The sequence below is a fragment of the Cottoperca gobio genome, chromosome 14, assembly GCF_900634415.1.
Source record: "Cottoperca gobio chromosome 14, fCotGob3.1, whole genome shotgun sequence".
Lineage (NCBI taxonomy): Eukaryota > Metazoa > Chordata > Actinopteri > Perciformes > Bovichtidae > Cottoperca > Cottoperca gobio.
In genome coordinates, this window is record NC_041368.1 from 7,568,215 (window position 1) to 7,640,004 (window position 71,790).

The window sequence follows — 71,790 nt, forward strand, 5'->3', positions numbered from 1 at the left end:
GACTCTTCCCTCCTACTCCTGGTGTGTTCTGCAATTTTCCACTTTCAGTGTCTGTAATTTCATGCCTGTCTACAGAGGTCGTCTCCTCTTTAAACAACCTGGACATGAAGGCTTTAGGCCTGATCATTTTGCATTCATATGTCCATTTCACAAGTAGTTTCAGTGATTAAAAATGTCAAACTCATATACACTTAATGTTGCCATTGAATGTTGGATTCATGTTTGTTTGTATGCAACATTGTTGGATATTTTATCATATTATAGCCAATCTCATTCTATACAGCCATGTGTCCACATAGTGCTACAAGTGTCAGCTTTACCATTTGTATTCATTTGTTTTCCATTCATTTATTTATTATCTACATAGCCCGGGAGGTGTCATGGAGAAAGAAATATATAATTTGTGCTCTCGAATTATTAGTCATTGAAATTTGGCATAAATGGGCATTAGTTTCACCTGCGTGTACCCTTGGATTCGATATGGTTTTATTACTGGGCTATTATGTGGATATACTGTACATTGGGTTTTGGCTGTTAAACACAACATTGTGTTATCTTTGAGATCCCTTAAACACATTTTTTAAAACTAATTTCACTATGTATTTCATCCAGTTCATAAAAACTCGGCTTCAGGGATGTGGAGTAGGGGTCTAAATGAAAAGTTGAATCATGATACAATATTATACAGATTCTTTGACAATAATACAATATTTGCCAAATCACAAAGTCTGACACAAAATGATTTAGATAGGATCCGATTCAGGGGCCTAGGATCAATATGAGGATCTATCATATGTCTATTTGACACAATCAGTTACATTTATATCAACTCACAAAAAGCAACGAAAATATGATTTGACAATTTTATTACTGGACTCTTCCACACATTTGAATGGAAAACAATCCATTATTTTTAATAAAAATAGACCTCCTTTTGTGTGAGAATAGCTGGTCCACCTTAAGGGTAAGCCTACCTAAAGTGAGCCGGGCTAACTTTGGGGCCTCTTTCACTTTAATCAGCAGGTGGCTAGCAAGACACGAGTGCTTAGCCTGATTGTCGCACTAATCACCGACAAATTAACTGCACTGCTACACACAACTAATGTTATTCACTTGCCGTCATACACGCTCACTCTGCAACTTCACGTCGTAAGCAAGCAGTGCTAACTGTAATATATATATATAAATATTATATATAAATATTATATATATATTATATATATAAATATTATATATATATATTATATATATAAATATTATATATATATTATATATATATATATATATATATATATATATTATATATATAAATATTATATATATATTATATATTTCCGTTTCGTAATGTCAATGATATTGATATATGATATAATTGAATCATTATTTTTTATTATTGGATCGCTACACCCCTAATGTGGAGAAATTCATAAATTACTTCTTTATCTTCGTTATCTTCCTCAAATTTCTGACTGCTGAATATGCCATGCCAAAAGCGTTTGCTGTACTGTACAAAATGGTGGAGGCAAAACATAAAATATTAAGTCAAGAGCACAAATCAGTAATTTGAGATCACAAATGATTAAATTGTGTAAGGCAACAAAACACTTTTCGTTATACCACCTCCTACGCTTAGTAATCATCCATTCATTTATTTATTCAATCAAAAGTCAGCCAACACAATAGATCAAGGCTCAGCTTCATTAGTGGCACCAGCACCACAGCACAGTGTGGGGGGCCAACCATCCCTGGGAGCTAATTCCTGAATCTACGTCCCTGTCCGGGCCCCTAATTGCATCTATTGAGTCTGCTCATTTAAAATAGCCTGACTGCGCCTTTATGCAACTGTGCTCACACTGTGCGCCGGCGGTTTGCTCAGCTCAACCCTCTCACAGTGACTGATAGTTGTCGCTCGGGCTGGGGGTAGGCTATCTCAGAAATAATCTGCCCACGCGTTAAGCTTCTTTATCCCCGCCAAGCCTCTGCCGGACAGAGACGGCTGCAGCTCCGCTACTACTCACAGGGAAGTCGGAATTAGTGTGGGAGACAGAAAAAGTGACGGATGCAGAGTAAAGTTTGAGAAATATTTGTTTGTGAATTAGAGGAGTGTGTTTGCTTCGTTTGTCGCATACACGGACGGACAGGACCCTAGAGACCGACCTGAAGCTGAACCTGCTGCCGTGTGTTCAGTCAGGGAGGCAGCAGCCGCAAAACAAGTGCACACTGGGAATTTAACCACAGCGAGAAGCTGGCAACGGTGGTTTGGGCATGGACAGCACTGGATTTAGGATATTCCTGATAACAACTTGTGTTATTCCAGGTAGGCTGCTCTGCTTTTCTCAGCACCTCTTAAAGCATAGTGATGAGACACTAGCGGTGTGAATCCAAGGGAAAGACACGATTGAATTCTCTGTATCAAATCTATAATCAATCACAAAGAAGGGACAGACACAGGGAGGTCGAAGAGTGAAGGAACATGGATACATTAAAAGTAGAAATCATAGCATAGTAGTTGTTGTAGTTTAAATTGGTGGCTGCTTCTGTATCCTGTATTGTTTTGAGTATGTTATCGTTTTTAGAGTTTTTATTTTGATACGTTATTTTATATATGATGTACATGCATATGAATATACAGTGTTATATCGGTATTTTACATTAGTGTTACATATATAGTCTTAATTTAAACACTTATCATCCCTACATCATTATTGCCGTAATTTTCATTTAAGTACATGTAGTAATATAAAATAAAAAGGGTTACCACTTTCTGATTAGTCACTCTTGATAAAGGGTTTATATTTTGCAATTAATTAATAATAAATAATTTACAGTTGTTTTATCTGTTATAAGCCATTAATAAGACCAACGTTTGGGATGCCAAGTTGTGATGTTAGTGAGATCTTTCACAACCTTGTTACCCAAGAGTTCTTTGGATCAGTAAACTACTTATTAACTATCACCAATTTATAAACCCAATATAAGATGTGTCGGATTTTTAAAATGAAGTTGATTCTCAATATACTATAGATTCATTCATTTTCATGTTAGAGTTCTTGCTCAACTTCTTATTCCCCTTTTGCTCCATTCAGTGAAACTCTGACAGTTTCAGGGGCATCAAACTTCATAACATCTTCATATCCAAATGATTTAAACTCTGAAACTATATGACTTTTACTCCTGATCCCATCTCAACAGGCTGTTGCATTTTTCAGTCAGCCCTACACAGTTGTCAAACTAAACTCGCCTTCAGCAGGTGCACTAGTGTAATCACACTAAGACGTGGATGCAGATGGCATCCCCACATCTTACAGAGTTATGTGTGTGTCTGAATGAATGGACTAACTATTGCTTCATTGTAGCAGGTGCAGCTGTGTAATCACAGCACAATCGAAGAGGTGGGGGGTGATGGTATATATATTACGTAATGACAAAAGCGATTGTGGCAGCATACGGATGTATTTAGCCGCTGTGACATCTGCTGTGATTGCTTTTTTCACTCACTCAGTGGTAGTAAACCCCCCTGTGCTAGTTGAGCAGTAATTTGCTGGTGTGCATACAGTATGTGTGTATATGTGTTATTACTGAGTGTGAGGCCACGGCATGTGTGGGATTTTGAACTTAAAGGACAGGGCAGTGGATTAGAGCTGCACTGGGAGCAGTGTTTGAGCAGTAAGGGTATAACAACATGATCGCTGCCAAGACCCAGGCTGCTGACTGTTGCTGCAGCGTGTCTGTCTTCTCCTGGCTCCAGACTCAGAGTCTGTCAGCCAGCAGGTTGATGCAAGTGCTGTCACAAGCAATCACAGATATGTTTTCACACATACATTTGCAGTCCTCCACTATGGAGACACACACACACAGACACACACACAGAAAAGGCTGATTGAGACTGAGAGACAGGCATCCTCCTGAATTGTTGAATAATCCACTGTCCACAGCTGGAACACACAGACGCTACCCCACAGAAATAATCCAGCACAAGCAGACAGCCCTTCTGTCCTCTTCCTTTTTTGTTTGTCTCTTCTTTGTGCAACTCCCTCTCCAGAGTCAGCCCATTTAAAAAAAAAGAAGAAAATTCTTTCCCATTTCATTCTCTCTCAATCAGTTCATCTTTCCTCCACAGACATTTTCTCCATTTCTCTCCATGTCCTCTCTCTCTTGTTTTTTTTTATTTTCCTCTTATGTCCCAAAACACAGACGCAACAGCAACAGTCACCATAATCCTGTGAGCTGCCCGCTGAACATCGGCCAAGTGCACACTCCACGTTCCTGCAGCTTACACACCCACACAAACATGCACACGTATCCATGCACCATCACAGATTCCAATCAAAAACAATGAGAGATTATAATCAATTTAACGGAAAATGAGAGAAGAACATTTTTTATTCTCCATTTCAATCAGGCTAAAATCGAGAGGAGCAACATGGATGTCCAAAAGCGAGTTTCCACTGGTGGTAAAGCCATGTGCTGCCATGTGAAATAACAGGTAGTGGTATACAGTCGTATCACAAACCAGTTGATTCTCTGTCACTTTCACTGCACTTAGTTAACGGCAAGACTTTAGTCCGAGCATTGTGTGTATTTTTGTGTGTGTGGGTCAGTTGGTCTACACTGTGCTTCAGGTTTCCCCACATTGTAAGTCACAAGGCCAAAGACTCAAACACAGTGTGTAATCCCCGATCAATCACAGATTTGATGGCCTAAAGATTAAACAGTTAATCTGTCCTGTCTCTCTGTTTTTTCATTTTCTCATCTTTCGCATGAGGTCAGTTTTTCCGTATCTGTGGCCTTCTGTTTGCAGAAGACCGATGTAGTTTGTTCAGCCTTGAATCATTGCAGTTTAACATTACAATTTTATTAACAGCATTTTGTAGATAATGATGTCAGCCTCATATTTTTAGTCTGAAACACATGCTTGTTAATACCTGAAAAATGGACTTGGTGCCAATGTGACAGAGAACAGTTGGCTTTTTGATTTTCTCTTTGCTTTCGTTTCCAATTTTCTATTCAATTTGGCCAAACACTGTGGAGTGTATAAATAAACTGATTGTGGATTTTGGTTCAAATCCCCTTTTTTTTATTTATCTTATGTGCAACATTTTCAGATTTAGGTTTCCGTGTTTGAATTAATAATACATTTAAAAAAGCCTTAATTCTGTCTAAAATCTGTCTATTTAAATAGATTTACGGCTGCTGATGGGGTAGTTTTGGATGTGTTAGTCTCATTGTTTTGACTGGTCTTAAAATTTTTAGCCACGCTAGCGGCATGGCTTCATGGATTGTAACTATAGTATGTGTGTCTGTGTCTGAACCATTTGAACTGAAATATCTCAACCTTTTGGCTGACTTTAGTGATCCCTGACTTTTCCTCTAGCGCTACCCTGAGGTCGACATTATGGTTTTCACTGAAATATCTTAACTATTATATTATATTATAAATATTGGATGGATTTCCATACAATTTGGTACACACAATTATGTTCCCCTAAAGATGAATTGCAGTAACATTGGTGACCACTTAACTTTTCATGTAGTTGTATCATCAAGTGAAACATTTGAATGTGTCCAATATTTTGGTTTATGACTAAATACCTGCAAAACTAACAACATTCCCATCAGCCTCAGCTGTACTAAGTGTTAGTGCTAATGTGCCAACTTACAATAGTGAACATAATGAGCCTTATACTTGCTTAACATCAGCATGCATGCATTGTTGTGCTAAAGCAACTCTGTGCCTTGGTACAGCCTCACAGAGCCACTAACATGGCTGTAGTCTGTTTTTATACAGCTCTTTAGTTGTTTCAAAGTACCATTTAGGTTGTTTCCAGGGTCAAAACCTTTACATTATTGTGGCCAGAACACTCTTTTCTGAATTGTCTGAATCTCAATGAGGCATTCCTGTTTAAAGAAGAAGGATCATATTATATTTGTATTAGTGTTTCCCCAAGTCTGTAAACTCTTACCAAAAATCCTACAGCAAAGCCTCTCAATGTCTCTCCTTTAAACCTCATGAGTAAAGGTCAAAAGTGGCTCATCACATAATGAGAATGATGACGAAAGAAAGAGGATATCCACTCAGGATATGAACAAAAAGCCCAGCACCACACTGAGATGCTCTTGCTGTTTTTGCACGTTGCCCATTCAAGTGTGAAACAATATTGCTATTGTTTGGTTACGTTCCCATGGCCGTCTCTTGCCAGTGTGCTGCTGTTTATAGATTATTGTCATGGGTGCTGGTGAGGTCATTTCCCATAGTTTAAACAATAGAAGAATGTGAATGGATGCAGCGGAAAATAGGAAGGTGGGAGAGATGTGGGGTCAACGAGATGTGTGTGCGTGTGTGTGTGTGTGTGTGTGTGTGTGTGTGTGTGTGTGTGTGTGTGTCAGAGCTGCTCTGCCTTCCCCTAAAGCTCCTAATCAGTTCAGCGACAGAGCTCTGTAGGGGGGACTATCAGTGGGATACATACAAATAAACTTGACACAAGTAAAACGTATTTTACTTCCCTGATATAAAGCAGGACTGGTAGAGAAGATGGATGACTTGAGCTTTTCCGTATTTACTGAGTTTATATGTTTTCCCATATTAACTATGGATAAAAGGTGAACACACTACAGACCGTCTTCCAGACAACATCATTTAAAGGAGTAGTTTGACATTTTTGGAACTACGACTTATTTGCTTTCTTGTCAAAAGCTAGATGACAGTACTAATATAAATATTTTGTTAACGTTAGACAGAGCCAGGCTACCTGTTTTCAGTCTCTGTGGTTAGCTAACAGATGCTGACTGTAACTTCAGAATCATCGAACAGATGTGAGAGTGGTATCAGTAAAACTATTCCTTTAATACAGGGGTGTCAAACTCATTTTAGTTCAGGGGCCACATACAGCACAATTTGATCTCAAGTGGGCCGGACCAGTAAAATCACAGCATAATAACCTATAAATAACGACAACTCCAAATTTGTCCCTTCGTTTTAGTGCAAGAAAGTACATTCTGAAAATGTTCACATTTAATTAACTATCTTTTTACAAAACATTATAAACTGAAATTTCTTAAGAAAGAAAGGTGCAATTTCAACAATATTATGCCTCAGTTTATCATTTACACATATGTATTACAACTTACAGATCAGTGTATCTACAAAAACACAAACCATTTCGTCATGGGTATCTGGAACAGTATTTTACTTTATGATCAAAACAACAAATTTTTACACTTTGCAAAATCATCCCGCTGGCCGGATTGGACCCACTGGCGAGCCGGTTTTGGCCCGCGGGCCACATGTTTGACACCCCTTCTTTAATATATATCATCATACATTTCATCCATCAGATATTTTGGTAATGAAAGTTTTATATTTGTGTGAAAATTAAGCTTTAAACTTTACACAGTGACCGTCCTATTGTAGAGCTACAGACGTTTCACCCTTTATCCAAACGTCTTCAGTACTGTTGTTGTTACACCATCTTCTACCAATTATGTTCCTACGGATTTACTTTGCATTGGCCAATATGACAGTATGTATGATATGGTGTATGCCACAAAACTAGATTACGATGATTCATGTTGAACTGAGAATTTAACCAAGAGAAAATGTGTACAGCAGCAAATACACGATGATGCAGATGCATTTTAATATCCTAAATGCTGTAATCTACTCTCACTGCTGGCTTTCTTCCCTCATAACAACCCCCACAGACTCACACAATGGTTTATAAAAGTGTGGCGTGGTGAACTCCTGCTCTAATACAAAACTATTAAACTTATTAATATAACAAAACACATGTCTGGCTCAGATTTATGTGACATCATTTGATGATGTTGGTCATTTTTCTGATGACTGATTTCAGCAGTGCAGATGGGTCTATCTGTATTCCTAAGCTTTTGCTTGCGTGTTTGCATGCATAGAACAAGCACAAATGTACCATATACCAAATACGATTTTGCATATTAAATGCTTTTTGTGCAGATTTATATTATAAGACGAGCCCAAACAAATCTATTTAAGTAGTGAATTAATACACTCTAATCATCAGAATCTAATTGAGGCTTTATTTTCGTGTTTTCATCTTTCAGGTTATGGGAAACTAGCTAAGCACTAACGTGCTGTGCATTTTCTCTGCGAAATTGTGCATTTTGTGTCATAAATCCATTTAATAATTCAGCCTGCCATCAGTTGAATTTGAGTTCTTGTATTTTTGAAATGATTTAAAAGTTCAAAGTTACCAGCAAAATCATCAACATTTCTTTCAAATGTTGTAGGTGGTAGTAAAGCCAAAGTATTGCAGTTTTAAGAGTGCAGATTGGTGTTTGACCTCTCCTGGTTTATGAGAAGTTGAATTATGTAAATCCACCTGCTTGATCAGTGTTTAGAGAGATTTGAGAGTTTGCAAAGAGCTCAATTCATAAATGTATTTCAGAGCTGATTACCTTTTTGTCCCTCGCACAGGCTCAGTCTGTGGTTGACCTTTATTCAGATCATTGTTGATGGATCTTCTTATGTCATTCAGATGTATCATGCCATTTCTAACGACTTCAAAATACTTTTGCACTCACTAGCAGGTCATGGTCTACAGTTCTCTCGAACATAAAGAAGTGTTAAAACCATAGACAATTAAACTTTTTAAACTCATAAATTGGTCTGTTGTTTCACCATTTCTCTCTGTCTCTCTGTAGTGTAATCAGTTCAAATTTAATTTGATGTAGTTAATCCTGTAGGGAAAAAACTATTTAAGACCATTTCCCCCTCTGATTTTCTTACTCGGAGAATCAAGAGGGCTGCTCCAAAGTCTTTTCAGTATAGAGGGACCTGGCATTGTAATGCCTTGTATGGCAAGACTACAATAAAAACAATATATATCCTGATGCTAGTAGAAAGCCAGTTGAAAGAATCGTTGTAATGTGTGATAGAACTCTGCAGTCTTGCTGCAGTGATGTGCACTGACTAGTCGTGATGTGGTAAACACATGCATTGCTTTTTTCAAAGCTCTAAGATAAAGGAGAAACCTTGTACTGTTACTTTACTGAAAAGTAGCTGGACTGAAGCAATGAATTCCCATGATGCTCAAAATTCAGAGGGAGGTCTAACTTAATGGCAAGATTTTTAACAGCAGATTTAATATTTTTGAATGATGGGACAAGTCGAGTTTGAGTAATGCTGTGTACAGTAACAGTATTAGGACCAACTAAGGATTTCTAATATTCATGCAAGAGAAAACGTTTAAAATAGTTTTATAATGCAGTTTTGAATTGTGTCGAGTTCATTGGGATTAAATGAGTGATATAGCTGTGTGTCGACAGTGTAACCATGATAAAATATATTAATAAACAATGTGGTCGAGGAGCAGCAGGTACACAGAGAACAGGATTGAACCCAGAATTGACCCCTGGGGCACACCACACATTAAGCTTGTCTAAGCCTATCAGTAGAGCGACTGATGGTTGTACAGTCAGATCTAATGGATTGTGACTGTGGAAACATGGGTTGATGTTGTTGTTATGACTTTTTTCAAATCATCCAAATTCAGAGTACTCTTCCTTGATGCAGCAGAACCAGAGATATCATTTTTTTTTATTGTACACATTCCTCCTTCGTTTCGTCCTCCCAAAACCTGGCACCTACATTACCCACAAGGCAATCCAGCCACCAACAGTTTGATCATTTAAACGTCAAGATATGTCGTTTTGGGGCATTTTGTTAGTTTTCGTTTTGTTTGTTACTGCAAGAGTAACAATCATTTCACACTTTCAGCCTACTTCAAATATCCCTCCAATAACCAGACGGTAAAGAGAGCATGAAAAACAATGGACAGATTATGTCCATTCATTTCAGATTAATGCTAAACTACAGGAAAGAGTTTGAGACTAAAAATGTCAAAAGAAAGGGGGCACTGACCCCACTTCTGCTTGATTTCAGTCGGTGAAAAATTAAGCTCAACACAATTTACCACAAAACAAACCTTCAGTATGTAAAAACCTATCATTTATTTTCTTCTGGTACACTTTATGATAATTTCCTAGTTCCTACACAGCTCAGACAGAAATATTATGCCAAAATATTCTGTGTTAAAGCTTTCCGTCTAGTTAACAAGAGGTCAGAGAGATGAGCAGCTTTATTTTTGATGTCTGAGCTGTCAGCCTGGGGGGGATTGGTTGCCTCTGTGAAAGAGACTAGAACACTGATGGACCGATCAATGCCCCGCCATTATTAACAGGAAAATATTGAATTGCATGATGAACCATGTACTATGGACCCTCGTTTATATGTTGTTGTTTTATAAATACAATATGTGAAATATGGAAATTGCCCCTGTGTAAATGTTATATTGACACAGTTCAGCATTGTATTCATGTAGCACAATTTCATCTGGTTTGTGGCATTAGATGTTTGAGAAAGTTAAAAGTAAGCAGTTAGTAAACCTAAGGCTTTACAGTAATGTCAGAAATGACAATGAGAACATTGTTGCTTCTCCGTCACACACACATTACTCTGTATTTGCAACCCAGTGTCTTTCATTTCATCTTGTGAGAGATAAGATGCATACTTTTGGGTAGCATTGTATTATTGTTGAAGGGAGCATGAGATTGATTTTGATTGCCAATTACTACTGCCAATTGTAATTGTTATGTATATGACATTAAAGAATAAAGAAATAAAAAGAGGAAGCCAAATATAGCTCACAAGATCATCTTGATTGTGAAGTTAGTGATTTTGTTTTGTTATTGTGAGTTAGTATTTAGCATCTTTCAAGTAAAAGTAGTAATCATAGTTCTAAAATAGTTCATGTTCTTAAAAAGTTATTTTTTTCCTCTATAAAAATAACACTCATAAAGTACAAATACATATAGTGAGAATACTTTATATCTTAGAAATCTTAAAAGCAAAGTTATACTTCTTATGACAATTCAATTGACAGCAACTGCTCTGGTTGCATTTAAACCTTTTCAGCACTAATCTTTTATTATTTATATATATATATATATTCATTATATGTTATGTATACTATTTGGCTGCTGCCACGTGAAGAGGAAAAGGAGACTTTAAATAGATTAACTATAAAAAAATAAAAGCATTTCTTCATTAAAAAAAAGATAGTGATGACAAAGACATATTGATGGTAAGACTTTTGATATTTTAATCATAGATGTCTGGTGACTGAGGTACAGTGATGAATATTTAGCAAGGTTTCTATGTGTGCATGTGTGTGTACACAGTATAACCATGTGTGTATGAGAATGAGAGCAGCCATTGTTCTGAGCTGTTTTGTTCAGTGGTGGTTGTTCTATATCCTGCATCCTGAATAACCATTAATGTATTCTTCATGAACCTACCAGATTAAACATGATGTTAGTTACATTATACCTGACAATCACACATGTGACTAACACAGAAAGTGGGTGTACATGCTGTGGATTTGTTAAAGGGGATCAGTAAGTCAGTAGGAACAGTAACCAAACAAATCGTGCTTATTTATACCTCACTCTAATCCACAACCTTTGACCTCAGCTCACGTCTCACGCTGCTGAAATGTAACGCCTTTGACAGCTCAGCGCACTTTAGCAGCTCAACCCTGCTGTGCTGACTGAACAGCTTAGAGCATGCCAGTCTGATGCTGCCAACATGTGTGCATTTGTGTGTATGCGTATGCCCAGCATAGTTGAAAGTATTTTTTTTAAATGTCTTTACCTCTTGTGTTTCTCCTCCAGGAATAAATGGCCAGTCTGTGGAAATGGATGATGGGAAGTGGGGATATGTTGGCTCAAAGGTGGATCTCCGCTGTCGGTTCATCAACAGCTCCCCGCCGGTCAAAATATCCCAGGTATTCAGTCATCCACCTGTGGATTACACTATTCCAGCAGTTTTGCCTGCTTTAGACAAATACCTATTTTTTTAATACATTGCTTGATTTCTGTATTACCACTTAACAACAATGAAGTCAAGTTTGATATTCATCCCATAATGCCATATAAGAAAAAACACTGTAAGGTAGAAAAACTATCTGAAAACTTGTGGTATGCATTTGAAAGTGGCTATTAAAGATAGGAATGATAACCATGAGAAGATAGCAAGAGGTAGATTTAGAAATTTTCCAACCAAAACAACCCTCTTCAGGCCTCCCTCCAAATAGTTTTTGAGAAGATTACCCACCGTAGCTTCGATAATGAAAATATAAATATGCAATATGCAATGTCGTTAATGGGCTAAAACCACTGCCTACCCAATATAACATAACTAATAAAATATATCAGAGCTTCTTCACTTCCCCTCATCAAGGACTTCCACTTCTTCAATCCTTCTTTCTCAAGGTAACATGGCAGAAGCTGGTGAATGGCACGAAGCAGAACGTGGCGATCGCCAATCCCTCCCTGGGTGTGTCTGTGGCCCCGCCCTACAGGGACCGTGTCACCTTCAAGAATGCAGCAGTGAGGCGGCGGACTCCGACACTGGAAGACACCACCATCTCCTTCTCCACGCTCCGCCTCTCCGACGAGTCCACCTACATCTGTGAATACACCACGTTTCCTGCAGGGAACCGTGAAAACACTGTAAACCTCACTGTGTACGGTAAGGTTTGTGATGATCTGATCCTCAAGTGAGTGATCCAATGTTAAATATGAAGGCACATAATCTCCTGGAAAACCACAATTTAAAACTTTTTAAATTTCAGTTTTTATACTGATTATACAAACGATATAAAGCGTTTTAATTAGCGAGTTTTAGAGGTGTTTGTCGGCTGCTTTTTACCTTTGGACACACCCAGGCTAGCAGTTTCCCCCTGTTTTCAGTCTTTATGCTAAACTAAGAAAACCGTCCCCTGACCGTCTCTCTTCATACTTATCATACATGCATGAGAGTGGCATCAATCTTATCTTCTTAAGCAAATAAGCTTGTTTTCCAAAATGTCTAACTATCCCTTTAAGGTGTCGACACATAAGGTAGTTCTCATTGATTTATCAATGTTTCTATTTTTAAGAACTAGTTTAGGATTCTTTTTAATTTATTTTTAAACAAATGACTGTTTCCAATGTCAAGAATGAACTTTCAAACGTTTAAAAATACTGTATACAGTTTTCTGAACACAGTAATATTGTGATTTTGATTACCTTTATTTCCAGGGAACCCGCTAGTATAGAAAATGATGTGGTCGTGTGCAAATGGATTTAGGAGGCTGATTTGTTTATGATGAGAATGCTATTCATATTTACTCTCGAGTCAACGACTGAATTCGAAATCACATTATGCTAACATACTACATACACAATCAGTATGTACTATACTGACTGCTAAATGAACGATTGAGTAGGATATTACCAGCAGACTGTTCACACTGAAGTGTATTCTCATACTCTTAAATTCTTACTAATCTAGTATATGTACATCCGGGCCTTTCTCCTGCACTGCATACTACAGTATGCAGGAACTCACTACATCCTCAATTTGACGTCATTCTTAGTATGAATGGTGCATTAGCCTGCGATTCCGAACACAGTGAAAGTCAAAGCTTTTACAGTACCTGTCAAGCCCTTGAATATGCTTTCGTAAGGTAAACTTTATACTATTATCATGCTTCACATTTTTTTAATTCTATATTAATTCAATGCTTGTGTTGCTTTTCATTCCCTCAGTTCGCCCAACAACTCAGATGAGTCTGTCCACGCCGACGCTGGTGGCTCGTTCATCCAATCTGAAAACACCGGTGGCCACCTGCATCTGTGCCAACGGAAAACCAGCCGGTACCATCAGGTGTGTGCTTTAGTGGAAGGAGTGTTTTTTCTCGAATTCACCCTCACTTTTAAGAGTTTTACTACTGCAAGTGAACCAAGCTTGTGTGTTAACACCACTATTTGTTTAAATCACACGTAATCTGCCTACATCAATGTATCTGTGTGTTGTGACCTTTATTCCTTGTTGATGAGAGCAGATGGGAGACGAAAGTGCCAGGAGAAGTGACCTCCCGGGAGTACAGGAACTCAGACGGCACGTTCACTGTTCAGAGTGAATACATTTTGGTGCCCCGCAAAGAAACACACAAGGAGACGCTCACCTGCGTCACCACCTACAACGAGGAGGTCTTCACCGACAGTGTCACCCTTGATATTCAGTGTAAGTCTTTTCACATATAACAATAAGCTCAGGTAAAATATCAACACTATTACAAGCTCATTTTCTGTTATTTCTTTGTGTTTGTACCAGATGAGCCCGATGTTTCGGTGGGTGGGTATGATGGAAACTGGTACCTGAACCGAGAGAACGTCCAGCTGAGCTGCCAAGCCGATGCCAACCCGGCCGTCTCTCTGTATCAGTGGAGACTGTGAGTACAACTCTGTTTGTTTGTGTTTCACTCAAATTTACTGACAAAGTGAGACCACTTTATTACAATGCATCAGGGACGTTGTGTTGTGTCTTTAAATTGAGATTCACTCAAAATGGATCAGAAAATATAACAGAATCTGGTTTCTCTTGATGAATTATATTAAAGAGTCTGTCCTTCCAAAAATGTATGTTTACTTTATGTTTCTTTTCTAAGGGCCAACAAGCATACAGATGAACCAGTAAACACACCTTCTGCTTTCCTTTTGCTATATTATTTGTATTGTATTAGTCGTTTTTTTGCAGTAAACTCATAGACCTCTGTATATATATATATATATATATATATATATACATATATATTATATATAGATATAGTCAGGCTACGCCGAATATGATGAACTTATTGTTCATTGACATGTTTGAATAGGCTGTATATAACAGTCACTCTATGTATGGACAAGTTGCAATTGTAATCAAACTTGTTCACCCAAACTTTGTTGTTGTCTGTTCTCTTTCATTAATTCTATTTTGTTGATTTTTTTGGGAAATTGTGCCTCTTCACAAAACAAAGAAGCAAAGGTCACAAATGTTCAGGGCATCAAGTGGACAAAATGTTGCTTGTGTGCGGTTCTTGTTAAGGTTTTATTTCCTATATTTTCTGCAGGGTTAATGGCTCCATACCGACCAATGCTGAGATCCGAGACAACGTACTGACCCTGAAGGGGCCGATCACGTACGACCTGCAAGGCATCTATGTGTGTGATGCAACCAACAGCATTGGGACACGATCGGGCTCTGTGGAAGTCAGCGTTATTGGTATGTTTACCTGGAGTCTGGGGTCATTTGATACGACACACTGTACCCCAAAATATACTGTGAACAATGTGGAATGTGTTTGTTTTCTTTGTAGAAAAGCCTCTACCACAGATCGCAACGGCTGATGTCATTAGCGTGATCGCCCTATTACTGGCTGCTGGAGTGCTCATGGGCATTACTGTCACAGTGCTGGTGCTCAAAATAAGAAGTAGAAAAGGCAACTCCTCGTATGTAAACAGTCCGTTATAATCCATTGTCCCAACATGCTTTGAATCGTCTATGACCATCTTCCTTGTCTAACTTCTATTCTCTTTGATCAGAAATGACTCTCCGTCCAAAAAACCTTCCCAGCCGATAAGGAAAAGACCAGCAGATGATATCCAGGTAACCTTTGTGTTGTGTTTTTAATTTAAATTTCACATGTAAGAATTAGTTTTTCCTTACATTTTGTAAAATTGTAGTGGGTATTTCTTTGGTATGTCCGCACTACCTGGTATTTATCAGAATAAATAGCAATTGTGGAATAATAAAAAAAGTTTAAAATACAATTAATGCTACCACTGGCTGGCTGAGGGGGTTTAAGTCCTAAAATTTCACAATAGGAAATTGGTAGCTGATAATAATATTACATAATGCTACTACTACTACAGAAAACAACCGTATCTATGTATCTATCATACTCTAATTTAATTTGTTCCTCACGCTCCTGTAATATTATATTTCACATTAATGACGCCGACCGGTCACCTATCAACCAATCTCTGTGGACATAGTGAGGAAGTTCACTCACAAAACATAGCAACGGGACTAACAATAGCTCTCAAAATAAAACTCTTAGTAAGGAACTTTTAGTGCCATTTACAAGGACTCCCAGTGATATGATAAGATCCTTTGTGAATACGGCCCAGAGGATATACGCATCTAGTACATAGATGGGTGAGTTCACAAAGAATGGACTGCAGAAACAAGTCATACAATACAATTTTACCTTTTTTGAATCTGATTACATTTATCCATCTGGCAAAGTATAAATGTTGCCTTTGTGCCAAAAACACAGGAGGCAGATAAATGGCAGAGAGAGAAAAAAACAAAACATTTTCAGACTGCGAGCTACAGGTCCTGACCAAACAGTTGCAGAGGGATTTCTCAAAAATTCAGGCAAGGCATTTACACGTGACAGACAAACTGTTTTCGGGATTGAAATCTATACTATGATAACTGGCTATTAGCGCTGATCTTTCTGATTTAGACTGTTATTGAAATGAGGCTCATTTGCATGGAAAAGGGGACATTTTTGCCAAATGTATGCATATTACCGAATTTAAAAATGTGCAAATAGAACAGGAGAACTGGCAGCGCAGTTAGGGGTGCACTTCACCATTTGTGGCTGCTTTTCTTTCTTTTTCACATATTTGTGCAGGTTTAGCAGCCGCAAATCCACACAATCCTTTTGTGAAATTCACCCCATAGTGTGTTCTACTACGTTTCGTAATATTTAAATAGTTTAATAAGATTTAAAGTTTTTGTATTTATATGGAAAACCGTTACAAAGAATTATGTAGAAGTCTGCACACCAACACAGATGAGCTCAATGAATACTGACTGATTAGAGCCATGCTGCAAACATGTGAGGTCACCAAACACCTTATTCTTACAGGTTGTTTTTTACAGAAAAACATTTTGACATAACACAGTAGAAAAAGCAGTGTAAAACATATAATGAATTTCATTAAACAGCTTTCAGGGTCCTGGTATTGTGCAAGCTGGCTCACTGTCACACTGCCATGGATTACTGGGACACTTGAATAGACATCGTTAATGTTATTAGTAACACTTGTGCTTTCCCTACTATTGCAAGTGTGAATGTGAATTTGCAGAGTTGGCTAGTTCCAAACTGTCTGAACGATGCTGACCTTTATGGGAACCGAGAGAGGCTGACCCGCTCATAACAACATTGCTCCATAGCACTAGGTCAGAAAATTCACATTTGAGAAATTAAAGAATAAATATAAACTAAAAGACATGGAATGTTTTAAAGTATTTGCAAATGTAAAAAACTGGATAACAGAACATTTTACCTTTAGAAATACAGTTCCAACTGAGGTAGGAGAAATGATAAAAATGACAAAAATAAAGGGATATAAAAAGACAGCTGAGAGCAATAAGAACGGCTACAAAACATACTGTATACAACAAATGGAATAAAGATCTTGATGAGAGATGAGAGGTGCAAAAAAAAAAAGAGAAGGAATGTTTACAGCTCAAATATTAAACTACCAATGTATGTTTAATTTGATATAAATTAATAACAAGAATATACTACAATAGAGACAGATAAATGTTTAAAATGTGGCACTCAAAGCCACTCCCTCATACAGGCCTTTTGGTATTGTGATACAATTAGAAACATTCACTTACACCTATTAAAAGCATTAATGAAATATTACTAGATTATTGAAAGGACAACGGCGGAGGAAAGCAACAAAGAGAAACAATTAAGATATGGAGCTCAATTTCCGAAGCTCTGTAAATTGAGTTGAGCAGCAGAATCACCCAGCATCCAAAGATTTTAAGGAACCCTTTGTATCATCTTTATCTTGTCCTGTCTATCGTGCATGTGTGTGTGTGTGTGTGTGTGTGTGTGTGTGTGTGTGTGTGTGTGTGTGTGTGTGTGTGTGTGTGTGTGTGTGTGTGAGTGTGTGAGTGTGTGTGGATGGAATATAATCTGTGATGACAACCGTACAGACTGTATGGGATTTGTGGATAAGCAATTCAAACAGGGTTCATTGTGTAACAATCAGACCCTTACTCACTCAATTAAAAAATATATTTAGAAAAAAAAGAAGGTCATAAACTTCACAGGTTACCTTTAAGTACATACTATATGTACTGTATGCATGCATGTACATATGTATTGTATTCTTTAATAAATCATTCTCATTTCTCCACAGCACTCAGGGCGGTTTTATGAAGAGCTTCCAAACACAGCGGACTATGTGAGCTACAGACTGGCCTGCAACAAGGAAGACTACCCGGAGCCCTACTCCCCTCCTATTAAGCCCCCTCTCTCATTTCTGCCCCAACACCCCTACCCCTCCTCACAACCAACCACTGCAACTAGCAGCAGTGGCACCAGCACGCCAAAAAACACCTTCTCCCCTCCTACACACACCACGGCCATCTTTAAATACCCCTCGGTTGTGGGCCTGTCTTCTCCTCCCCCGGGAGTGGCTGCATACACTTTTCCCAAAGAGCAGTACGTCTGAACTTACACTTTGTCGCAAACTCAAACCTCTCAAGCAATCTCCGAGGAAACGACCAGATTTAAACTCGAACCTTTCCTAAGAGGAGGCTGGGAAAATGTGGCTAACCCTGGACTATCAGGCAGTGTCTCTGCACTGTCTGTCCCATTGTGGACAGCTCTGGAGGTCAAAGGACTATGCAGCTTTTGTTGTTGGACTTGGAATCGATTCCAAATTTGAAACATTTTCTCCCTTCTGGACGGTCTTTTATTGTGTTGTGTTCATTGTGTGTTCTATTCATTGAAAAGGGACAATTATTGAACCATGTTTCAGACGTTTAGGATGGAGGAAGGTCAAGTTAAAGATGAGTTGACTCAATTGTGTATATTGCATGGATGTATGACATTTGATTGGAAAATACTCCAAGCTGAATGAATAGGATTATCTATTGATGTCTGATGTCGTTGACCCCTTACTTTATCCTCTGTGGTATCATTTTATTTTTTTTAAGAAAAAAAGAAAGGGAAAAAAGACAATTTCCTACTTAATCTCTAATGCCCACTCTCTTTATCCTGTGTTGTACACACAAACCCTTTACTGAGGAACAACAGACCTCAGGTTTTACCACCTGTTCTTATGTAATACTTTTATTGTGCTTGTATTTTGTATCATTTGTGTTTTTCTTGCAAAGAAAGAAAATCTAAAAACATTTTTATTTACTGAAGACATTTTGTTGATATATGAAATTGATGTTTTTATTTGTGGTATCTGTGGATTTTAGTATTCATTGACACTGGTTGTTGGATGAGCCCTGAATTTCTAGCATTTAAATAAAAATGATCATGTAAACTTGTATCAATAGTGACTGAAAACCACAACACCATACAACTCTTCTTCTATTTCTTAATTCTAAATAGTATTTTTTCTTAGGACCAGCATTGATATGTTATGTGAAGTATTGACTAAATGTTAGCATTGTCATTGCATCCATGTTAGCATGCTAAGATGAGCATTAGCTTGTCTCTTTCAGGGGCAAAATCAGAAAGATTAGATTGCTGCCTCTGATAGCACCATGAATTGTGCATCACTTGAAACCACTCTCTGCCCGTCCAAGGTCCCATTCTCAAAATATATTGGGATAATAATATTACAGTACAAACACGGCCATAAAGTTTTACAGTTGAAAGCATATTTGCCCTTTTCGGCGTCTGACTGCAATTATCCATGTGGCAAAGTATAAATGTTGCCTATGCGCTATTGGTTTGGCAGCACAATTAGGGGTACATGTCACCCTTTACGGGTGTTTTGAGAATTGACTCATTAGCCGTGAAAGCCTTTTGGTGAATTTGCTCCTCGGTCTTGTTGCATTAATTATTCAGGATTATAGTTACCATCTTGTTTGTAATCAGAAAACTGTAATCCTATTATATGTATAATCTGTTACGCACTGACCTAGTTATGGGGTCACATCACACAGTTCACTACGTTGATGGATTTTAATAATCATCAATGTATACGGCCTGAGGTGAACTTCCCTCTCTGCAATGCAGCCTGGAATAAGAACTGCTTCATACATTTGATGCTCAAGAGGATCAAAGGAAAAGCAAGCTACATAGATAAAACACTATAATCGCTTCTGTTTCCCAAAGGTTAAAAATAAATATGAGAGCTTCAGAGAACTTTAAATATATCAATATATATTTTTTAATTAACAAAGGATCAAATGTGTATGTAAAAGAGGTAATTCGTAGTGATGAACCCGCAGAGAATCACAACCTGACTCTGTAGGTTCCCTTAGCTGTATAGAGCGTTTTAGTTTCATGGCCCATAATAAATGTACCGTTTTGTCAGTTTCACAGCGTAGAGCTAAGTGAAAAAAGCTCTGAAAACCATACTATACACTACCTACTCAACACCAAAATACAGACACGCACAGTTAGCGAACACATTTAGCAGCTAAAGAGCCAGATATTTCCCTCAGGAGTTGGTGGAGACCAAATCAAAGTGAGTGTGAATATTGGATTTAAATTCACCAGATAAACACAACTCCAGTAATCACTAATGTTGAACTGTAACCGTAACTGCTGAATACATAGGCGACTGTATGCTCACAAGTTTGCCATATCAAGTTCATAAGATAATATGTCAATGTTGAGTTTACAGCTTCTTTCTGCTGCCCACAAATGAAAAAACAAATCAGTTACTGCAGGTTTAAAATTAAGTTGTATTAAGTTAACTGGCAGTGATTACATTTCCATCATTCTATCATTGATGTTTACATCCTACTGGCTTAAAACAATCCAAAGCTTGTTTGTTTTCTTTTCCAAATCTGGTATCATTTATAGTTTCTGTCAGAGTCTCAGGGTGCCCCAAAGCTAAAGCTGCTTTGTGTACTGATGAAATCTCCCATAATGAATTCCCAACTTCCCCGAGCTAACTAGTAGCTACAGATCCACTTTGTCCAGCTCTCATGAGGCGTTCACAGACTTTCCAGCCTTGATGTTCAGCTTTAGCTTCAGCAGGCAACTATGCATGGCCAAACGTCTCTCTTTTAATATCCTTTTCTCTGCAGCTGCATCTTTCCATTGCACATTGAGCTTTAAAGTCAAAGCCTTGGAGAGTATTGGTTCACTGTTAGATGGCTGGGGCTGCATGGTGGACTAGAACGTTGCTGGTTATGTCTTGCTTTCACAAATTGCCTGCTTTTTTCCCCCATGAAACCAATCAGGTTTACCATAGCACTCTCTCCCGGACAGTATATAAATGCATGTTTGATAACTGGTGCCATTTGACTGCTTTTCAGGTAGGAAACTACCTCATTCATCATTAAGAAAGTAAAAAAAAAGTGTTTTAAAAAATACAGACATGACATTTCTATTTATATAGTTAGTTCTGTTACACGTTATTGTTTTATAGTTAATTAAATTAGGATACAAATATTTCACACTGCATTCCATTATGGTAAAAAAAAAGGATGAGAAATCCCTTTTGATGTTTATGTAATTTTGCTTGATTGCTGTGTTATTTTTTTATAGATACGGCTGATAAACTAAGCCCTTATTGAAATGTGGCTGACTCAGTGTCGGTTTAGGTTCTGCTGCATTTCAGTCTTTGCCAAGAGAGGAAAACTGATCTCCGTCCTGCATTCATTCATGATGCACGTCTCACATTTCATGGCTCCACTTAACAGATCCTCCTCCTGTTTCTCTTTTATAAACATCACTCACATAGGATCCAGAAAGACTGACTAAGAATAATTATTCCGGACATGACGTGTGTGTGTGCGTGTGTTTGTGCCATTAACTTTACATCTTTAAATGGTGGCCTGCAGAGTGTTGTGGTCATAACGCGTCACTGTGAGGTAACACAGAGCATTAATGAGATGCCAGATTTCTAAATCCATTTTAATTCTAATTCCATCAGTAGCGTTTACTCTGCTCTCTGATCCTTATGTGACCCCTGCAAATAAATCTGAAGACTTTTATTTTACAACTAGCTCAAGATGACTAGAAACAGGGCGCAATATTGCCTTTTGTTATTTGTGAAGTCTATAAGATCTTTCCGTCCTTAAACTTGTACGGAAACAAACAAAGAGCAAAAGAAAATCCAAGACAATATAAACCCTTTATAATCTTTATAATTTTTTTGTGTATATCCACTGTAATGCTGGCTGACTGTTTTTTATCTGTATGATGCATTCATCAGCATTCATACTTTGGTCACACAACACCACAGTTTGGACAGGCTGAAAATGTAAACATTTGCAAACCACGAATATGAAAAAAGAAGATTTAAATGCAGATAAACATGATTGGCATGTGTGAGTGATCATGTTAAGACCCTATTATTAGTTCATTATTATACAGGTGCATGCATAAGTGCACGTGTGTGTGGAAGGCTAACCTGTCCACCCGTGTGTCTATAATAGATGAGCTCAGTATCACTGTGTTATTCTAACCCCGCACGAGAAAGAAAGAAGGATAGAGGGACAGAGAGAAAGGAAAAACACATGAATAATTGAGCCCAAATCAGTTTAGAAACCCTCTGTCCCTTCCTACTCTCAGTCTAATAAAGTCAGTGCCTGCAACTGGATTCTCCAAGAAACTTCTGGATCGGAGGAAAAGATGCGACCTCAGGCATCCGAGGGAAGCCGATAACAGGCAATTTTTGGGGTCCAAAAGCTTCACCTTTTCATCATCTCTGCTACTTATTTTGGAGTAAAGAGGTTGTTGGATTTAGGATCATCATGATACCATGGTGGCCCAACTGCTAGGGCTGGCCTTTTTGTTTCTACCTACCAGCGTGGTCACCTCCACGACATATGGTGAGGATTTTCCAATGTCATTGGATTCATTTACATCTGAGTTACAGTTAAATGTTTGATGAATATATTTAGACAAATAACGAGAACTGCTAATAAAACACAAGAAAACAATTATTTAATTTGTCTTCTTTCAGTTCAATCTGTTGTAATTTAGGTTTTTCACATGTAAGAGTACGGAACGAAAGACACTTAATATTAGAGGTTGATATTGATACTATAGTATCATAGTAATATATGAATGATATTCATTTTTTATCTATGTAAATAAAAACACAAAATGTTTTGATAGGGATCACTTGTGACCACGGTTTTTACAAAGTGGGAAGTTTTACAGTTTACTGTACAGTTTTTACAGTAAAAATTGTCAGTCGAAAACTATAGTGACGACAATGTTAATACATTTTCTCAAACATATTTTTGGCTTTTCTGTACAGCGTTATCTTGTCACTTATTGGCCAACATATACACCGATACCGATATAACGGCCTGGACAATTTATCAGCCTGGCTCTAATTCTAAGCAAATTGTAAATAAAAACTAAAGAAAAAAGCAAATGTTTTGTTTTACACGTGTGAGGAGTTTTGTCAGATGTAATGCATAACAGTGGAAAACCTTTCACTGAAAGTCAATTAGAGGTAACCAAGAAAGAGAATAGCTGAAGAAGAAAAAGATGAATGTGGCTGGAAAATTATTAAACGAGTCCACTTATCCATTTGTAAATCCCTTATTAAACTATTACCGTGTGTCTGAAACTTACAGTGTTATCAATCCTGTAACTGAACTCTGGCAGGGCACACGACACCACCATCTCCTTTTCCTTCCCACACATAGTCATGTTTCTATCACTTTAGAGGACATTACATTACATTCATTGCCTGGAGACTTACCCTAACCATAAACGCGAATTGCCTAGTCCTAACCTTAACTCACCTGACCTTAAACCAATCATTTACGTTATGGTGATTTAAATTTGTCCCTAAAAAGAAGGAGCATCCCCACAATGTCACAGATGTATGTCCCCACAACATGAGTAAAACAACAAACACATTTGTTTATATGTCTGTGTATCCTCTCTCTCCTCCAGGGGTGAAGATCAATGAAAACTGGGAGGTTGTGTACCGGGACACCAGTGTGTATGGGGTGGTGGGCAAAGCGGTGATCTTGGAGTGCGGTACCACCTTACCCGACATGTACATATGGAGTTTCACCAAGCCCGGAACTGAAGCTATAAAAGCTGTGGTGTATGATTTGGGGAAAGGACAGAGGATCCAGAAGTTGGCTGAGACTCTCGGGCGGCTCACTATCATCTCAAACAGTGCAGCTGTGAGCATCGAGCAACTGCCTGTGGCTGCACACGGCCTCTTCACCTGCCAGGCTTTCTATGACATAGCACAGGAGCCCAAAGTATTCTACTACTACGTGCACCTCACTGTCCGAGGTAAGACCTCCTGCACTCTGAAACACTTACCTTCTTCAGGCAGGGGCGTAGCTAAAGGGGGCTTCTTCATCTGAAATCAGATGTTATTTAGAGACAGTAGACATACCCACATGTGTGACTTTGTCTTGAATACAGTTCCCGTCAGTAAGCCATACCTCCTGATGAGTGATGTATCTCCAGTGGAGGGATCTACAATGTGGATGCGCTGCAATCTGGAAAATGGGACTGGACCAATTCAGTATGTGTGGCAGCATGAGACCCGCAGCGGCAACATCTCAGCCTTTGCACAGGGCAAAAACAGCGTCATCAACGTGACTGATGTCACCCGCAACCACACCGGCTGGTACCGCTGTGTGGCCAGCAACGCCGTCAACAGCGAGAGCTCTAACCGGTTATGGCTGGACACCATCTGTGAGTATTTTTGTGGGTTTTGGTAGTATTTGTTTTGTCAATAAAAATAAATATATAAAACTGCCAATGCCAATTAAAACCATGGAAAGAATCTTCAAAAAGTTCAAACTTTTTATGCTTTGATGTTAGTTCCTTAATTTCTTTGGCATTTCATGTGTGAGTAATCAATAAATTGCGAGGACAGGCATCTTCATCATTTTTCACATAGAAAATGTCCACCATGTAACATGCAATGAATGATAACTTTGATAAATCGTTACTCACAATGTTTCAGGTTTTAGTAATAAATCAGCTTTGGTCTATGTCAAATATGCAATCATTTCAATTTAATTTGAAATGCATGTTGTATTGCTTCTGCTTTGGCTTGAATTTGTAAACCTGCATGTACTGTAATCATTAAGAGTTGAACTCCAGTGGCCTGACTGAGCCATAGAAAGTCCTGAAGCTACCATTGAAGACGCCGAGGTCATGAGCTCTATATTTCTTCTGGAAATGTTTGGCAACCTGTGGGGAGTTTGTTATACAATTAAACACTTCCATATAGCATGTACTTTTTGTTGGCCAATTCCAGTACTATTATTATTATTATTATTAATTTTTAGATCAAAGTATATTTAAATTGGATTGCTTTTAATCCAACATAAAAACAAATGAAAGGCTCCATATTTGCTCTTTAAATGTAGATTTTCATTAATGTGGAGAAGGCTTTGAAATTGAATTTAGACTTTCATGTTGGCAAAAAAAAGTTTCTTCATTTGTTGTATATCCAACAAATACTTACATTTTGGAGAGGGATCTAACTGGTGAAAGGGGGTGCTGATGGTCCAATCTGAGGAAGCTGCATATGGAAAAGCGTAGTAAGCTTTCGTTTGTTTGTTTGTAACGCAGTGTCTACTTACCCTGCACCAGCTGCACCCAGAGAAGCTTTACTGGAGAGCCGAGAAGCACCGCTGTGCACAGGGTTTCTTCAGATATTTGGGGGTGCTAATGATATTTAGGACTTACTAACAGGAAGCTGAAGTCTTTTTGTGGGTTTGAGTATCTGAACTGTTGTGACAGACTTTAAAGATGATGTGAGAATACTTTCAACTGTTGCAGTGCAGAAACAAAGCAGGAGGTATCTCCCGTCAGCCGTGTACGTAGTATGTCCTTCATATATTGACTGTGTTAATGTCCTTTCTCCTCAGTTGGCCCGGACATCCCTCAGATAGACGTGACTCCGTACAGTATAACAGAGCGGGGATATTCAGCCCTGGAGAGAGAGACTGTTTCTCTACTGTGTCAAGCCCAGTCCAACCCGGCCAGTCAGTATGTCTGGTTCTACAACAACTCCCAGATCTACACCGGGCCGCAGTTAACCATCACCAAGATCCTCCGCATGCACACTGGCGAATACGCCTGCTTGGCACAGAACACTTACCTTAACACCCGCTCCAGAAAAACCATCAGCCTGACTGTCTACTGTGAGTGTGACCTCTGACTTCTCTATGCATCAGTCCTCCTGCTCCTCTGTGAACCTCTCCACTCAGTCCTAATTTGTGTTCTTCTCGTCTTGGTGCTGCAAAATGACAAGGAGTGTAAGCGACTGAGATCATTTAGATTTGACATTGATAGTACAAGACTGAGAGACCACAAATCCAGGATATTAAATCACCTTTGATTTTCATCCTTATTAGCACTAAAACACCTACTTAAACAAAACTCCCTAACTATTTCACTTTCAATGAAACCTGTCCTGTTTTCAGTGTTATGCAGATACTTCCTTTACTCTCTGTGTTAAACATCCATACTTCATTCAGTACATCATCTCTCATATGTCAAGCTCCTTATACTTCAAAACAGACCCAAAAGCTTGCAAATGCACATGCATTCATACACACACCCCCACACACACGAGTGTGGAAGTGCTGCAGACCTATTCTCCTGTTCGGGCCATCTGGGAAGTTGATGGGACTCTCTGGCAGGTACCTTGCTGTGATGTTACAGCCATGGCAAGTGTTGGTTGGTTAGAAGACCGATGCTTGTCATTCTGTTTTCCCGTTTTCATTTTGCAGAGTTTATGCATTTCTGCTAGATACTCAGACCATATATTTGACCTAAAACAACTAACTGCCCAAGAGACATAGAGAACATTCCCTTTTCATACACATATTTCACATTAGAGAAGACATTCATTTGTGTTACCCAGTAAAAAGATTTCATAATTCTTCTATAAACTTTGATAAAATGATTAATACCCAACAACCTGAATACTGTAGCCCCACGGGCACTCTCTCTGGTCCTGATGACCTCACGTAACCCTCACTTTGCACATCACTGCCTCGTTACGCTGTCTATCTTATCCCTGCAGACCCACCCGATGGCTCACCCTCCTGCTCCGTGGAGCCGGCTCTGAATCACACCTCTCTGAGACTGCTCTGCTCCTGGCCCGGTGGATTACCCTCCCCCTCCCTCCACTGGACCGGACACCCGAAACGAGTGGGACAAAACGAGGCTGACACAGGGCAGCAAACAAATCCACTGACCAACACTGCCATCTTGCTGATGTCTGAAGTACTGACTTCCAACAACAGCTCTTTTACTTGCATGGGATCCCACCTGGCGCTCAAAGAATCGACAGAGTGCAGCACACGCACATGTAAGAAAAATAAAGTTGTGTACGCTCACTGTTCTCCAAACCTCTCACATCTCACTAAAACCTATTTTTCTCAATCAGATATACCCCCTGCAGAGCCGATGTGTTTTGCATATGTGACTAACAACAAAAAGTATCTGATGCTTTCCTGCTCCTGGGATGGAGGGGCTCCGAAAGCCTTGGTGTGGTGGGAGGGCCCTGGTGGCATGGGCGACCAAGGCAAAGGCGGGCAGGAAAACTCAAACATCTTGATCCTTCGATACGGCACTGCCAGCGGCGGGAAACCCTACACCTGCCAAGCTAAGCATCCACTTCTGGTCCAAACCAAAACCTGCAGGCTCACACTGGGTCAGTGCACATAGTCAGTAACACCTTACAACAAATAACAGGTGATATGATTCATGTATTCATTCATTTATGCATACATTGTCACCTGCAGAGGCTCCTGTATTGCTGACAAGGCGCCGAGTTGTGTCTGTATACGAGGGGAGTGATGTTCAGCTCACCTGCAACCTGAGAGACAACTACCTTCCCGTCAGTGAAATCACCTGGTTTAACAATCAGGGTGTGGGTGTGCAAGACACCTTGAAGTATGCACTGCTGCGAACATCTGCATGGGCAAATCTGACTGTGAAAGACACGAAAGAGACTCAAGACAGTGGCGAGTACAGGTGCTCCACGTCCAACGCAGTGGGAGGAACTGAAATCAATGTCACTTTAGTGGTTAAGAGTAAGTTTTATTTTACAGCCAGAGCTTTTTAAAGAAATAGTTTGACAGTTTGAGAAATACAATTGCTTTCTTGTTGAGTTAGATGAGAAAATTGAAACCGCTGTCAAGTCTGTAGGGGAAATATTTAGCTTTAGCCAGCAGACAGTTAGCTTACCTTAGCATAAATACTAGAAACTATGGGCAAAGCAGTTCTTCTCAGTGTATTGAATCACTAGAATCTGTTCATTAAAAAGATCACATAATTGGTCAGTGCAGAGCGACTGCACATAGTCCCACTCACTTGTACGGCGGTATACATAACAGACCATTTATTGGTTGTTTTTTTGTTTCTTTACCAGGGCACCCCATGCCACCCAATGCGTCCCTGGTCAACGTGATGTACAACAGCCGACAGCGTACCGAGGTGGAGCTTGAGTGGCAGGTACAGAACGAAGAAGCAGGAGGTTGGACAGGTTTCATCCTGCAGCACATATGGGTGTCAGAGCGACCAGGAAGGAGAGGCAGCAACAATGATTCAAAGGAGACGACGGAGGAGAGGATTGGTCCACCAGTCTGGTACCAGAACATCATCCAGGACCCAGAAGCCAGGAGTCATACAGTAGGGAGACTGACACCGACCGTTACCTACGAGTTCCGCATCACACCTGTTAACCACCGCACCATTGGACACTCTTCTGCAGCAAAGACTCCAGGTATAGTAAGTGAACAGGAAGGAGACGGGATACAGGACTTTTTGGCAGAGCACTGAGCAAAGACAGGGTCTTGAGATAGAGATGTTTTAACAAAAAGGTGATGAAAGAGCAGGCAAAGGCAGGAGAAACAAGTAATAGTGTAATATCTTTAAAAAGGTGACAGGTGAGTTAGGTGATTATTTATTTACACATAACTGATGCCGGTGTCCTGCTGTGATCGCTGTTACGATGACTTTGATGACAGTCTAACATTTTTGTTTTTCTTTTTTTTGTTATCCACTTAGGTGAAAGACTCATACACAAACAAAAAACACATACAAACAATTACACACACCTCACAGCTTAACACCTTCCACTAACTTCCTGTTTACCTCTTTCCCTGCCCTGCACCTTGCCTTTCCTCTAACTGGCTGTGTGTTTCTTCTTGTAAATTATTGTATTGCAGGATTTGACTTTAACCCAGCCAGGTGATTGCTTAGAGAGTAGGAAGGCTTGTAGGTCAGGGTAGAATAGGTCAGTAGTTTTCAACCCCTGTACGGTCAATGCATCAGTTAATTCACACCAATGCTCAGCTCAGTGTTGACTTTAAAGCAAGCCTTTATAGCTTTTGCTGAACAGCAGTCACAGTGGTCAGTAGTTACATTTACAGGATAATACTAAATGCTAAGTGTAGCAATACAACAAGTAAAGAAAAGTCATAAGTCATCGACCTGACTGATGTCAGTTAAACAGCAAAATCTTCCTAAAGTGTGTGAACATTAAGCTACTGGTTATACCAGACAAAATACAGCTGCAGCAGGAAAACCAAACATTTTGCATTTTGCCTTTTTATTTGTAAGAGGAAGAATGTGTATGTTCTCTCCTCTTTCAAAAGTAGTGCCATACTTATATGGTCAACCAAACACTTTCAGTGAAGCTAACATTTCTAAACAATCATGAATTTGGTTCTTTTTAACGGTACAAGAACAACGCTGACATGGGTTGAGAATCACTAAAGGAAGCTTAAACATGATAAAAAAAACAATGTGAGATGTTTATCAAGTGCAGCAACTGTCTGTGTTTTGTCAGAGATGTACCATTTTGCAATATGTAACTGTGATGTGTTGCAGCGGAACCACGCTACAATGTGTACCCTGCTGTGATTGGAGCAGCTATTGGCGGGATGTTCATTGCAGCCTTCCTCACGGTGCTGCTGCTCGTGTTCATAATCCGCAACCGCAACAACAATCCTCGTGAGTCACATGCACAAGTACCAACATCCTAATGACTTCAATAAAAAAGCTACTGTCCAATTATGTTGCATTAATGGTCTGTGTTTCTTCTTCCAGGACTACATGACATGCTGTTTGGTTCGTGAGTATCTGTCTAATACCAGCACTGAATAATGTGCAGTTTGTAATGATGTTGACAGTTAACTTCTGTGTACTGAAACACCATTAAAACTTCAGGCAGCACAGCCAGTCCAGGGAAAACATCAACTTCCCAGAGGATGAAGTGGTACGCGGGTCGGAGGGAGAAATAGAGGAGATTGGTGGATCATCAAATCTAGGTCAGATGAACCCACATCACATCAACAACACATGTTCATGCAAACCTAATGGGTTTCAGAGTTACCACACTGCCTTTTGGTGTCTTTGAATGTGGTCTTGTTTTATGAAACTAAGATTTAAAAAAAGTCAGAAACAGTAGACTACATATTATATTTTCTGTCTTTTGGTTCCATGATGGTGCCCCCCGTTTGCGTTAATCCGTTAAAGTACCTTTAATCTCCATCTATGTAGGTGAAGAACTTGTACAGCCAATCCAATCTGCATCACATTAAACAGCATGTAAAGTAACCTAGCTGCACTTTGGTCCGACAGGATGCTGGTGTGGTCCTTACTCTCATATTACAAACAACACGCTGCCTGCCAATGGCTTGTAAAGTACTGCGCAGATTTGTAAATGTTCCTGCCGGGGCTCAGTCTAACAGTCTGCTGTCAATCAGAGACACCGCCCCGCCCCTCCAGCAGTTTAGACAAAAAACATTTCTCATATTATCCTAAATACCTTTTTTTGTTCTTTTCAAAGAAAAAAACAATGCATTTAAATTAACAGACATATTGTTTGACTATAAAACACATAACTTAATGTGATTTCTGTTGGATATTTTCACCTGGGAGTTTGAGAAATACAAATAGCTGATGCCTAGTAATGACATTTTAAAGCCCAGCACACCAACCCACGTGTTTCCAATTATGGTTGATTAGACCTCTGCTCAGGTGAAGGTTGGGCTATTCTAGGAATACTATCATCAAAGGTAATCGTATAGAATCTTACTTTAAAAAGCCATGTCATTTATATATACAATTTTTGTTAATTTCACAATTTCCAAGTATTTTAAGTCCTCATGCTAAACCTAATGTTGGTCTTTTCTAGGTCCAACCATGCCTTTACCGCGGGCAGCTTCACCCCTAGCCACCAGCCAAGCCCCTCCCCCTGGAGACGACAATGAGCCTGTCAGCGTCACCATCACAGTCAAGGCTACAGGCTCATAACCCTACATGTATATCAGGCTCCTTCGTTGTAATCTAACCTGGAATTAATAGTGTTTTTAGACAGTATGTCATCATTACAGTATGTGTTGCCTGTGACTGCTGGACACCGGGAAGCCTTATTGACATTTTCCTGGATTTATCCATACTTTCTATTTCTTTTTTTTCCAACACAACATAATTTCTGTCAAATGTTGTATTTGTACTATTGTTGTTTATCCTGTACACACGACATCTATTGCACGTCTGTCCGTCCTGGGAGAGGGATCCCTCCTCAGTTGCTCTCCCTGAGGTTTCTTCCATTTTTCCCCCTTTAATTTTGGGGTTTCTTTTAGGAAGTTTTTCCTTGTGCGATGCGAGGGTCTAAGGACAGAGGATGTCGTAACCTGTACAGTCTGTAAAGCACACTGAGACAAATGTATCATTTGTGATATTGGGCTATACAAATAAATTTGATTTGATTTGCTTTTGATTTGACTAACATCTCAACTCAACTCAACTAGAATAACGTGTCTCCTCATGTCATACAGTCAGTTGAAGCATGGACGTAAGGGATGCATTGGTTTATACATTAAATGATATACATGTATACTGCTCAGCCAACAGGAGTGTTATTTTTCTAAACAAAATAAATCCTTTTGTTTTAGGGCTTGAACAGAACCTGCTGTTTCCTTATCTAACAATTTTACAAAAAGAGGCTTTTACATTTGCATGGACTGAACATTAGAATCACATCATATCCAACCCTAAAATTATTTGTTGAGTCTTGTTAATCCATCCATCCATCCATCCATCCATCCATCCATCCATCCATCCATCCATCCATCCATCCATCCATCCATCCATCCATCGTCTACCGCTTATCCGGGATCGGGTCGCGGGGGCAGCAGCTCCAGTAAGGAACCCCAATCTTCCCTTCTCCGGGCCACATCCTCCAGCTCCGACTGGGGGATCCTGAGGCGTTCCCAGGCCAGAGAGGAGATATAATCTCTCCACCGAGTCCTGGGTCTTCCCCGGGGTCTCCTCCCAGCTGGACGTGCCTGGAACACCTCCCTAGGGAGGCGCCCAGGTGGCATCCTTACTAGATGCCCGAACCACCTCAACTGGCTCCTTTCAACGTAAAGGAGCAGCGGCTCTACTCCGAGTCTCTCACGGATGGCTGAGCTTCTCACCCTATCTCTAAGGGAGACGCCACCCGTCTGAGAAAACCCATTTCGGCCGCTTGTACCCGTGATCTCGTTCTTTCGGTCATGACCCAGCCTTCATTACCATAGGTGAGGGTAGGAACGAAGATCGACCGGTAGATTGAGAGCTTTGCCTTCTGGCTCAGCTCTCTTTTCGTCAAAATGGTGCGGTAAAGTGACTGTAATACCGCCCCCGCTGCTCCGATTCTCCGGCCAAAAATCTCGCTCCATTGTCCCCTCACTCGCAAACAAGACCCCGAGGTACTTGAACTCCTTCACTTGGGGTAATGGCTCATTCCCTACCCGGAGTAGGCAATCCACCGGTTTCCTGCTGAGAGCCATGGCCTCAGATTTGGAGGTGCTGATCCTCATCCCAACCGCTTCACACTCGGCTGCGAACCGATCCAGTGACTGTTGAAGGTCACAGACCGATGATGCCATAAGGACCACATCATCTGCAAAGAGCAGCGATGAGATCCTCAGGTCACCGAACTGCAACCCCTCTCCTCCACGACTACGCCTCGATATCCTATCCATGAAAATCACGAACAGGATTGGTGATAAAGCGCAGCCCTGGCGGAGGCCAACATTCACTGGAAACGAGTCCGACTTACTGCCGAGTATCCGGACACAACTCTCGCTTTGGGCGTACAGGGATTGGATGGCCCTCAAAAGTGACCCCCTCACCCCATACTCCCGCAGCACCTCCCACAGTATCACCCGGGGGACCCGGTCATACGCCTTCTCCAGATCCACAAAACACATGTAGACCGGATGGGCGTACTCCCAGGCCCCCTCCAGGATCCTTGCGAGAGTGAAGAGTTGGTCCGTTGTTCCACGACCAGGACGGAATCCGCATTGTTCCTCTTCAATCAGAGGTTCGACTACCGGCCGAACCCTCCTTTCCAGTACCTTGGAGTAGACTTTACCAGGGAGGCTGAGAAGTGTGATACCCCTGTAGTTGGCACACACTCTCTGGTCCCCCTTTTTAAATAGGGGAACCACCACCCCGGTCTGCCAACCCCTAGGCACTGTCCCAGACTTCCACGCAATGTTGACGAGGCGTGTCAACCAAGACAGCCCCTCAACACCCAAAGCCTTCAGCATTTCTGGACGGATCTCATCAACCCCTGCGGCTTTGCCACTGTGGAGTTGTTTGACTACCTCAGTGACTTCCATCAGGGAAATTGACGATGATCCCCCATCAGCTTCCAGCTCTGCCTCAACCATAGAGGGCGTGTTAGTCGGATTCAGGAGTTCCTCAAAGTGCTCCTTCCACCGGCCGATAACCTTCTCAGTTGAAGTCAGCAGGGTCCCACCCTTGCTGTACACAGCTTGGATGGTTCCTCGCTTCCCCCTCCTGAGGTGCCGGATGGTTTTCCAGAAGCACCTTGGTGCCGACCGAAAGTCCTTCTCCATAGCTTCTCCGAACTTCTCCCACACCCGCTGCTTTGCCTCTGACACGGCAGAGGCTGCCGCCCTTCTAGTCCTTCGATACCCTGCAACTGTTTCCGGAGTCCTCCCGGATAACATAACCCGGAAGGACTCCTTCTTCAGTCGGACGGCTTCCCTGACCACCGGGGTCCACCACGGTGTTCGAGGGTTACCGCCCCTTGAGGCACTAAGACCTTGAGACCACAGCTCATCACCGCAGCTTCAGCAATAGAGGTTTTGAACATCGCCCATTCAGGTTCAATGCCCCCAACCTCTACAGGGATGGCTGTCTTCCTTATATAAATCATTTATAGCAAAACATTACAATAGCTTACAATGTTGGTCTTATAGTAATTTTATTTATTTTATCATGTCAAACATAATCAGAACAAATAACACACACTTTCTGGAATCCCTGTGTACCTACCTTTGACAATCATCACTTTCTAACACTAAACCTAACAAAAACACTTTTGTTTTGTTTTTGGAAGTGAGGATTTAACCAATTCTCACAAGGACAGAAGTACACGAAAAAAAGAGTCACAGCAGGATACAATTAAAATATCATTAGAACAGCTAAATATATACAGGTTCTCCCTCCAATGTCCATAGCAGTGTGCACTTGTTTGTAGAGGCTGCTCATGTGATTGGGGGTAAAATCTTCTGGGTGCTGATGATGTCTCCCAGCTTCTGTTTTATTTTCACAAAGAGACGCTTGAACTCCAGACCGTCACCCTGGAAACACAGACTGATATCAACATCTCCCGGTAGAAAACTCACACAATAAGCTAAATATACTGCTGGACCTACATGTTAAGTGATTAGGTCATGGTGGTTTATACTGTTTTGTTTTTTAGTTTACTTGTGATTTGGACCAAAGGAAAAACATTGATAAATTGTTGCCTTTCAGTTCGGGTGCATTTAGTCTTCAAACTAAAACTGTTTACATATGAACCAAGAGGTGTAAACATGAAATCATATGGACGGACAGATATCTCATCGGTTGGACAGTTTTGGGGACATTCTGCATTTTCTACATGCACCCACAGGGGAAATAGAAGAATAGAATAAATAGGAGGGATGGAACCCTCTTTTTAATGGTCACACATGCAGAGCACACAGCACACACAGTGACATTTGTTCTCTGCTTTTAACCAGGTCCTAGTATCCTAGTACCAGGAGTCTACTACTAGGAGCAGTGGGCAGCTAATGTACAGCGCCCGGGGAGCAATGGGAGTGAGGGGGGAAGGGGGATGTCCGGTGCCTACTCAAGGGCACCACGGCAGGGCAGGAGGTGAACTGGGACCTCTCCAAGTAGCAGTCACACTCCATTTTTTTAGGTTGGGTCGGTGACTTGAACCAGCAACCCTACGGCTCACAGTCCAAGCCCCTACTGACTGAGCCACTGCCTTAATAAATAAAGCTTATTAAAAAAAGTGTGTTTCTGCTAATGTCCATTTTATCTTCTCTCAATACTGAATACATACTTATACCAGATGAGGAGGGACAGAGCATACTGGAAATTAGCTTATAGAAAACATTTTGGTACATCCCTGCACTGCAGTTTTATTAGTTTACATTTCCCCAAAACCCTGTTTTTATTTCTTCTTCTTGTAAACATGTTGCTGCGTCTTTACTTCCTCCATTTTTTTTTCTTCTCTCAGCAGCACACTTCACTGTCTCAGGCTTTAGTGGTAATTGCACTTTTCTCTGAACTTTTTTGGCTTTTTGACTTTATTCAATAGTACAACCGAAGACTGACAGGATAGGTGCAGGGAGAGGGGACGACATGCAGGACGGATCTGTGGAACGGACTCAAACCTCAGCCTTAGTAAATGGGCACCTGCTCTACCAGGTGGTAATATATTGTTCATGTTAGAAACACTACATATACCATTTTTAAATGCTACAACTCACCTTAGACAGTCTGAAGTCCAGAAGCACTTTCTGATTCATCTCTAGCAAGTGGACTTTGAAGATGAGTTTGTTATTTCGTTTGTCCAGTGTGCTCACCGTCACCTAAAAAGCAAAGATAGATTAATTAAACTGTAGTGCATTATGGTCTGTCGCAGCTGGAAGAGGTTCGTGTTAATCCTGATGCGTGTGTGTGTGTGTGTGTGTGTGTGTGTGTGAGCTGAAACTGGTAGCCTGGCTGTGCAGTTGGAGGAGTTTTGAATCCTGTATATACTTGATCACAGATGTACCTGTTTGGTGCAGGTGAGTTTGAAGCTGAGTGACAGGTCGTCACAGGCGTCTTTCAGGGCAGATAAGGAGATGTCTGCATTCACGGTTGTGAAGAAACGTGTCATTCTCCGCACTAATCTCTGCCACTGCGACTGCACACAGAAAATAAAAAGTTACCAATAATGCATCAATGCAGCATTTAAAAGGTAGTATTTCATAAAACATGAATTTTCTTTGTATAGAAAAACAGGACAAAAAATTAGGGCTACTCTTTCTTAAAATTGCACACATTATGAGATATACCATATTAATAAATTACAATTTGATGCAGCACCGAGTATGTGAATTACCTGACTGGCTCCTGGTGTGGCCAGCAGCTGACTACCCAGCAACATGTGCTCCGGCTTGGTCGGCTGAGAGAAGCTGACTTGGCCTTCGCTTTGGCCGATTATCAACATGGCTTCCCAGCCACCTGCCGCAAAATCAGGTTGAGAGCTGGAAAACTGCATCCTGTCATCACTGCGTAGGGAGGAACGCGATCTTAAGATTACAGGCACAAAACTAAATACAAACTTTGAGTTGAAATAAGAAAGACACAAAGCTCTGACCTATTGGCCCGGGATATGAGTCCTTCTGATCGAAGAAGTTTGTTTCCTCCTGAGCCCAGAGGTGTTTGCTTTACATCTGCAGAGATACACACACCAACATCAGCAAACATTCAAATTAAAGTTGAATTCACTGCATTATAGTGATAATAGGACTTGCCTTGAGTAAACCAGCGGTCTTTCTGTATGTCTGCGATCGTGATGCGTGTATTTGGACTGGCCAGCAGTAATTTGGACAACAAACCTGAAGCGAGAAGTTGAATGTGAAATAAATAAAGCTCCAATATATGTTTTTTTATATTTATATATTTCAACTCTTAACTTGGAACTTACTAAGAGGCATTGGTTGTATTTTCTTCCAAGGAGGTAGGTACGTTTTCTTTTGAAGCCAGTCTGAATACTCTTGGCAGCTGTCAGTGGGCTGATCCCACGGCAACTCTGAAAAAGAAACAGCACAAAGACAGTGAAGAAATGTTTCCACCCTGAGCCTGTTCGTTTCCGACACTGAAGATGAGGACTTTGGTGGTTTTAGTACGCAGGAAGAAGACGAAGATGAGGATTAATAAATCCCCTCTGTGCACGAACCCTTACATATGGTAATTAAATATTAAAAAACCTGCGGCTTATAGTCCAGTGCGGCTTATAGTCCGAAAATTACGGTACTCTTCTAAAAATTACTGAATGTACCATCATTTTAACATGTTATAGTTTCAGTTTCCCCCCCATTATAGTGAAATGGTATGCAGCCAAACTGTTTCATTGTACCTTAACTATGTTAATAATATATTATGAAAAACAGACCCAATCACATCTTGTGTGTCACTGTCGCCAATAACAAATGAAAATATAAAAAGTAAAAAAAAAAATATTAACAGATTCTAAGTCTGAACAGATTTGTCTTACTTCCATTTGGAGGTAATCATGTTTGAAGAAAAAGACCGCCATTGTACATAATTACAGTCTAAAGTACACATACCGTAAGTATTATATTAAGTAATCCAATACCCGACAACACGGCCACACACTGCAGCTTTGAAAATGAGTTGAATCAACACTTCTCTGACAATCTCAGCAACAATGTCTATTGTATCGGACTACAGAGGTTGGTATGTTATTGTGTGTAAACGCAGACTTTGTGACCCTACCTCCAGCCAGCATGGCAGTGAGGACAATACCACAAGCCCAGATATCTGCAGGCTGAGCTTTGTACTCTGTTTGGCCGAGAAGCTCCGGAGCCACGTAAGGAAGAGTCCCACAGAGTCGACTCAGAAGACGCTCTCGTCCTCTGAAACGAAACATGGTGGCTAGGCCAAAGTCTGTCAGCTTCAGGTTATCTGAAAAGGTAAAGGACAACAGCAGATGATGGTTGTTATTAATGCAAAGTTATTCCTTTCACACCTTGATCCACATTGTATTCGCTCACCTTTGTCATCCAGCAAAATATTCTCTGGCTTTATGTCTCTGTGAGTGATTCCAGAACCGTGGAGGTATTCCTGCAAACATGCAACTGACAATTTAATAACAGCAGAAACAGGTGCAGGAGGTCACGTCAACATATAGATTTGCTTCACTTACCACAGCCGCTACTAGCTGCAGGAAAAATCGATGAGCATCTTTCTCCGCCATCCCCACATCAGGCTCTAAAATAAATGGAAGAGAACATTTTAATAACCTAAATGATTAACCACCATCCTAAATCAGGCTGATAGCAGCCTTTTATTGAATATTGGCTAGCGAGCATCCACTGCCAATACTGTATGCAGTTTTTCCAATTGGGCCATGCAATTACATTTTAATTTGAAGAGCAAAACACAGAGGACTATCTGTAGCTATGTTTTTATCAAACTGTCAAGGGAATTTTAAATGAAATGTATTTAAAAAAAGAAGTAATTAGCTGAGGACTGAAGAATTAGAGGCAACTTTTTTAACTGGATTTGGTTGAATTAAAAAGTGTTGTATCACAATTCATTTCTCAGAAGCAGGACCTTTGGTCATAATAAATAATAAAAAGTCCCCTTCAGTAAGTGTAGACTTTTATTTTGCCACCATTTCTAATGCCATATTTGTATGATGAATATGCATGTAAATTCAGTGGTGGGCCGTCAGGGCCAGAAAGGCCTTCTCTGCTGGCCTAAACATCATCAGAATATACATTTAATTTTTATATATTTTTTCCACAAATATGTATTAAATTATTCCCCATAGTCTATTTTCTTCATTTCATAGCTTTCCTCTTGGTTGCTTCCAGCCTCAGATCGAGATTTGGAGGGCTGGCCTTTATGTTAGAGCTTTTATCCAATCATATTTCAGCCAGGATGTGTTGCCAGGGTCCAAGAAATCTGCCCTTAGGCCTTCAGAATCAACAGTGCGGGCGCCTGTCGCTTAAAGTGAACGGAGACAAAACTGTGGCGTTAACCAATCAGATTTCGAGTTGGGGACACCGGGGCCAGCCAGCAGGCGTACGATAACGTCAGCACGTGCACGTCTTTTGATTGGATACACACTATTGAGAGGCAGAGCTAGCAAACTTTGAACGAGCTAATTTGTGTAGATTTCTACAAGCTGTTTTTTTTCAACCCACAATGGCTGAAGGAGGAGTAGAGATCGATTTGGTCGCAGATATAATTACAACGCCATTTTCAAGACAAACTTTTCAAGAAAAGATAGATCGTGAGAAGGGAACGGCCAACCCCGACGCTAGCGAGCCTATCACAGCCGGGAAAAGGGTTTGTCCGCCACTTTCAAATCCCTAACTACGAGCGGTACCCCCGGCTCACAGCCTCCGAGAGGCACTGCACATTGTACTGCTGGGAATTCCTGCTATTTACAACTAAATGTTTCGTAAATATTAATTGTTGTTTGGGTGATGCAATGCCCGGTTATACTGCGTTTCTGTCTAAATGTATAGTTTCTAGAGCCATGGCGTCATAATGATGGTATTAAGAGGTGGAATAATTCAGGTAGGACTGTGTAGGACTTCACTGAAGGCCTAGGTGTGAAATGCGCGGCCTGCCACTGAGTAAATTAAACCCAGTAAAGAAGTGTTAAAAGTCTGGTAACACTGGAGATTTATTTATGATGAAGTTGTATATTGATGACTTCAAATCAAACATTTTAACTACCAGACTGTTAAAACCATTATTGTCTGCAGTCGTCAGTCATTCTCACCGATTCGGTCGAACAGCTCTCCTCCGGTGCAGTACTCCAGGAAGAGATACATGGTAGTACCTTCCTTCCGATGTCCAAAAAAACGTACGATGTTGGCATGGTTGAGCATCTACCAAAACAGTAGCAAATGTCACTTAGTTCACAACAGCTTGGGTCCATGTCTACTTCCCGTCAGCTGATGGCGTTTGTAAATAGTTACTCTGAGCACCGGAGCACGCTCTGGCAAAAACTGTACCTTTGGTTTATTCAGAGCAGCTCACTCTCGGAGCGGCAGAAAATGTGTGAAAGTTTTAACATTTAATAAAAAGCTTAGCTAACTAGGTTAAATTTTCTTTAACTCCCAACATTTTCTATTTTATTTTCATAGTTACTGTCTATAAGCTATTATACGAATGCACCCACTGCAACTGGAAATAAACTGAGTGCTGCAAGGATGACGTATCTCTGTCGGCCAAACCGGAAGCTAGCATTGCTTTGATTCCCTCAGCAAAAAGCCAAAAGGGATTTTTCCATTATATTTTAGATTTGTGCAGAAAATAAGCTCTGTTGCAAACAAACATTTATGATACTTACAAGTTTTTGTTTAGCAAGATAATCTTCACAAGTAAACACAACTTTTATGATTTTAGAAGCGCAAATGCAATCCCCAGAAGTAATAACTTAACGTTGTAAACAAAACACCACGGTCTCATGACTTCAATGTCACCACCACTAAGTTTCCAGCTTGTAATTTGATTTTTCACGCTTAACTCTTCTAAAAAAAAAAAGCCTTTCCTCTAAGCGTGACCTGATCTAGCTTTTAAGTGAGTTAGAATAGTTTGCAGAAGCACAAGTATAAAAACAACGAGGCAGTAAAGGCCGATTAGTGAGTAGCGGAGTTTCCGTGTTCACCGTGATCACGTTTAATGTCCCCGACAACCTCTCATTTAAGTAATCTCATTTAGCCACTTGATAGCACCCGCCTTTCTTAAGACATGTTAAAGCTTCAAAATTCACAAGCGGGGTATTTTATGTCGTAAAACAAAATGTGAAAATCTCTTAAACTTGTTTTAACCACAGACCTTATTTCAGGCATCTAACAAAAACCCTATTCAAAAGATTGTGCAAAAATGATAACTCCTAATTAACTATAACTATAATTCCTGCAGCACTCTATACCTGAACAATATGTGCATATCACATGTGAATCATACATTGTTTATAATTGCCCTGAGGGATTGTTTAGTTAAAATTAAAAGTCACATTTTAGCTCCAGTTTAAATTATTACATGCACATCTATGTAATGGACAAAAGGGTTTTTCAATCTTAACAGATATGAACTCTGAAGTGTCATTAAAGCCAATGTGAATGCCTCTTACGATCCTTTCACACTTAAGGTCATACTAACACTGTACTAAAAGGTGAACGACCTACCTTATGGACGCAGACCTCCTTCTTGACATTTTCAGCGCACTCTTTAGCCTGCGAGGTATCGATCACCTTCACTGCTACCGCCTCCTCGGTCTGTCTGTTCACCAGCAACCTCACTCTGCAACCAGAAACACAAAGAGACCAGATGGATCAGAGCACAAAAGAGGCGAAGTCTGAAGTTTTTAAGATGTCCAACATGTGAAAGTAACCAAATGTTTGCAGCATATAAGAATGCAACATTACATTGTATTAAAAGGTATTATTGTGTTAACTGGGAAAGCAAGTACATATTTCTCCAAGACAGCAGAAGACTACGTGTTATGGGAGAAACACAGAAAAGAGTGTCAGCAGCAGATTGAATTAACTCTTATAGTAAAAACTTATATTTAGGGTCAAATTTGTTGCAGAGCATCGGCATGAGCAGGCTCCACATTGACAAGCTAAACTGTATATTGTTGCAATAAGAGTTTCATGACTAATTAGTGTGTAGAAATGATTTACAATGTTTACAAACATGACATGTAATCCACTAAAAGACAAGACAGGGATGTAAATAAACAAAAGTAGTTGTGTTCACAAAATTGCAAAAGAAGATGTACATTTTAATCTAAATATATATTTTATTTACTAAATGAATGCTTGCTTGTGGTTTCCCAACTTTATAACCGTAGTGAGAAAGCTGCAGAAATATGCTGCTCTAGCCTCTTGTTTTCACTACATTTCCGACATGTCTCCTATGGTAAAATGTCGAGAGGATACTTAGGTGAATCCTTTTGTGTGTGTGTCTGGGAAAGCCCCTGGAGATACACTGCTATGAAAAATGACAAAGTAACACATGCTGTGAATGATAATGATAAAGGAGGTTCTTACTCTCCATAGGCTCCTTCTCCCAGAGTCTGTACAAGGTCCCAGTCTTGCACAAAAGGCACAGCCATGCTAAAAACAGAAGCAGTCACCTGCCAAAGAAAACACACACACACATATACTCATTATTCCAGGCTGATAATTATATATAAATCTCTTATTTTACTGCAGGCAGATACTGCGACAGTGACAGTAAACATGGTAAATATTCGGTGGGTAGACATAGCGGAGGAGTGTGCAACTGTTAAATGTCATTAACACAAGGCACTAAAATGAACAGAACAAGATGAAAAGCAAGATGTTGCCAACTCATAGTTAAATAACTATCTCACCTGCGAAGCCGGCAGCGTTTCCCAAATATATTCGCAAAGATTAGAGAAACTTTTCCATGTGTCTGAGGAAGTGACAACAGTGAATTTTGCACAAATTTGGCGCGTTGTTGTTTTACTTGCGATAACTTCGTCACTTCCGCTTCTCCTTCTTCTTCTTCTTCTTCTTCTTCCTCTTCTTCTTAGTCGAGCCACTCGTTGTTTGCGTGCTGCATTACCGCCTCCTGCTGCCAAACACTTAAAAAAATCACCTTTTTCCAGATAGCCTCCCTCCCTATGTTATGCAGTCTCTGATACTTCTACATATAAAAATATTCTTTAAAAAGAAATTAAAACCTCGAATCCTGACTTGCATTTTTACTGTTCCTTTTGAAATTAAAATCATAATGTATACTCATCATATAATACATCATGCAACTGTGACTCATAGGTGCGCATAATGTAATACACAATTAATAAATATTAATTAATACTAATAAATATAAAATGCCAAAACATCCACATTTGTTATCTAAGTAATAGATTTTTTTTTTTATAATTAATAAATCTGCATCTGAGTCTAAAAATACAAAAACAGTAGCTAGTGGAATTGAAATGCAGTTGTCAGCAGTGGTGGAAGAAGTAATCAGATATTTTACTTAAGTAAAAGTATCAATTGCAAAAAATACTCAACAAATAAAAGTCCTGCATTACTTACTTAAGTACGAAAGTATTAGCATCAAAATATACTTAAAATATCCTACCAAGAGTAAAAGTAGTCATTATGCAGAACCTCCAATGTTAGAATCATATGTTTTATATTAATGGATTATAATTATTGAATATTTTTATTGTAATTACTTTAAATGCAGGTTGGAAGCTAAATTCATAATAATACATATTAATTCATGAGTTGATTTATATTTTGTATTAATAATCTAAACCTGCAAAGTAACTAGTAACTTTAGATGTCAAATAAATGTAGTGGAGTAGAAGTATAAAGTAGCATAAAATAGAAATACTCAAGGAAAGTAGGGTAACTCAAAATTGTACAGTACTTGAGTAAATGTACTTACATTCTACCAATGATTGTCAGATGTTATTAGTTTATTCAAATCAAATCATCAAATCAAATTTGTCTCAGTGTGCTTTACAGACTGTACAGGTTACGACACCCTCTGTCCTTAGACCCTCGCATCGCACAAAGAAAAGCTTCCTAAAAGAAACCCCATAATTAAAGGGGGAAAAATGGAAGAAACCTCAGGGAGAGCAACTGAGGAGGGATCCCTCTCACAGGACGGACAGACGTGCAATAGATGTCGTATGTACAGGATAAACAACATAGTACAAATACAACATTTGACAGAAATTATGTTGTGTTGAAAAAGAGAAAGTTTGGATGAATCCAGGTAAATGTCAAAAAGGCTTCCCGGTGTCCAGCAGGACCAGGGCAGCAGGCGCAGCCACGATTCCTGATCCTGACGTAAACTTTATCAGTGGCAACCTGCCACATGAGAGACAGAAACTCCGGGGATGATACCCCGGATGCAGTGTTAGAAACACACATTTACATAAATGCATACAGATAGAGAGGGAGAAGAAGAGAGGGAGGGGAGGAGAGAGGAAGAGAAGGAAGAGAGCAGGGAGGTGTCCCCCGGCAGTCTAAGCCTATAGCAGCATAACTAGGGGCTGATCCAAGGCAAACCTGAGCCAGCCCTAACTATAAGCTTTATCAAAAAGGAAAGTCTTTAGCCTACTCTTAAATGTGGAGAGTGTGTCTGCCTCCCGAACACAAACTGGAAGCTGGTTCCACTGGAGAGGAGCTTGATAGCTGAAGGCTCTGGCTCCCATTGTACTCTTAGAGACTCTAGGAACCACAATTAACCCTGCAGTCTGGGAGCGTAATGCTCTAGTTGGTTTATAAGGTACTATGAGATCTTTAAGATATGCTGGAGCCTGACCATTAATGGAGCATGACTTTGTAAGTCAGGAGAAGGATTTTGAATTCTATTCTGTATTTTACCAGGAGCCATTGTAGAGCATCTAATACAGGAGTAATATGATCCGTTTCCTTGTTCTTGTCAATACACGTGCCGCTGCATTTTGGATCAACTGAAGAGTCTTAAGCGACTTTTTGGGACAACCTGATAACAATGAGTTGCAGTAATCCAGCCTTGAAGTAACAAATGCATGGACTAGTTTTTCTGCATCATTTTGAGATAGGATGTGTCTTATTTTTGCAATGTTACGAAGGCAGTCCTTGAGATTTGTTTTATGTGGGAGTTAGAAGACAGATCTTGATCAAAGATAACGCCAAGATTCCTTACAGTGGTGCTGGAGGCCAAATTAATGCCATCCAGAGCTTCTATGTCATTAGATTATGTGGAGTGTAAAATTGACATTTTTGACAGAAATCAGGTAATTGCAAATGTTCCTTTAAAAGTGTGTGTACTCGATACATTAAGATCGAATACATTTAATTACAAATGCTGCACTCAAAATCTAACAGACAATTCAACCTGTATTAGAAGGTGAATTACCACTTAATTGTCACTGACCCACTGACAAACGCCGACAAAGTGATGCAAAATGACCACAAAAAAAGACACGAAACAACTACAAATAACTTTGTAGATACTGTACTTCTACTGTGGACCTTTCAGTTTGAAAATATATTTATTCTTTCTTCACTAACTCCTCAGAGGGAGAAAACAGAGAGACTGTCACACATTGTGTGGATTTGAAAATAAGTCTGCCAAACAAAATGAGGAAGATGAGATTGTCAAATGACTGTAAGTCAGTTAAAGGTAAACCAGTCTGGTGTGACTGGCTGCTGAATCAATAATTGAATCAATGTGTAAATAATCAAAGCTCACCAGTGTCTGCGGGTTTTGGGAAATGATGAAAGTTGGTTGGTTTCACAATTACTGTTTTTTAGTTATGCAACATGTGACCGTGTGTGTACACATCGTGGAAAAACCAAGAACCAAAACTGGCCTACATAAACTCAGGTTACACAAAGCAGAGTGATTTGGACTTCAACACTCTCAAATTAATTTGAATGTTTCAAGGCTTTCAGGAAGAGGGTCAAATAAGGAATATAAGAAATTAAAGGTACATTGCTTATTTCTACATTAGTCAAGTCGATTGAAATGTAATTATTTGAATCTCCTTAATTAAGGTCCAATGCAATGGTGTCCATTTGAGATTTATTCCGTGACACACATTATTGATTTCCTTTTATTTGTCATGAAGTTAATAAGTACCAGCATGGTCTTTGTTCATCCAGTCCCTCTTTCTCAACATCACTGTCCATTTGGAAAAAAATGTGAAGCTCCTACAAATCTTTTAATTTTTAATTTTGTTCTCTGGTTCAAGGTTCAACATGGGATTTTCAGACCACTGGAGTTGGCTTGTTGCACTTTCATGTCTCCTCGGTATGGGTGAGATACTTTTAGATGTATATTGTATTTGTAATTTTGAGCTTCCGAATGTCCTACATGTCTGTGTATTTACATTTACTGTAAAAGTCAAGCTGGGTTTTTGTAACTTAGTTAGACATAAAAAAAATAAAAACATGTTAATGTTTTGATTTTTAAAAACACTTCTAAAGATATTCACACATTACAAAAACAATTATAATGTAATTTGTCAATAGCTAAAGGATCATAATAACAATAATGCATATGGCAACTACCAATATAATACTGCTACTGAAAACCGTTACTTAAGATCAATTCCATCTATCTTAAGCCCACATGCGTATTAATTATAAACAATGCAGCAACACATGTTAAAGCCGAGAGAGACTTATTAGTTAAAGGGGCACTGTGGGAATTTTATACATGAGATGAGTTTAATCCTTAGTACAAATCAGTTTGTGAAAACAACTGTATAATCTTACGTGGCTCCGGAGGGAGCTTTCTAAAGTCTGAGTGCATTACTAAATCTTAGAAGTACTTACTACACCTCCATGCCCTAAAACAGTCTTTTTTATTTTTTTCAGTAGGGGAGGTTCAGTGTGATTGCACAGAGGACAAAATGCAAATAGAAGGAGGTCATTACACACTAACCAAGCAGCTGGAGACAGGCAGCATGTTGATCTACCACTGTCCTGAGGGCTACTATCCATACCCCTCTTTGACCCGCCTGTGCCAGCGAAATGGCAGGTGGAAAGAGCCACCCAGAAGATACCCAACTCAGAGATGCAGGGGTGAGTGATGTGATGATGGTGTTTCTCACTTCGCCTCAGGCTGCCGGCTCTACATGACAGCTTAGACCCTTTTATTTTGTTTTGCAGTTGTTGAATGCCCTGACCCCAACGTGCTGGAGTATGGAGAAGTCTTCCCTCATCAGGCGAAGTACTTTGTGAACAATGAGACCGCGTATGAGTGCTACTCTGGATACACAATGCGAGGCTCACCCAAACGGGTGTGCTTACCAAACGGGAAGTGGAGCGGCTCCACTCCCATCTGTAGCCGTGACTGTAAGTCCTGAACAGTCATCTACTCAGGTTTTAGATGTCTCCTCATTGGTGACTGTTTTCTGACTTATCTTGTGTGTTACCACAGCAGGGGCCACTTGTGCTGATCCTGGTGTCCCGGCTGGTGCCGCAAGAACAGGGAAAATATTTGGAATTGACGACACAGTGAAATACAGATGCAATGGCAACCTGATTTTGGTTGGGTCGAGTGAGAGAGTGTGTCTGGAGAACGGCCAGTGGACGGGCAAAGAGCCAGCATGCTACTGTAAGACAGATACCTACAGATACTGATCTGTTTGTTCTGAGTCTAATGGAAACTGTGCTTAATATACACATCTGCAAAAGTGATGCTGCAATATTCAAAAGCAATGAACTTGTCAAATTAATTTACAGAAGTTTACGCCACCTGAACTCTCAAACACCTTACGACTAATGTGCAACAATATCTAATTTTAATTTACCAAAGCCTAAATATGTTTTACGACAGTCGGTAAAGGTGACTGTGACTAAGATTGCTGAGTCAGTTTCTGTGGTGAACAGGCCAGATGAAGTCATCTGTCCACACCTCAGGATCTAAATGTTTAAACCTGAGATTGTACCTGAGATTATCAACATGTGAAGCACAAAAATCACAGATAACAGCCTCAGCACACTTTATTGAAGCAAAACATTTGACTAGTTCTGTGTGTGTTTTGCATGTTTCCTGTTTTATCTCTATTTGTAACAGCCAGTCCCCCTCTGGTCCTTGTTGCTGCTACCTGTAACACTGTTGGTCTGGTTCTGATCGAACATAACCCCATTCTAAATTATTTTACTAGCTCTGCACTCTTGTATTTTGTCTACACTATTACCCTCTCGGGAAGTTCTGTTTTTGAACTGCTAAGCTTGCTTCTAAAATGTAGCCTCCTGACCGTTGATGGGAAGCCAGTGAGGGATCATGTCCTACAGACTACCACTGCTTGGTCAGGCAGGTGGGATCTCCATATGCACACTATGCACTCAGTAAGAGCCACTATTTAAGAGTGAAGGACATGATCCCTCACATGCTTCCCATCTGTAAATTTGACTGAAACTACTGAACCTCGGTCTCTTGCGTTTTCTTTAATGTCACTTCACTTTGTTGTCATTTTTTACAAACTTCTGTTTACGTAGCTTTTGCCTCTTGCAGACAAACACACTTATGACACTTCATTGGAGGTTTCAGAGGAATTTGGCAGTGCCATCAAAACCAGCCTCACCACTTTAGAGTCCATCGGTAAGTTCCTGAACTAATCTGATTATTAGCATTATTTATTAGCAGAGCCATATGATAATTGTTGCTATTATAGTATATTTGAATAAAGAGGTATATATAATTTTGTTGATAATAATAATTTATCCTACTTTTTAGTTACCTCAAAACTCAATTCTGTTTATATTACATTATTTCTATCAATCTATTATACTTCATGAAAATAAATATATATGAATATGGCATATTTCTTCTATGGCACAATAACGGTATTTGTTTTGGATTCTTCAGATGACATACAGGGGGGGAGAAAAATCAGGATCTCAAAAAATGGGACGCTTAACATCTACATAGCAGTGGATATTTCTGAGAGCATCCAGGAAAAATACTTCCAAGATGCAAGAGATGCGATCATAAAACTGATCTCAAAGGTAAGACAAAAACTGCTTGCCCCATGATTAAAAATAAGAGACAACTATGTTTTATCAAAAATGATATGACAGTATGTGTTAAAAGTTTTATAATGTTTATTTTGTAGAGAGGGCAATCACCACAGATCAGCCTCAATTACAATATGCTGAATTTGCAAGCAGTCAGCAACATTGTGCTGGAGATGTAAGATAGTTTTTGCTGATTGTGGGCTCAGTTTAAAGCAGTGGTCTTCACTATTTTTTAGATGAGAGCCGCATTGACAGGACAAAGTCAATAGGAGAGCCACTTTTACCTCAAAGTATGAAAAGCAACATCCAGTCATAAAAAGCATGTCTGTTTATTAATCTGTCATCCCACCCAGAACATACAATATGCAATGCAGCCAACCAATGCATTCATTAAAAGCAGGTTTAACTCAATACTGGGATGATGTTGTCAAACTCTGCAAACAATATTTCTGCTGAAGTCAAAAAGAAGTCTTTCACAACTTTTGAGTCTGAGAAGGTTTTTTTTGCCCGAGACAAAATTCATGCGATCTCAAAAGATGCCTCAGTTAATCGTTCAGCTGTATTAGTTGTCCTGTGTATGATTCTTTGAAATTTCTTAAGAAAAAAAGGTGCAATTTCAACAATATTATGCCTCAGTTTATCATTTACACATATGTATTACAACTTACAGATCAGTGTATCTACAAAAACACAAACCATCGTCATGGGTATCTGGAACAATATTTTACTTTATGATCAAAACAACACATTTTTACACTTTGCAAAATCATCCTGTGGGCCAGACTGTGGCCCGCGGGCCACATGGTTGACACCCCTGTTATAGGCTATATTTTGTCTGCCTTTAATCATATTATTATTTATTTCATGTGTCTTTTTTTTACTGCATTACCTTTTTGAATGTGACTGCTATAAAACTAATTGGGAGTAGTAGATTTCACAATTTAAAGTCATAACCTGTAATATATTTTTGGTTTAAGGTGACATATGACTCCTTTTACATTTTCTGACAAACACTTCAAAGCACATTTGGCACAACGCACACATAACATGTACAAACATTATCCCACAACATTTGGCTGTCAGCACAACAGCCCAATAGTTGTGTCAAAAATTCATACAACACTAAAGATCTCCACCTTGTATTTAATTTCCTAAATTTTCCTCTGTATCAATAAAGTATCTATCTATCTATCTATCTATCTATCTATCTATCTATCTATCTATCTCTCTCTCTCTGTCTGTCTGTCTATCTATCCATCTATCCATCTGTCCATCTCTCTATCTATCCATCTGTCCATCTCTCTCTCTCTCTCTCTCTCTCTCTCTCTCTCTCTCTCTCTCTCTCTCTATCCATCTATCCATCTGTCCATCTCTCTCTCTCTCTCTCTCTCTCTCTCTCTCTATCCATCCATCCATCCATCCATCCATCCATCCATCCATCCATCTATCTATCTATCTATCTATCTATCTATCTATCTATCTATCTATCTCTCTCTCTCTCTCTGTCTGTCTATCTATCCATCTATCCATCTGTCCATCTCTCTATCTATCCATCTGTCCATCTCTCTCTCTCTCTCTCTCTCTCTCTCTCTCTCTATCTCTCTCTCTATCCATCTATCCATCTGTCCATCTCTCTCTCTCTCTCTCTCTCTATCCATCCATCCATCCATCCATCCATCCATCCATCCATCCATCCATCCATCTATCTATCTATCTATCTATCTATCTATCTATCTCTGTGTCTGTATGTCTTGTTGTTTATTTATTTAATAATGGGTTTGATTTAACTTAGTTCATTGGTGACAGTTTGATTTAGTTTACTTTTTGGTGCGTTTTGGTGGATAGTCGGGGTGCTTTTGGGTGTTTTTCTCCTGCCGGTGTTCTGCCAGCCGGCGTCTGATGTCATGGCAAATGGAGACTACACCAAGCTCACGAGGAAGCACGGGATCAAAATATCAGCCGGCTTCCCGTGTAGCGTTGAGGAGATCGGTATGGTTAGCTGTGGGAGATAAGGTCGGACAAGGCAGTGTGAAGTCTCTGGCACGGATGAACGGGGCAGTTGTCATCTTCCTGGACCAGGTGGAGCGGGTGCTGCTCCCCCAGCGGGGGTCTCTTCGCCGGGAGGGGCCGCGGCTTCGGAGGAGGGCTCTCCGCTGGGGCGGCCGGTGGCAGCTGCTGTGTCCTGTTTTTTACAGGAAACGCACAGCGATGGCTTTAACAAGATAGACTGGAGGAGGGAGTGGGAAGGGGAAGTCATTTTAAGCCACAACACATCTCTTAGTGGAGGAGTGGGCTTCCTCTTCTCCAAATCTTTTACTCCAGTCTCACCGGAGGTCAAGCATTTTATCGAGGGGAGGTTGCTTTTAGTAAAAGCCCGGTTTGACCTTTTTAATGCTGTTTTTATAAATGTGTATGCCCCAACAATCGGTGCAGAGAGGAAGTTGTTTTTACAAAAAATGAATGATGTTTTAAATAGCTAAATAAATTAAATGCTTTTTTAGATCGGAACCACACAGCGTCCCAGCATATTCTGAGGCAGCTGGTCCACTCTCATGGTCTGGTGGATGTATGGCGCAGGATGAACGCAGATGCTAAACAATACACATGGTCCCAATGCAGAGAAAATAGGATTTCCTCTGCCAGGTTAGATCGTATTTATTGTTTTAAACATCATTTTAACATTTTTAAAATGTGCAATATTATACCTGCTGGCTTTACAGATCACTCTTTGCTTTTATGTAATGTTTTTATTAGAAATGTGTTGCCAAGACGTGCATACTGGCACTTTAACTCAGTTTTAACATTTGATAAAAAGTTTAGAGAAGCTTTTATTTATTTCTGGAGTGTTTTTAGGCAGAGGAAGGGTGATTTTAACAGTCTTAGGCAGTGGTGGGACCATGGTAAGACTGAAATGAAAATGCTTTGTCAGCAGCACACCCTCAACGTCACACATGACATCACCAGATCTATGAAAGACCTGGAGGGTGATATAGTGGAACTAGAACAAATCAGTGAGTCCACAGGAGATCGAGGATATATTGAAATCCTCAAAGTAAAAAAAATGGCATTAGCCGACCTGCTGGACGTTAAAGTCCAGGGCACACTGGTCCGGTCCCGGTTCCAAAATGCCACGGAAATGGATGCTCCATCTAGCTTCTTCTTCGGCCTGGAGAAGAAGAACGGACAGAAGAGAGTAATCCACTCACTGCTCTCAGTCACAGGGCAAGAAATAACGGAACCAAGCCAGATCAGAACACAGACTGTGAGTTTTTATTCCTCCCTATACTCGAGTGAGTATGAGGGGGAGGAAACGCTTTGGGGTTTTTAGGGGGACTACCTCAGGTATCCGAGGAAACCAACTCACAACTGGAGGGGCCGATAACTACACAGGAGCTACAGGCTGCTCTGCAGAAAATGCAAGGACGGCGGGCTCCCGGCTGGGGGGGGGGCTATGGAGCAGGTCATCCACCGGGACCAGACGTACTGTGTGCCCGGCAGGTCCATGGTAGACAATGTCTACCTAATTCGAGATGTTTTGGAGGTCTCCAGCTCATTGGGCTTTGATACTGGTCTGATTTCTCTAGACCAGGAAAAGGCTTTTGAGCACAACTTCCTCTGGAAAGTAATGGAGAAGTTTGGGTTCAGCGCTGATTTCATAGGCAAGATCAAGGTGTTGTACAGTGAAGTTGAGAGTGTGCTGAAGGTCAATGGTAGTCTGTGTGCTCCTTTTAGAGTGTATAGAGGGGTCCGGCAGGGCTGTGCTCTGTCGAGGATGCTCTATGCGCTCTCCTTGGAACCTCTCCTCTGCAAAATACGCTCCAACCTACAAGGTCTGGTTTTACCTGGTTTTAATAGCAGATTTGTTTTATCCGCATACGCAGAAGATATTATTGTTTTTATTACAAGCCAGAGTGATGCGGACATTTTAACAGAAATAGTAGATAGTTTTAGTGTAACATCGGCAGCGAAGGTAAATTGGAAGAAAAGTGAGGCCCTCGCTGTCGGGGAGTGGCGTGGCGGTCTCCCAGTTCTTCCCCAGAGTCTCACCTGGAGAACTGATGGCCTGAAATATCTTGGTGTGTTTTTAGGAAAATAAATTATTCCAGAAGAACTGGGAGAACGTCACAGAAAAGATTCTGGGAAAGCTTTCCAAGTGGAAGTGGCTGCTCCCTCAGATGTATTTTAAAGGTAGGGTTTTGGTTTTAAACAACCTTGTAGCATCCCAATTGTGGCACTGTCTGACCTGTGTAGACCCTCCCTCAGGTATTTTAGCAAAGCTACAGAAAGAAACGGTGGATTTTTTTTTGGGATGGTCTACACTGGGTGCCACAGGGGGTGCTGTTTTTATCCAGAGAGGAGGGGGGACAGGGCCTTGTCCATCTGGCCAGCCGAACAGCCACTTTTAGACTTCAGTTTTTACAAAAATATCTTACCGGCCTGGCTGATTTGGTGTGGAGAGATGTGACCAGCTGCATTCTCAGACGTGTAAATAACCTGGGGCTGGATGCTGCTCTGTTTTTAACTGATTCTAATTTTTTTAAGTTAAATGGGCAGCCTCCGTTTTATCAGGGAGTTTTTAAGTCTTGGGCCCTTTTTAATCATAAAAGGTGTCCAAAGTCGGACTCTCTGCACTGGTTGTTGAAGGAGCCTTTGATTTACAGAGCCAGGCTGGACGTCAGCAGCAGCAGCACACCCGGCCTGATGGTGGCGCTCTGCAGGTCCAAAACACTGTGCCTGCAGCAACTGGTGGATGCAATGGGGCCGGCGCTGAGCGATGCCCGAGCCCTGGGCTTTCTGCTGGGTCTGACCTCCGCTCGAGTGGCCGAGAGGATTCTGGAGCTGTGGAGCCAGAGGCTCTCTGGGAAGGAAAGGAGCCAAATAAAAGACTACAGTGACAGGAAGGTTTCTCCAGACCCAGCAGACCCTTTTCCGGAGATCAACCTGAGCCCAGGGCTGGGAGAACTGACCGGTCCCCTGCTCAAGGTCACTAACCCGGCAGGACTGAAGCTGCACAGAGCCGACGAAAAGGCTCTATATACAAACTGTGTGAAAAGCATCCACAAGAAAGGCCTGTGCAGCAGACCCTCCACTGTGTGGAGTAACAGACTGGGTGGAGGAAGTGGACCAGGCCCACAGTGGGGTTTTTTTTACAAACCTCCCCTCAAAAAGCGGACAGCCGACCTCCAGTGGATGATTTTACATGGTGCCGTCGCTTGTAACGCTTTTATCTCTGTCATTAATCCTGCTATTTTTAACAAGTGTCCATTCTACAATTTACGTGAGACTGCATTCCATGCTTTTACTGAGTGTAAGAGACTCACAGAGTTTTTCTCTCTTTTAACATTGTTTTTTAGTCTTTTTAACGTAGTTTTTACCGAGAGTGTTTTTATCATGGGAGTTGCCTACAAAAAAGACAACAAAGAAAAGTTTCAGGTGCTAAATTTCCTCTCGGGAGAGGCTAAAATGGTCATATACATTAGCAGGAAAAACAGAGTTGAGAACAGAGATGGGCAGGATGCCAAGACAGTGTGGCTGTGTAACATCAGAGCAAGACTCTGGCTCGATTTTAGGTTTTGCAAACATACCGGGGATCTCGACACTTTTAAAGAACGTTGGTGTTTTAAAAATATTATCTGCACTGTGAATAATGAATGTTTACACTTTGCACAGTGTTTTATTGGATCATTTTTATATATTTATAGAATTGTTATTTATAAATATATATTTTTGATATGATAATATGATTTATGATCTATCTATCTGATGTGCTTTATGTCTTCACAGATTTCATCCTTTTCCGTGAATCCAAACTATGAAATTATCTTCTTCTCCTCTGAAAAGTATGAAGTTGTCAACATTCTTGACTTTTTTGATAAAAAAGCAGAACTAAACACCACCATAACTAAATTGGAAAATTTTGAAGTAGGGGGTGAGTCAAATAAATAAATAAATATATATAAATAAGATATAGGTTTCAGAAATACTGTTTTAATACACAGCTGGATTTATGTTGTACTGTGTGTGTGTGTGTGTGTGTGTGTGTGTGTGTGTGTGTGTGTGTGTGTGTGTGTGTGTGTGTGTGTGTGTGTGTGTGTGTGTGACTCAAAGACAGAAACACTGGAACAGATCTGGACCTCGCTTTTAGGACATTCTTGGAGAAAATGGCTCTTATAAAGCAACGAGTTGGAAAAGAGGGTTTTATGGAACATCGTCACGTCATCATTACATTTACAGATGGTATTTTTCAGCCACTTCAGCAGTCGAGCTGCCAATTTATATCCATAAAAGCAACTCATGGATTTAAATAATCATGCTGCAATTATTTAAAGGATAATACTTTTGGAAAACATATTTTTTTGCTTTCTTGCTGAGAATAAGATTGATGCCACTCTCATAGCTAGAGCGGTATCAATCCTCTCTAGAAAGTGAATAAGTGTATTTCACAAAATGTAAGATTACTCCTTTAATATTCATTAATTCACAACTTAACTGTGTTCCTACTGCTACTTCCCTTGATTTAGATTAGATGTGCAATCAATCAGCACTCATTTTGAAATTGTAAATATGCATCTTGTATAAATGACCATTAATATAATCCAAAATCAGTTTAAAAAATATGTAATAAAATGCTGTATTCCAAATAAAGCTTTTAACCCACTGGTTTCTTTCATTGCAGGGGCTTATAATATGGGCGGATCACCTGAACCCACTGTGAGAAGAATAAAGAACATGGTATACATGAACCACAACGGTGAACAGGACAATCCCTCAAGAGAAGAGTATCTGGGTGAGTTTCATTTTTAATACTGATTTTCAACATTCAGCCACACACATGCTATATTGTCAGAAACATTTCATTGTAATTCAATTACTCCTAGATGGCAGCTTGAAAAAGAATGTTTTAACGCACCAAAGAGAGCCTCATTTTTCAAAAGATAAGATAAGATATTCCTTTATTAGTCCACAACGGTGAAATTTGCAGTTTTACAGCCGCAACGGGACGATGTAACAACAGGAGCAAGTACACAAGTATAATAAATAAGTAAACAGTTCAAAAACAAAAACAAAACAAAATATATTAGACGGACTGAATATTGAATTCAAATGATTGCACAAATGATATTAAATATACTGCACATGATATTGCACATATTTGAAATTAATGAACAAATTAATTAATTGTGAGTCTCAGTATGTGTGGTCTACTGGGAGCAGTGCTGCTGATACAGTCTCAGAGCAGCCGGAAGGAAGGACCTCCGATATTTCTCCTTCACGCGCTTCACATGCTACGTTTTATTCTGTTACAGACATTTATATTTTTGCCATTGGAGCTAAGCTCTCTGATGACGACCTGCTGCCCCTCACAGCTGGGACCGGTGGACAGCATTACTTCAGAATGAAGGATATTCAAAATTTACAAAAGATCTTTGATGACATAATTGGTAAGTCATCTTTGAAAATAAAAAAAAGGCTGAATGTATCTGGTAACACATTAATGTCATTTATTTTTCTCCAGCAACTAGATATCTCTCCCCTCTAATACGACAGAAAGGATGTATATGATCAAAACTGGAGGCCAGAACATAGTTCTCTTGTTTTCATCTTGATCTGTGCCTCTATTTGGTTATATCTATATATATGCTGATCAAGTTCATTATTGCAAATACATGTGTGGTAAATATATATATACCACAAATGTATTTGCAGTAATGAACTTGATCAACATTGATTGGGTTGGATTTATTGGGTTTTTGTATGCAGATGAAGAAGAAGTTAAGGGTCTATGTGGTCTTCACAAGGAGTATGAAACAGACTCCAAGAGGGAAAGATATCCATGGATGGCATCCATTATTATCCAGGTGAATGTTTCACTTTTTCTTTTAACTTCAGAATTTATCTGTGAAATATGTTAACAAGGCTGACTAATCTCACAATCCTTTACATGTTGATTTATGTATGAGAATGGCAACAAAAAAAATCATCGGGTGTACCTGACCACAGCAATCAGCAATACAATCAGACAATATACAATATACTTTTCCACTTTTGAATACAATAAAATATAATATTCGGCTTAGTGACAACAGTGGAGTCAAACCTTTAGATGTGGAATTTCATGAAAAAAGACGATTAAATCTGCATTGAAAAACAGTTTTCTAATGATGTACCGCCATGTGGTCCATGTTGTTGTTTTTACAGTGGTGTTACCCTGTGTTTTAAACTATAATACATATTTATTTTCCCTTTGAAACTTAAGAATGAAAACAGATCGACTTGCATCGGCTCTCTGGTGAACACTCAGTTTGTCTTGACTGCTGCTCACTGCTTCAAATATGGACCTTTACCTGAACATGTCACAGTTGAAATTGATGATGGACAGGGTAGAGGTATACATGTTTATATATTTTCTGTATGTTTACTCATGCATCTTTTATTCACTAATCTAAACATGACATAATGGCACTTTAGGAGTGCTATAGTATCCAGTTTAGTTATTTGCTTATGCGTTATAATATTAAAACTTGATTGTTTCTTTTACAGTGAAAAAAGTTAAAACTTTCATAATACACCCGAATTACAATATTTACGCTAAAGTGAAAGAGGGCGTGAGCGAGTTCTACGATTATGATGTGGCTCTTATCCAGCTGGAGATGGATGTTCGAATCTCCAGTGATGTGAGGTGAGAACTCGTGTCCTACAAACACTGTCATTCGTAAGTGGATTTCCTGTTACATTCTCAGTTACATCCTGGAGGTTTATTAATAAAACGGTTACACGTCCTGTTCTTGAGGAAACATTTTATTATAAGCATTTTAAAGCATTTTTATAAAACATATTCCATGTTGGAAGTTATTTACTTGCAAAATCATCCTCTTTGTGATATTGTTTTTGGTATCTCGTTCAGACCTATTTGCATACCTTGCACCGAGGAGACCAGTGATGCTCTAAAACTGGTTGGAGAATCCACCTGCAAGCAGCAAGGTGAGGTGCCCAACATGCTGAAACACAGCTTAGTCTTCAATAATACCAAATAAATGCTCATCTTCCTGTGTACATTCATTCTGACGTTTCTACTAAATGGACCACAATGACTGTTTGCTAAGCCCCTCACCCCTTAGTTACAGTTGCTATACATGCCCGCCAAGCTTTCCGTTCTGGCATGGCCCCTTTGTGGTTCACAATGAAAACAGTGGTGTTCTGCCCTTACACCAGCTAGACAGTTAGCTAACATTCAAAAGTCCTCCAATAAAGATGCAAGGTTTGCTTTCTTGACTTTACTGTTCTTCTTTTAGTTTATAAAACTGTAACAATACAGAAATAAAACACATATAAGTATGCAGGCTTTACATAACATATAAGTAGCACTGTACAAACGACACACATACTACTATTAAAATAATTAGCTATCATTAGCATCACTATTAGCTAGAAATAGCACAGATCGCCATTAGCTAAATTAGCACACATTAAACTAGCTTCAGACCAAAAGTTACAGACTTCAAACATTCTGCACATAACACATCCAAATTGCACATGAATAACTCAAAGACAAATAGTCTCCAAGGCTCAAGCATCACAGACACGAACACAGTTTACATGGCGTCTCTGCTCCACGTGTTGATCTCCATGCTTCGTTTACAAAGATCCTCGCAAAGTAGAGAGTGCTCACTCTGAGCCAAAAAACATGTCCCAACTCTATAAACATGGAAATAGGCAGCACAAGTGGCATATTTACCACTCAAACATCTTAGTTATTTCCAGTGTAGAGGTAGTTTTTCCTAGTTTTAGTTTACAAAAAAAAGATATTATTGTGATCATATTCTAGCATAAAAGATATTTAATAACATTTTTTATTTCCTATTCATGTAAAATATGTCTTATTTAGCGGCCTCGCAGTTAAAATGAAATATCTCTACAGCCTCACGTACATTTTACTGAATTTTTGTCCTCTCTAAATACAGAGCAGGAGTTGTTAAAGACTGATCTTGAAAAACTCTTTTTCCTGACCAAGAAAGCAGAAAAGAAAGATGTCCACGCTAAGCTAGGCGTGCATGTGAGTTTTGATTACTGAGCTGCGTTGTCCGTTATGTGTGTGTATGTGTGTGTGTGCACTTTTTCATTATTTACTGAAAACATAAAAGTCACTTTGAGCTATGGTTCTTTTCCCAATTAACCAATGCAGAGAGATGAGTGCATCAGACATGCACTACAGGCACCAGGCATAACAACGAACGATGCAAAGGTTGCCGTGACTGATAACTTCCTGTGCACTGGCGGTAAAACTCATTTCAGAGATCATATAACATGTAAAGGTAAGTTCCCTCTTTTACAAGTTATTTCCCTGCTTCGAGGGGACCTGCTAGTTATCCCATAATTGAGCTAAGCTAATTTCACCATCAAAAAGTATCCTCAAATTGCACACAGACACATTATATTGGCAGCAATATACTTGTCTGATTTAGGGTAAGTAAAGAAATGGCAACACACCCCAGAATATCCCTTTAAATGGCAAATACACATGTCTTCGACCTTTAGAGCCTTACTCATAGGCGAAAGTTCTTGTTTTTTGTTAGTTTGTCCACTCTTCATGCATGACGGACTGTGGGTGTTATTGTTTTGAGGAAAATTTGAATTAACGTGCATTTCATATACTAAAACATGAGCAACATTGGTGCAGACCAGTAACTGAGGCCTATTATTTTGTGTGTGTGTGTGTGTGTGTGTGTGTGTGTGTGTGTGTGTGTGTGTGTGTGTGTGTGTGTGTGTGTGTGTGTGTGTGTGTGTGTGACAGGTGACTCTGGTGGCGCTGTGTTCAAGAACTATGAGCATCGCACAGTACAGGTAAACAGTCGGGTATTTTATTTTATTGACAATAAAACTCTGAAACATTGAAATTAACGTAATTAGACCATTTAAGTTCTTGCTGACTGTAAAGTAAAAAACTATTTATTTTGCAGGTTGCACTGGTCAGCTGGGGAACCAAGGATCTGTGCAAGTTGGTTACCAATTCAGATCGCGAGTCAGATGAGAACTCCAGAGATTTCCATATTAATCTTTTCAGAGTCGTCCCTTTTCTTAAATCAATCCTTGGAAATGACAACCAGAATGACTACGCACCACTTCAGTTTTTGAAGAACTAAAAAGTATTTGCATACTATAGTTTGTTTTGCCATCTCAGTTTTATGTTTCGTGTATACTGTACTAAACAAACTGGATTCTTCTTTGTGTTCATAATACAAAATAAATAAATGTTCAGATCAAAAGCATACATATTTACACATGCTCACAAAAAATACCATTTTTTGTATTTTCATAATCGACCAGGATGTAAAGCAGTTAATAAATCACTATAAACCTGCATATTGATGTTTTTGAAGTGATTCTAATCCAAGTTAATGTGTCTACCATAATATTTATACCACGCTAGCCATCCATTTATTATTGCTGACTGTTAGGCCATTGTGCTCAATGTTGCAAACGCAGAAATGCTTTATGGCAATATTGAGTATTTATAAGATTTTTATATATTACTGTGAAAATGTACCTTTATTTTTCAGGTAGTAAATTCACCAGATCAGCCTAAAACCAACATTCCTGTCCGTCTATTTTAGCCATAAATAGTTCCTCAATAGATATTTCAAAAAACAAATTATACTCATGAAATGACCTAATATGAAATAACCCATACTGTGATAGATATGTTGTATTGCCCCTTTATTGGATTATCACAGCAAAACCAAACATGGAGCTTAACTGCTTTGTGACTGATTTAAAGTTTAATTTTCACTAGATCACACACACAGGTCACAATTTGACCAAAACAAACACACAAACCAGACATCAGCTCCAGTAAATGACAACCACTGACATCATGAATCTCTCACGAGTGTCAAGAAGAGTCAATGAGTCTTCTCAAATGCAGTAGATGGGCGTAGCAGCACAGTCCTGATAGGAGAGTGCAGCGTCTGCTGTCAAGATATTTCAATATAATGAAGATAGATAGATATTATATTTATCCCGAGGGAAACTCAGGCATCCAGTAGCTTAAAACATTTACACAATTAAACAATTACCCATCTGAACACGCTCCTCTGCCGGGTGAATGTGCTGTGCAGAGGGTGGTGGGCGTTGTCCAGGATGGATGACAGTTTATCAAGGGTCCTTCTCTCTGCTACTGTCACCAGGGAGTCCAGCTCTGTGCCCACTACAGAGCCAGCCCTCCTCACCAGTCTGTCCAGCCGCCCAGCGTCCCTCTTCTTGCTGCTTCCTCCCAACACACCACAGCATAGAAGAGAGCGCTGGCCACCACAGACTGGTAGAACAGCAACAGTAGTTTTTTGCAGATTTGGAAGGACCCCAGCCTTCTCAGGAAGTCCAGACGACTCTTCCTTCCTTATGAAGAGTGTCCATATTTGCCGTCCACTCCAGCTTGTCGTCCAGCTGCAGGCCCAGATATTTGTAGGACCTGACCACCTCCACGTCAACCCCCTCGATGGACACAGGTTGCAGGTGTGGCCTGATCCTTCGGAAATCCACCACCATATCATTGGTCTTGGAGGTGTTCCGCTGCAGATGGTTCGACTTGGACCACCCCACAAAGTCCTCCACCAGGCTCCTGTATTCTTGTCCACTCCTGACACAGCCAACGATCACAGTGTCATCTGAGTATTTCTGCATGTGGCAGAGCTCAGAGCTGTGCTGGAAGTCAGAGGTGTAGAAGGTGAACAAGACAGGGGAGAGTACCGTCCCCTGTGGCGCTCCAGTGCTGCTGACCACAGTGTCGGACGTGCAGCCTTTCAGCCTGACGTACTGTGGTCTCTCTGTGAGGTAGTCCGTGATCCATCTCACCAGATGTGAGTCCACCCTCATCTCTGTTAGCTTATCTCTCAGGAGTAGGGGCTGGATGGTGTTAAAAGCGCTCGAGAAATCAAAGAACATCATTCTCACCGCGCCACTCCCCTTGTCCAGATGAGAGTAAGCCCTATGTAACAGATAGAGGATGGAGTCATGCACGGCCATCTTCGCCTGGTATGCGAACTGCAGAGGATCTTGTGCATGGCGGACCTGGGGTCTGAGGTGATGGAGCAACAGCCGCTCCATAGTCTTCATCATGTGTGATGTCAGTGCAACCGGCCGGAGGTCATCTGGTTCCCTAGGGTGTTTCTTTTTGGGGACAGGGACGAGACATAAAGTCTTCCAGAGAACTGGGACCCTCCCCAGCCGCAAGCTCAGGTTGAACATGCACTGAAGGGGTTCCCCGAGTTCAGCAGAACAGACCTTTAGCATCCTTGGACACACTCCATCCGGGCCAGCTGCTTTACTGGGACGCAGTCTCTTCAGCTCTCTGCTCACCTGATCTTTGGTGATGGTGGGGGAGGGGTGTTACATTATCAATGGTGATGATGGGGGGAGGGTGGTTGCAAAGTCCCTGGAGGCAGCCTGGGTATCAGGAGTTGGGGGAGGTGAGGGCAGGGGCGGGGGTGTGTAGGGAGGTGCTGGGTGGGCAGCTCCTGGCTGCAACAGCTGGGCTATCAAACCTGTTGTAGAACAGGTTGAGCTGGTTTGCTCTCACAGCATCTCCTTCTGTTGTGTTGCTGCCCTTCTTCTTGCAGCCTGTGATGGTTTTCATGCCGTCCCAGACCTCCCTCATGTTGTTGTCCCGCAGCTTCTGCTCTACTTTCCTTGTATATTCCTCCTTTGCCTCTCTTATGGGAACCACAACATCCATACAGAAGTTCAGGTAGTCAGTGATACAGTGCGACACTCCCTCAATGTCCTCACCATGTGGCTCTTGCAGGACGCTCCAGTCAGTAGACTCAAAAGAGTCTCTCAGAACCTCCTCTGCCTCCGGAGACCACTTCCTAAAGGAACGTGTGGTTGTAGGTTGCGTCTGGATCCTTGGTTTGTATTGTGGTTTCAGCAGCACTAGGTTGTGATCAGACTTCCCCAGTGGGGGAAGCAGGGTGTTAGCATGCAGGAGGTCTAATGTCCTGTTCTTCCTGGTGGGGCAGCTTACAAACTGATGAAAATCTGGTAGTGTGGAGTCTAGTGTTAAATTATTGAAGTCTCTTCAGATGGCAATGAAAGCTTCTGGGTGTTCGGTTTGCAGTCTAGCGATGGTACAGTGAATGAAGTCACACGCGGTCTCTGCGTGTGCACGTGGAGGGATGTAAACACAAACAACAATGGCGTGCGAAAATTCCCGAGGCATGTAATATGGTCTTAGACCTACAGCAAGCAGCTCAATGTCCCTTTCACAAGTAGTCTCCTTAACTGTAACACTGTCCTTGGTTACACCATCTATTGTTAATAAACAGTGCGAGTCCCCCTCCTTTACGCTTACCACTGCATTTAGCGTCCCTGTCCGCTCTCACTGTGGTGAATCCTGGTAGGTCCACGTTAGCGTCCGGAGTATTAGCTGTTAGCCATGTTTCAGAGAGGCACAGTAAATTGCTCTCCCTGTATGTCCTGTCGTTCCTCACAAGGGCAGCCAACTCGTCAGTCTTGTTGGTTAAACAGTTCACATTCCCCATGACTATCGATGGAACAGAGGGCTTGTACTTCCACCGCTTCGCCGCTAGCTTAGCCTTTACCTTCACTCCAGCTCTGCAGCCTCGATACGCCCGTCTCAGCTCCTCCGGTACGGGGTGAACAATGCCGGCTTGCCCCATTGTGCGAAGTGAAAGTAGCTTCTCCCTTGAAAAAACAAGTTTCCCGCCGCTTTGTTGCTTATCGTAAAATAAAATATCCATAGGATATATAGAGTTCTGTACTACAGAAAATTCTAATTAACTAAATCAACTAAAGTTCTAAAACAACTCGAAAAACACGGAGCTACTGGAGAGGCTGCCACTCGCGTCGGCGCCAACTTCATACATGTTACATCATAATGCAGATTTATATATATTTTGTAAGTCCCGAATTGCTGTTTGTATGTACGCAGGAATGGAAAAACTAGCCTTTATTTAAAAATGAAGTAATTTATAATATAATTGGAAAAATGTTGTTCATCATAATTTGCATGACACAGTTTATGCATTCACAATCTCAGGTTATTTATGATTTCCTTCTCTCAGGCCTTTTCCAAAACTGCATAGAAAATAAGATATTTAAAGAATTACTACAGCACTTAAAAGGTTTCATCAAAACTCTTTCATAGGTAGTGTGCAAACACGTGACAAAACTGTGTGACGTTTGCGTGCGACGCGATGTTGGTTGGAAAACAAATCAGCAATGTCATCTAAAGTGAACAACACTTTAACACAACAACAATTCCGACTTCTTGAAAGTATTCTGACTCTCTGGAGTCCTCTGCAAAGGCAAGATTCAGAGAAAAAGTCAAAATTTGTGGCCTTGACCCGTACACGCTAAAGCCGTCTGATTATATTGAGGATTTAGATTCATTACCGATGATTGAATATCCTGATATTGTGAACTGCCTTGTGCTACAAACGTTGTGGGCAACCAACGCACAAATGAAGGCATACAAGAGCTTATAATTTCTTTGTTTCTGGCTGGGTTGGTAGTCTTCTTACCAAACCAGTGAAAGATGACAGGGTGCTCGTCCATGCCCGTGTAAATCACTCTCAAAGAGCTCGAGATACACCACTCAAGCCGTGGTTTGTGAGTGAGAGGAGCGGCGATGTTACGTCATAAAGCTTTGCCGCTTCTCCTAGTGACGAGAAGTAAGGTCTTACAGTGTTCGGGTATATCATAAGCACAAATGTTTAACGTAAACATTGAAAACATAGCTTTAGCATGAGCTCTTACCAGATATAAAGTGGACGCCACACACACGGGTGAATTGTGCTTTTCCATCCATCCATCGTCTACCGCTTATTCGGGATCGGGTCGCGGGGGCAGCAGCTCCAGTAAGGAACCCCAATCTTCCCTTCTCCGGGCCACATCCTCCAGCTCCGACTGGGGGATCCTGAGGCGTTCCCAGGCCAGTGAGGAGATATAATCTCTCCACCGAGTCCTGGGTCTTCCCCGGGGTCTCCTCCCAGCTGGACGTGCCTGGAACACCTCCCTAGGGAGGTGCCCAGGTGGCATCCTTACTAGATGCCCGAACCACCTCAACTGGCTCCTTTCAACGTAAAGGAGCAGCGGCTCTACTCCGAGTCTCTCACGGATGGCTGAGCTTCTCACCCTATCTCTAAGGGAGACGCCAGCCACCCGTCTGAGAAAACCCATTTCGGCCGCTTGTACCCGTGATCTCGTTCTTTCGGTCATGACCCAGCCTTTATGACCATAGGTGAGGGTAGGAACGAAGATCGACCGGTATATTGAGAGCTTTGCCTTCTGGCTCAGCTCTCTTTTCGTCACAACGGTGTGGTAAAGGGACTGTAATACGGCCCCCGCTGCTCCGATTCTCCGGCCAATCTCTCGCTCCATTGTCCCCTCACTCGCGAACAAGACCCCGAGGTACTTGAACTCCTTCACTTGGGGTAATGGCTCATTCCCTACCCGAAGTAGGCAATCCACCGGTTTCCTGCTAAGAGCCATGGCCTCAGATTTGGAGGTGCTGATCCTCATCCCAACCGCTGCACACTCGGCTGCGAACCGATCCAGTGTCTGTTGAAGGTCACAGACCGATGATGCTATAAGGACCACATCATCTGCAAAGAGCAGCGATGAGATCCTCAGGTCACTGAACTGCAACCCCTCTCCTCCACGACTACGCCTCGATATCCTATCCATGAAAATTACGAACAGGATTGGTGATAAAGCGCAGCCCTGGCGGAGGCCAACATTCACGGGAAACGAGTCCGACTTACTGCCGAGTATCCGGACACAACTCTCGCTTTGGGCGTACAGGGATTGGATGACCCTCAAAAGTGACCCCCTCACCCCATACTCCCGCAGCACCTCCCACAGTATCACCCGGGGGACCCGGTCATACGCCTTCTCCAGATCCACAAAACACATGTAGACCGGATGGGCGTACTCCCAGGCCCCCTCCAGGATCCTTGCGAGAGTGAAGAGTTGGTCCGTTGTTCCACGACCAGGACGGAATCCGCATTGTTCCTCTTCAATCAGAGGTTCGACTACCTTTCCAGTACCTTGGAGTAGACTTTACCAGGGAGGCTGAGAAGTGTGATACCCCTGTAGTTGGCACACACTCTCTGGTCCCCCTTTTTAAATAGGGGAACCACCACCCCGGTCTGCCAACCCCTAGGCACTGTCCCAGACTTCCACACAATGTTGACAAGGCGTGTCAACCAAGACAGCCCCTCAACACCCAAAGCCTTCAGCATTTCTGGACGGATCTCATCAACCCCTGCGGCTTTGCCACTGTGGAGTTGTTTGACTACCTCAGTGACTTCCATCAGGGAAATTGACGATGATCCCCCATCAGCTTCCAGCTCTGCCTCAACCATAGAGGGCGTGTTAGTCGGATTCAGGAGTTCCTCAAAGTGCTACTTCCAGCGGCCGATAACCTTCTCAGTTGAAGTCAGCAGGGTCCCACCCTTGCTGTACACAGCTTGGATGGTTCCTCGCTTCCCCCTCCTGAGGTGCCGGATGGTTTTCCAGAAGCACCTTGGTGCCGACCGAAAGTCCTTCTCCATAGCTTCTCCGAACTTCTCCCACACCCGCTGCTTTGCCTCTGACACGGCAGAAGCTGCCGCCCTTCTAGTCCTTCGATACCCTGTAACTGTTTCCGGAGTCCTCCCGGATAACATAACCCGGAAGTACTCCTTCTTCAGTCGGACGGCTTCCCTGACCACCGGGGTCCACCGGTGTTCGAGGGTTACCGCCCCTTGAGGCACCTAAGACCTTGAGACCACAGCTCATCACCGCAGCTTCAGCAATAGAGGTTTTGAACATCGCCCACTCAGGTTCAATGCCCCCAACCTCCACAGGGATGTCTGAAAAGCTCCGCCGGAGGTGTGAGTTAAAGATCCCCAGGACAGGGGCTTCCTCCAGACGTTCCCAGTTCACCCGCACTACCCGTTTGGGTTTACCAGGTCTGTCCAGAGTCTTCCCCCACCCCTTGATCCAACTCACCACCAGATGGTGATCAGTCGACAGCTCCGCCCCTCTCTTCACCCGAGTGTCCAAAACATGCGGCCTCAGATCAGATGATACCATTACGAAATCGATCATTGACCTTTGGCCTAGGGTGCTCTGGTACCACGTGCACTTATGAGCATCCTTATGTTCGAACATGGTGTTTGTTATGGCCATTCCATGACTAGCACAGAAGTCCAACAACAAACGACCGTTCGGGTTTAGATCAGGGAGGCCCTTCCTCCCAATCACGCCTCTCCAGATGTCTCCATCGTTTCCCACGTGTGCGTTGAAGTCTCCCAGCAAGACTAAGGAGTCCCCTACTGGAGCCCCCTGCAGGGCTCCATTCAGGGTCTCCAAGAAGGCCGAATACTCAGAACTGCGGTTTGGGGCATAGGCACAAACAACAGTCAGAGTTTTCCCCCCCATAACCCGAAGGCGTAGGGATAAACTCCAACGTAGCGGCGCTCAGCCGGGGGCTAGTGAGTATCCCTACCCCGGCCCGACGCCTCACACCTTGGGCAACTCCGGAGAAGAATAGAGTCCAACCCCTATCCAGGAGTACGGTTCCAGAGCCAAGACTGTGCGTGGAGGTAAGCCCCACCAGATCCAACTGGTAGCGATCCACCTCCCGCACTAGTTCTGGCCCCTTCCCCCACAGAGAGGTGACGTTCCACGTCCCCAGAGCCAGCCTCTGCTGCCCGGGTCTGGTCCGTCGAGGTCCCTGACCATCACTGCCACCCGTGTGACAGCGCACCCGACCCCAGCGGTTTTTCCCATGAGTGGTGGGCCCACAGGATGGATGTAGCTTCTTCGGGCTGTGCCCGACTGGGCTCCGTGGCAAACCCGGCCACCAGCCGCTCGCTGTCGGGCCTGTCGGAATTGTGCTTTTTCTTCTGTTAAATCCTTACGAGTTATGTTGCTAAACCACAGCTGACGGCGTTCGGTAGACAGCAATTCATCCCTCTTTTGTGGATCGTTGTTTTTGATGATTTTAGGAAATCTAAAGAACAGTTTCTCTGGGTCACGAGTAGCGTTATTACCACAATTATACACTGCGCACACGATTGGCATTTTCTTTCAATCTTAGACGTTTAAATACAAAGAAAGTTACGAAGCAGTTGCAGCAACTCACACGCGAACGGGCGCAGTCTTGGTTGTGTATTCCAACCAACATGGCTGAATTCCGGGTTGGGACGTAAGCGTGACGTCACATGCACACGATCTATTGACGAGCTCTGCTGATAGAGCCGTCCAGCTCCTCCGCAGGTCAGGGACTCAGGGCTCATTTCCAGCTCTCTGTGCAGGCCTAACGCAATGCGGACCCTCAGTCTGGCAGCACGCCAGCTCAGATGATTCAAATTGAATTTAGTGGAAAGTTAAGTTCTTTATTTTTGGCGAGTAATTAAGTTTTTTTTTTTTCACTTACTGTTTTTGAGATGGAAATGAACTGAGTTTGTCATTCATTGCTGTGTCTTTACAGCCCATTGACAAACAAGACCACTGCATTAGGAATGATTTGTTGTGGTCAAAACAAGTTTATGGCTTCAAATCAAATGGCTTCGCTTCAGTAAAAAATTACATTTAGCAAATCTCTTTACAAGCCAATTGCATATTGGACAGTTGAGAATTTTCATCAATGTTTGGTCTCTCTGACGTGGCGAAACGCCGACCTGGTGTGTGTGTGTGTGTGTGTGTGTGTGTGTGTGTGTGTGTGTGTGTGTTGGGTCGTGATGTACTGACTTCCCATGGAAACATTCGTTTGGTTTCCCTTTAACTAATTGGGAGAGAGGGAGGAGGTCAGTGGGATAAGAGGAGGAGGCAGAGACGGAGGAAGACAGACTGTGTGAGAGGAGGAACGAATGGGAAAGGCTTAATTGAATGAAAGCCTCTCTTGGTCTCAGATGCTGTAAAAAAGGAGGACATTTAAAATGAGGTCCATTCCTTATTAAATCCCTCCAGAGGACTTAGTTACCTCTCTGTCTTCTCTTTCATTTTTCAGAGCATCACCAGATAAAGCCAACATCCACTACCCTGCCTTCAATTTACTGAAATAAATCTGTTACACCTAAACTGATTAGCAGTCTTTGGATAGGGCAGCATGCATGCAGACAGTATTCTCTGGGCAGCCTCACTCCCTCTCCACTAGCTCTGCACTCCATATTCTCTTTCTTCTTCTTTCTCAACGCAAGCACACACAGCATATTCTTGATGAAGCATCCTGCTGTTTTAACTCTGGCTGATTTGTCTCTCTGCGAGCCCTAAATCAACCTTATGGCCCATTTTAGAAATGACTACCATTAAGAACTGCATACATACACTTTTTCCCCATTTGTGCTCAGAAAAGTGGGTCACACCCTCATGCACTAATGGCTTCTGTCGGTGCTGGACCCTTGGATACGAAATTATATAGCAGGAATTATATTGATGGGAATGTCCCTGGTTACTAACCTGGACGGTCACAAATTAATCTGAATAAATCTGCATCAATCTGATCTGAGTTTCTTAAATTAATTTAAACTTGTCAACAAAGTCTATTGTCTTCTGTGTTTATTTTTATTTAACAATCTTAAAAGAAAAGTTAAACATTATGGGAAATATGCTTATCTGCTTTCTTAGCCTACTGAGAGTTTGTGCAAATGTTGATACCACTGTTTGTATGGTAGGCCTTAATTTGAAGCTACCACCATCAGCTGGCTAAATTAGCTTAGCATAAAGACTGGAAACAGCTAGCGTGGCTCTGTCCAAAGGTAAAAAGGAAAATCCACTTACCAGCACCAAAGTGATTAACGTGTTATATCTTGTTTTTATTTATTCATCTATTTGGTCAAGATAGCTAGCAAAATAAAAATCAGTAATATAATATATAATTTGTTTGTTTTGTGAGCTAACTAACCTGTTTCATGTCTTTGTACTCAGCTAACCGTACAGTTTACGTCAGCTTTGTATTTACTGTAGACATGAACAAAACTCAAACAAACCGTAAAATAACTCAACAAGAAAGCAAAATTAGAACATTTCCCAGAATGTCAAAATAACATTATTCTTTTCATTTTAAAATGTATTATTTATTTATAGAAAAAAAATGAAGCCAGACACATGGATGTTACGTGGTTTCCTGTTAAATTTAGACTCATTTTAATAATTTCCTTTGCCTACACAATTTTACAACTTCATTTCAGATCTTAGAGATGTTAACATGCCCTGGAAACCTTTTTTAACCATCAGCATATTATACTGAGAGATAGAGTCCTATATGAACACAGTATTTTTTTGACTCAACAAATGTGGTTATTATTACAAGACGGATTGTCTGGGTTTGTGTTTTCATCTGTGCTCTTTGGTTTGAAGTGGGCAGGGCGGGTATGTCATTTTTATGATATACATTTTTATGATATACATATCTCATCCATTAGGATTTAGCAACATTAAAGAAAGAAAGTGTTGATAGTCTGAACTTTAATTTTAATTGTTTATTTTATGTTACAGAAAAACATTTAGGATTGCAAACTTAAATTATAGGCTAAATGAAAGTTAACTTATTGTTCCTTCTCTTCTGTCGTTCTTTGTGCTGAAGCACAATAAGGGAATAACACTGCTATACAACACGGACCTGAGAAAAATATTTTACAATTTCCCTGATCGAGTTAGCGCAGATCATTTTCATGTAACACTTTTGTAATGATAATACCTTGAGCTTAAGTAATAAAGGAAGGAGCAAAATCTGCCTCTTGTCAGCGTTTACGATGAGAAGCACTTGCATGATTAGATGTCTTGCGATAGATGCAGCCTCTTCTCCCAATCATTAAAACTGCTCTTAACAGATTACAGCCCCCTCCCAAACAAGCACAGTCTTTTCTCCTCCTCTTCCTCCTCCTTCTTCTAGCATACTCTCTCTTTCAGCATATAGAACAAGAGACTTGCCTCTTTTGCACTTCGTATGCTTTATCTTTGAATTTCATCCTTTTTAGGGTATTTTCTAACCCCGAAGCAACAGCTAATTTCTTAAGGTCCAGCTAAAGTTTCTCTGGTTCCACCTGAGCTCCACTGATGAGCAGACAGCGGAATGAAAACTAAACTAAAATACAAGAGTAGGTGGTGAACAGCTGACAAAGATGGACCTGCTGACAATCTTCTGTCACCTCCTGCTTTTATGTTTTGATCCATCTGGAGCCTCAAGCCTCATTACAGGTAAGCTGGACACAGAAAACACAACACAGCTCAAAGACGTGAACTCTTGACTCAATTGTGGATCTATCTTTAGGTGGAGAAGCAGCGATCAGTTTTTATGCTCCATATATCTGGAACAAACTGCAACTCTCACTTCCTTTAAATCAAGGCTGAAGACTGCCGTTTTATAAAATCTAATAATTATTCATATCTTACGCTGCACTGTAACTTTTATTCTTATGTTTTCTACCTCTTATTCTATTTTAGCTTTAGTTTGTATTTCTCTTCGCATGACTGTTTTAAAATGTTGTTTTATAATGTGTTTCCTTTGCACTATGTCTCAATGCTTTGAATGCTTTTGTAAAGAACTTAGAATTGATTTGTTGAAATGTGCTTCATAAATAAACTTGCCTTGCCTTTGGTTTCCTCATGGCCTGACATTATGCTGGATGTTTGGCTCTTGAAGCGGATATATTTGAAGCCAGAGGTAGGCAGCACACTGAAATCACAAGTTCCTTTGTTGTGTTCAGTACTCTAACAAAGTATTTAGCCAATGCTTGTGATATTTGAGGGAACGTGAAGAAGATTCAGTGCACATCTGGCACATGTAATCAGGTGTGAGTGTGTTTGTGTGGGTGCAGGTCAACGTGTGTGCAAGTCAGGGAAAGGGAGGCCGTGTTACAAGCTGACCTATTTCTCTGAGGGCAGCTGCTGAGCGTGGAGTCGGCGTCCGAGCAGAAGATCATAGAGCAGCTCATCACAGAACTACGCCCAACTGTAATTTTTGAAACGCAAATGTAATAACTTAACGTTGTAAACAAAACACCATGGTCTCATGACTTCAATGTCACCACCACTAAGTTTCCAGCTTGTAATTTGATTTTTCATGCTTACCTCTTCTAAAAAAAAAAAAAGCCTTTCCTCTAAGCGTGACCTGATCTAGCTTTTAAGTGAGTTAGAATAGTTTGCAGAAGCACAAGTATAAAAACAACGAGGCAGTAAAGGCCGATTAGTGAGTAGCGGAGTTTCCGTGTTGCACCGTGATCACGTTTAATGTCCCCGACAACCTCTCATTTAAGTAATCTCATTTAGCCACTTGATAGCACCCGCCTTTCTTAAGACATGTTAAAGCTTCAAAATTCACAAGCGGGGTATTT

General features: G+C 40.9%; 4 protein-coding genes across 4 annotated transcripts; 3 read left to right on the plus strand and 1 right to left on the minus strand.

Moving 5' to 3' along the window:
* The first annotated feature begins 1,925 nt into the window (after positions 1-1,925).
* nectin1a (nectin cell adhesion molecule 1a) lies at positions 1,926-19,212 on the plus strand. Its single transcript, XM_029448346.1, has 10 exons — positions 1,926-2,317; positions 11,710-11,822; positions 12,310-12,568; positions 13,630-13,747; positions 13,926-14,107; positions 14,198-14,315; positions 14,982-15,133; positions 15,228-15,360; positions 15,454-15,517; positions 18,085-19,212. Exons 1-10 carry the CDS (start codon positions 2,266-2,268, stop codon positions 18,397-18,399), a joined length of 1,506 nt encoding a protein of 501 aa, XP_029304206.1. The 5' UTR covers positions 1,926-2,265; the 3' UTR covers positions 18,400-19,212.
* A 3,417-nt stretch (positions 19,213-22,629) lies between these two features.
* On the plus strand, positions 22,630-31,142 carry vsig10l2 (V-set and immunoglobulin domain containing 10 like 2). The gene is made up of 12 exons (XM_029447949.1): positions 22,630-22,699; positions 23,784-24,137; positions 24,273-24,548; positions 25,736-26,011; positions 26,899-27,186; positions 27,265-27,531; positions 27,623-27,913; positions 28,252-28,605; positions 29,715-29,837; positions 29,934-29,958; positions 30,054-30,154; positions 31,024-31,142. Exons 1-12 carry the CDS (start codon positions 22,630-22,632, stop codon positions 31,140-31,142), a joined length of 2,544 nt encoding a protein of 847 aa, XP_029303809.1.
* Positions 31,143-34,096: 2,954 nt separating this feature from the next.
* chek1 (checkpoint kinase 1) lies at positions 34,097-42,839 on the minus strand. The gene is made up of 14 exons (XM_029448235.1): positions 42,322-42,839; positions 41,996-42,081; positions 41,129-41,243; positions 39,715-39,823; positions 38,122-38,186; positions 37,970-38,039; positions 37,692-37,880; positions 36,880-36,984; positions 36,707-36,790; positions 36,550-36,625; positions 36,292-36,460; positions 35,962-36,093; positions 35,675-35,776; positions 34,097-34,492 (listed from the first exon to the last, which is right to left on the minus strand). The coding sequence occupies exons 2-14, from the start codon at positions 42,058-42,060 to the stop codon at positions 34,397-34,399; spliced, it is 1,377 nt and encodes a 458-aa protein (XP_029304095.1). The 5' UTR covers positions 42,061-42,081; positions 42,322-42,839; the 3' UTR covers positions 34,097-34,396.
* Positions 42,840-45,339: 2,500 nt separating this feature from the next.
* On the plus strand, positions 45,340-59,812 carry LOC115018874 (complement factor B-like). Its single transcript, XM_029448120.1, has 19 exons — positions 45,340-45,411; positions 45,676-45,734; positions 46,304-46,510; positions 46,598-46,783; positions 46,869-47,045; positions 47,949-48,035; positions 48,303-48,442; positions 54,236-54,380; positions 54,560-54,688; positions 55,128-55,238; positions 55,759-55,893; positions 56,213-56,310; positions 56,709-56,838; positions 56,993-57,131; positions 57,357-57,433; positions 58,414-58,505; positions 58,635-58,764; positions 59,244-59,293; positions 59,410-59,812. The coding sequence occupies exons 2-19, from the start codon at positions 45,683-45,685 to the stop codon at positions 59,590-59,592; spliced, it is 2,268 nt and encodes a 755-aa protein (XP_029303980.1). The 5' UTR covers positions 45,340-45,411; positions 45,676-45,682; the 3' UTR covers positions 59,593-59,812.
* The last annotated feature ends 11,978 nt before the right edge of the window (positions 59,813-71,790 follow it).

Excerpts from the sequence above, each read along its gene's own strand:
- vsig10l2 (XM_029447949.1), top strand. The coding sequence starts at position 22,630 with ATGGTGGCCCAACTGCTAGGGCTGGCCTTTTTGTTTCTACCTACCAGC. Across the intron at positions 24,549-25,735 it reads GTTATGGCTGGACACCATCT|TTGGCCCGGACATCCCTCAG; the intron begins GTGAGTATTTTT and ends CTTTCTCCTCAG. Across the intron at positions 29,959-30,053 it reads CATGACATGCTGTTTGGTTC|GCAGCACAGCCAGTCCAGGG; the intron begins GTGAGTATCTGT and ends TTAAAACTTCAG.
- chek1 (XM_029448235.1), bottom strand. The coding sequence starts at position 42,060 with ATGGCTGTGCCTTTTGTGCAAGACTGGGACCTTGTACAGACTCTGGGA. Across the intron at positions 36,626-36,706 it reads AGACCGCTGGTTTACTCAAG|ATGTAAAGCAAACACCTCTG; the intron begins GCAAGTCCTATT and ends GTATCTCTGCAG. Across the intron at positions 36,461-36,549 it reads CTCATATCCCGGGCCAATAG|TGATGACAGGATGCAGTTTT; the intron begins GTCAGAGCTTTG and ends CTCCCTACGCAG.
- LOC115018874 (XM_029448120.1), top strand. The coding sequence starts at position 45,683 with ATGGGATTTTCAGACCACTGGAGTTGGCTTGTTGCACTTTCATGTCTC. Across the intron at positions 46,511-46,597 it reads CCCAACTCAGAGATGCAGGG|TTGTTGAATGCCCTGACCCC; the intron begins GTGAGTGATGTG and ends TTTGTTTTGCAG. Across the intron at positions 54,689-55,127 it reads CATCATTACATTTACAGATG|GGGCTTATAATATGGGCGGA; the intron begins GTATTTTTCAGC and ends CTTTCATTGCAG.
- nectin1a (XM_029448346.1), top strand. The coding sequence starts at position 2,266 with ATGGACAGCACTGGATTTAGGATATTCCTGATAACAACTTGTGTTATT. Across the intron at positions 15,134-15,227 it reads TGTGGAAGTCAGCGTTATTG|AAAAGCCTCTACCACAGATC; the intron begins GTATGTTTACCT and ends TTTTCTTTGTAG. Across the intron at positions 15,361-15,453 it reads AGTAGAAAAGGCAACTCCTC|AAATGACTCTCCGTCCAAAA; the intron begins GTATGTAAACAG and ends CTCTTTGATCAG.